We start from the raw sequence: 69832 nt of genomic DNA, 5'->3' as shown, positions 1-69832 counted from the left end.
GAGCAGGGAGCATCACAGGCAATGGAACGAGGGGCGGGAGAGGGAGGCAGAGGGGGAGGTCCTGGGAAAAATATTGCCCACCCAACGGAGCCTCACCGAAGGTGGACGCGAGGAAATTGTATCATGCGTACCGCAAACGAATATCCGTGCCCCCCCCCCCCCCCTCCCACTAGCGGGACTTCCGGTGCCCTTACTCTCTCATTTTCCCCTACCCTACCTTCACCCTCCTCCTCCATGCACCCTGGTATATATATATATGGCGCGGTTCTGCTCCCCGGAGGGCGGTTCGAGTTGATAAAAAACGAGCCAAATTAAATTACTGCTCATCTAAGCATTAAGATTTATGGCCCAGCAAGGGTTTGAAGCGTTGGACGATTTCACGGGGTGGTGATCCTTTTTTTTTCCGCACCCCCCCCTCGACCCAAAACGTCCCGCTCACGCTCCGTACCCGCTTTTCATTCTTTCCCCGCTTTTTTCTTTGGATGTTTTTATATTCGGCTTCTTTTTCTTCTTTTTGCGCCTTGCCACCGTTGCGCCATTGTTGCTTCTGTGCGTTTGCACAACACCGAAAATAAACGGCAGATAGAGCCAGGCCTGGGTGGGGAGCAAAACGACGAACAGATGGAAAATGCCAGCCCGCGGGGAGCGGAAAACGACAGCGAGAAGGTCAGCAAGGTGGGAAATGGTACCTTTCATTATGGCCGCCGAGTGAGCGAGTGAGAGAGTGAGAGAGAGAGAGCGAGAGATACAATGAGAGAGAGAGAGAGCGCAACAAAAAACAAAAGCAAAATATAATTCAACGAGAGTCCCTTTCCGTCGGCCAATAAAGCGGAACGCACTAAATAAATGAATTTTCGCCTCCCATTCGACGGTGACGGGGGTTGGTTGGGAGGGTAAAGCGGGGACTGGTAACACTGCAGTGATGGATGGGGCAGGTCGGCAGGAAGGTCGACAGGTCGCCCCTTTCCAAGCACCCACGGGCCCGCTGATTAATTTCCAATCAGCCTAATCCTGGCCCCGAACGCGTCCAGTTTGCGCCCCTTCGAGGAAGGGGAGGGAAAGGGAAAAGGGTGGGCGGAGGCGTTGGGTGAGGCGCAAATTAATCTTTCCTTCACTTCACAGCCCGACAGCCCGAAGAGCGGATGCTAACCGCGCGATAATAGCCCTACCAGAGACTGGCCACTCGACGCCACACTATCGACCGGGCTCGGAGTTCGATAATATGGGTGAATCTTGTGTGTATGTGTGTGTGCTTTTTTTTTCGTTCAGCTTCTTCTGCTGCTGAACGCAAGGTGATGTCAGGTCTACGGGCAGGTCGAGAAATTAGCGCCCAACCACGAGAGAAGGCACGAACAGTTCGGGTTTCGACCATTAATCAGGAGGTTACTTCATCGCCGGTAGCGCTATCAATCCCGGCTGGAGTCTGCACGCTAGGTTACGCTCTACGCAATCCCACTTCCGGCGGCCATTTTGAACCGCTCGAGCAAGCTTGGGAGGGTGTAGAATTAGGGTGCCAGCACCAGACAGCAGGGAAGTTGTGTCGGCAATTTGTATCCATTGATGCCAACGCTCTCAGCCCTAGAGAACGTTTACTGACGCCACAGCTGGACAGCTGGAGCTCTGGTGGAGGAGTAGATTATAAATAAACAACGCGCTTTTTGCGGGCAAGGGAATAAGGGGTGAGTGGGGGGAACAAATCACCGAACAGAAGTACCAGGAAGCGCACAAAAACCGCAATGAGTTATGCGTGCGCGCGATGCCGCTGCCGCTGGTTCGGCAGAATTTGTGACAACTTCACGGTTCCGCGTCAGGAGCACTTGTGACTGCCTGATGTCTGGGGCAAGTCTGCGTGTACCGTATCACCCGTTTATACCCTCGTCATCGGTGGCTTCAGCTCGTCGAGCAACGACTTTCCGTGGGAGTGCCGAAACACGCGTTTAATAGGTCCTTCCTGGGAACCGGCGCAGGACAACGTCCAGGACCTCCAACGGAGCAAAACCCCAAAATAGACGTCCAGAGGCCTCCAGCACCAGCACCGGAATGTAGCCGATTAGCACCCAATCGATCAGAAGCGCTCCCCGGGACCGGGTTTGCAGCCAAAAACCCCCAAACCCATCCAGGACTCGCACGGCCGCAATCCAGTGGAAATGGTGCGCATCGGGGCTCGCAAGGGTATCGATAAGCACCCGGGCGGGTTTTTCCCGGTACGAGCTGGGAAACCCAACGGTCCAGCGCAGGGCGTGATGAATATCCGCCGACCCTTTTTCGGCGTGGGGTTTTTTGGGGGCCTGGAAGCGGCCTGCCTTGAGTAGGGTCGTCGCAAAGTCATTGTTGGGCCCATCTCCGGTGTCCGGGCGTCGGGGTTTCTGGGGGTTTTGGTCTCTCTTTTACTCGCACACGCGGACTGCTCGACATCATATACCAGCGCTCTTCGGTATGCCCTTTTTTGGCCAGCTCACCCTCTCGAATGGAAGCTCTCAAAAACCTCCACGACCCACAGTAGATCTGCTGTGATGGAAACCAATTTCGAGGATTAGTATCAGCATGCTCTGAATTGGAAATTTATCTCTCCCGAAACCTCTGGCCCTGCACCACACACACACACACGCACACACACGTCCTTTTCTGCACCCATCGGCTTGGGGAAGGACTCGAACAAGACGCTCCCAGTGAGGGCCCGACCCGGCTTCGGCTAAAGTTACACCCGATGGACTTTGCATATATTCCCAATTTTCACTACTCTTCACGCCCGCGGCCGTGCCCTTCTCTCCCATCCCCCTGGTCCCCTCGAACCGCACGCCCCGCGGCAAAGGGCCACATCTTGAAACCAGAGCCAAAACCCTTGTTTCGGGTCGATCTGCTCGAAGGGTTTTTTTTTCGCTCTCTTTTATTTGGTGAGGCAAAAGCGTGGGCGAGTCCCGAATCCATCTACCCACCCACACACTCATGGTGCGATGGTGGAGGACCACGAGAGCAGTAACAAACATCAACTAGCTGGCGTTGATATTCTTTTAAAATGTCACCCGTAAATTTGATTTAGAAAGTTTGGCGCCCTCCCACCGTCCAGGGGGCGCTGATTCCCGGGCGCGTCGTCGATGGTGGTGGGGAGGGGTGGTGAAGAATGGCGACAAAGAGGACGGGTGACGGAGCCTTACCGGAATCTCAATGACAAAGGCACTTTTCGTGGAAAGTTAAAAAGCAGCGCAACAGGCCCGCTCCTGCGTTATCCTTGCCGGGGGGGGGGGCTGATCGGGTGAAGGGCGAAGGGCGGAAGGTTTCGACGACACTAGCCGAAGGCGTGACAGCGGAACCGGGTGCAATGGGGTGGCTCGCTAGTTTCCGCTTCGGCTGTTCGGTCGAACTTTCCAGAAGTCCTGGAATCTTTCGCCATTCCCAGCGACTTCTTTCTTTGGCGACGTTTATTTGCTCGGTGGTAGCGATTTTTTTTTTGCTTCCTCGTATTTGCTTCCATCCCTTCGAAGGGTCTGTTTGGGCCGGTTTTGTGTGGCGCAGTTGTTGGGAGCTTCCTTTCAAGAAACTCGACCCACTCACCCGCGAGCCTATAATCCCAGGCCTCGGTAGGGCTTTGGGCCCTAAAACCCCGCTTTCTGGGTGATGAAGGGGAGAGTTTGGGGGGGAAAGGACACGCTTACTTGGGTCGGGGACATTCCTTGCCCAATCCTGCGGTCAGACGCTTTGATGGATGGAAGGACTATGACATTTGCTTATGGAATAAATTTTCTCGCTACACCACACCGGAGCCAGAGCGTGTTGGTTGGGCGCCATTAATTCTTCCGTCGTCCTGCAGCTGGACGGGGAGGTTGGAAGGACCTGCGGGTGGGAGCGGTGAAATCACAACCCCCCCTGGCTTCCCTTCATCCCCCATCGAATGTGCCACAGACATAAATTTACTGCGCCACCCGAAGCTATATATCTTCCAATCGGTAAGGTCCTGGCTCATCCTTCATGCATCGCCGGCCGAAGGAAGGCCGCCCTGGTTCCAAGCCACGACACGGGGCAGACGCTGCAAAGGCACCGAAACCGAGGCAACACCAGCTCGAGGCGAGTTTTCAAGGGAAAGACATTCGATTCCCGGGCCCAGGAAGCTGTAGCAATAAGGGCACCGACACCGACCGGCGAAGGGCACCAGCTGGAGCCACGGATTTGGAGCACTACCTGCAAGGGGAGGGAGGGAGTCGGGAGGCGCGGGAGGGAGTGAATTTCATTGATTTCGATATTGCCGGATGTCCATTTGCTGTCATCGGAATCGCTTCCGCCGTCTCGTTTGCTCGTTGCTGGCTGCTTTTCTTTTTATGTTTTTTAGTCGCCACGTCCTCACCAAACGGCCACGCCGTTGGTATGTGTGGCCGGAGGATGCTTTTGGCATTAAAATGCAGTTTCAGGCCCCGGGAATGCCGGTCGGCCTGCAGCTGCCATTCCCAGGAATGCAGCAACGCAGAATTGCAATCTGAGCCCAACCTCGCCCGGCTCGCTTTCTTTCGTGCAACGTGTGGAAAAATCGAATCAATGCGCTGGTGGGGGATTGTTTTTTTTTTTTTTTTTGTAGAAAACATAATGGCCTTATCATGGCCCGGTTTTTATTTGTTAGTTTCTCTTCGGATAAGATTCGCACGCGTCGTCACCGATCGTGCCTTGGGTTTATATGGATCTGTTGTTTTTACATGTAAATTCTTAACCTTTCTTTGATGTTTTTTTTTTATATATATATAGTTTTCTCTCGCGTATGTGTCTCTTTCCTTCCCTTACCCGCTCTTTCTCACTCTCGCACTGCTGCTCGTTAGCTACCCTGGGAAATCCCGGGGAAATTTGGTTTGGCAAATGGGACCCGCCTGGTTCGCCAATGCCGCTCACTCTCGGTGCCCGGTCACTTGTATTTTATTTCATTTTGCTATGTGTATATGTATATATATAATTCCTTCTCTCTCTCTCTCTCTCTCTCTCTCTCTCTCTCTCTCCCTCCCACTTTCGTTGCCCAGTTCCTTTGCGTGCCACTTCCGGAATGTGGCGTCTCGAGCCAAGCGGAGTTCGCTTCCCGCTGAGATTTTGCTGCAGTTTTGCTGGCATTATTTAAATTACAACATGCCGGCGGGGCGTACGCTTCGCGCTTTGTCGTGGTCCCGCCGGTGCGGTGGTGTGGGTTGAAATGAATTTAATTTATGCCCTCCACTCGCTTGGCCAGCGGCTGCCGGAAAAAAAAGGCTCCCAGCGGGCACCCGGCGCCCAGGTGGTGGTGCCGTTTTATCGCTCGATTTACTACTTCAATCGCAAACCCACCATCGTGGCAGGGGAAGATGATGCCGAACGGAAACTTAATAATGTAGAAATAACAACAACAAGAAGAAGAAGAAAAAAACAGGTATCTCGAACCACACGGAACGAAACGTGAGTTACTGCCGGCAGCCGATAAAGAGGGTGCAGACCTGCGAAATGAGGCCTGAGGCGGAAAAGCGTCTTCCATAATGGGGTTTACGCGGAAAACCCACGGTGCGCTTCGCCATTGCGGATGATTGCCTACGACTCGTTTCGGGTTTTCTTTTAATTTTTCATCCACACTCATGGCTATAGAGCTATTTGGTCGTTGCCACCGAGCCTAGTACTAGGCAAGTAAATTCGTTTAACAATTCGTTGGCATACTTGGGGTTTCAGTTATTCGTTCGATTCCTTTATCGCTTGTGTGCGTGTGTGGTTTGATTTTTTTTTTTTTGCTTATTTTTTGTCACTCAGTTTAAATCTCCACGCCTCCAAAGCACGCCACAGCACGCGTGCATTCAGAGCAAAGCATAAGCGTCCGTCCACATGGTGGCTCAACCAAAATGGAGCATGGAATGAGCAGCCAAAGTATTCGAGACACCCCAACGACATCTAGGGGCAGTATCTAACAGCCGTGCGGTAGCTATGCAGTGCAGCGAAGAAGACGAAACAGCTCACGCCCGCAAGTACGGCATCTGACGTGAGTCCACGGGTGACCTGACCGGTGTCTGCTATCGCTAAGGAGTCACCGGCTGCTATCCCTCGAGAGATTCCACCAAGGTATGCCAGCAGCCATGCCACTACGCTGCCGACGAGGTGTGGTAGTAGCGACCGCTGGGTGAAGGACCGATCCGCCGAGGAAGATGCTGTAGGATGAGAAAGGTAGGTCGAAAAAGACATTAGGAACTTGCACGATTTCTGAGGCTTAGAAAGAGCTGAATAGGTGGAGATCGTTCGTCCAACATCATGGGTGAACCGGAACTACTGAATCCAGGCTGGTAAACGGGGTGCTCCAATATCTGCTGGACTCCTGAGCCTGTAATTGCTATACCAGATGCCGCGAAATGTACATCTTCGACCGTGTGCTTAGCTTTTTGGGTCTCCTTCCAGGTGTAGTGTGTCATTTCGAGAACTCTCGTGAGCTCAGGTGCGAGACACAACTCTAAGACCCGCGAAACCGGACACCTGAGCTCACGAGGTGCGTGAAACTCGACGCATCAAGCAATAGCAACAAACACCACTACGATGATGAATGACATATCTAGCTTACCTTCGTCCTTATCGCTCATAAAGGAGAAGTGGACACCGTTGTCACTGTTGGAGAGCACGCGCACCTGGGGATAGTTTTCGTCCACCGTTGCCGCCACCGAGCGTCGGTACAGGTCAAACACGTGGGCGATACACTCCACCTGGATCCGGTTGCGTCCGAATGGTGGTGGCGGTAGAAAGGAAGGCACAGAGAACAGAGTGGAGACGTTAGCACAAGAACCCGGCCACGGTAGAAGCGTAATTGCAGTCGGCTGCCATGTTGGCGGCATCAAGTGGGCGCCTCCAATTACGATGAGCCGCCAGAGCTGATTGCCCGCTCGAGTGCGCTTGTTCCGTGTGGTTAACCGTGAGGCGCGATTAGCAATCCATCAAATCAATAATGTACGCCACTACTTGAGAGGCGTCGCAATCGGGAAAGCTGCCGTTATTACATTGGTGTGAACCTGTGTGTGTGTGGGGGGGGGTAGGGATGAAAAACCACCAGCCGGCAGGTCTGCTCCCGGCAGGTTTACGAGGTTTTCGAGGGTTTCCTGCCACAACCAGATCATGTTGAGGAATACTATCTGCTGGAAGTTTGACGTCAGTGTTGGGCGAATTCTTAGTCGGGGCTTCGATTGAATTTGTAACATATGCAATACACGATAAAGCAGAGCTACGTTGACAAGGGTTTTCGCCACCGTTTGCCGGCGATCCAAACTGTCAAGCACGCCGCATCTAAATTATCTAATTTGCTTGCATTATCTTCTTCATGTTTCGTAGAATGATGTACTGTATCTAACATTTTAGAGCGCTGATCAATTTTAAATACAGTTCAAATTTTTTATGAGATAAAAGTTATTAAGGAACTTATATGCTTTTCGGAAAATTAGTATTACAATCTTCACCACTTGCGTTAAAGTCGAACTTTTTACTCAACATCCCACTCAAGTTTAACACTGACGAATCTGTCATATCTACTCTCTTTTGTCAACACTTTCAATCGCAACAACCAAACATGGTGGTGCCACTGAATGGAACTTATCGCATGCCCTCATGAGCAGCAGATCCAAATTTGATGATTTTCGCACCACATTATTTCAAACACCAAATCCCAACAACATCCATCTCTTCATCCATTCCCGCCACAGCTGCTCATCCCTGCATCAGCGCATTACACCGCATTGCATTCGGCAAAGGGACATCGCAAAACATCGCCCTTCAAGCCAACAAACTGTCTGCGATAGCGAGAACCTCAAAATCCCCGGGAGCACGATGCCCCGGCTTTCGATAATAAATTCAAACCCAAATCCCTACCCCCTTTTTTTGACAGAAAATCGAAACCCGGCCTTCGAACAGCGGCCTCGCGCACCCGCGGTTTCATTTATATCTTGCCGGAAATGGCTTTGCGAGCCAGCGGAACAGCGGAACAGCGAGTGAAAACAACACAAATAGTCACCCAAAAAAAAACAGAAGTCCCACAAAATAGTGCCAGTAGTGGTACAGCTGGAACGGGGCAAGAAGTGAAGCCTGAAGCTGGCAGCTTCGCGGCTCGTCATCGGTGATACAATTGACAGTAATTTCCGGGCGAACTTTTGGGTTCTCGCCTTCCCACGTCAGGAGCCAAAGAAAAAAAACGATGCAAAACCGGTGCGCCCGCTAGCTGCGATATTGACATTTGCGAAAGGAGCTTCACGTTCAGCAGGGCATTATTATCAAAACGTCACTTTTCGCTTCCCATTTGCACGTTTCGATTTTTAGCTTCCTGCGCTCTTCAACCTTTTCGGCTCGGTTCTCCTTTCCCGTGTATTGGTGTGTTGCGCCTTTGCCCCGATTGCTGTTCCGTTGCACTTTTGTGGCGGTGAATTTCCTGTTCCGCGTCGCTTTACGTGACACAAAAACCCACCCCAACCAGGCACGCGGGGGGCCTGCCTTTAGGGCAGGAGCAGGACAGTGCGGGAGCGCAAACAAAAAAAAAAGCATTAAAAAGAAGCAGCCTCGAAAAGCCACCGTGTACGTGCCGCGAAATATCGGAAGCACGGAGAAAAGCTTTTCCGTGTTCGCGACACCGCGTTCTCCGAGGTCCAATCACAAACCCACCGCGCATAGCGATGGTTTGTAAAAACGAATCGATCAAAATGTGTGTGTGACCTACACAACACATCGTTCCCCATCGTACGGTGTTCGTTCGCACCGATTCACCCGCGCTCGGTGAGCGCGCCTGAATTGCTGCAAACTGCTCGACATCGCTCAAAAACCCACGACTTGTTGATGGAGGAATCGTTCTGCTGAGCGCAACCAATCACCCAACCGGCGCCGGTAACGAGCCACCCCCCCCTGCGTTTCAACGCGTGTGTTTTCCCTCTCGCTCACACACTCTGTGGCTCGTTGCCGGTCGGGAAACGTGCACCTGCATAACCTGGCTTGCAGCCGGGGGGGTGGAATATAGGGCGCACTTCACCGATTGCGGTCCGTTTCGCCATCGGGTGCAACCTTTATTTATTGTTGTTTTTCCTTCGTTTTCCACCCACCGTTTTCCCCCGCTTCTCTGTTGCTGGCTATCGGTGAGTTTTTTTTTGTGTGCTTGTTTACAGTCATGTCTTTCACTTCTCTAAACAACGCTTGCCAGCGCGCGCAGCTTTATTTGGGGCATGCGGGGTGGGTGGTTGCGGGGGGGGGGGCATTTCCCCCTTCCTCCTGCTACCCCTCCCACACCTCTTCACTGGCCTTTGGTCGAGCGCTAGCTGGCCAGGCGTCCCCCCGAAAGGGCTGATGGAAAGCAAAAAGGGGAACTTTTATTTTGTATTATTCCAACCCCGGCCGCGATGTGCTATTGACGGCACACAAAGTACCCTCACCACCACCACCACCACCACCCAGCACGCGTGGCGAGGCTTCCGAGGGGTAATCCTTACCGCGCTTCGACGAGCGAATTCGAAAACTCGAAACAATTCTGATTGATCGATCCACAGCGGCGATAGTTCGCTCGACCGTTGGCTTCAATCGAATCAGGGAGCCAAAGAGAGCGGGGAGGGGCAGAGGGGGGATGCAAACATACAAAGGGTGCGGGAAAGGGATGCGAGGATTGCGCTGCGGAAGGGTCTGGTCGGCCTGATCGCTCCGGAAGGAAGGACGCATTTTGGTGAATGATTTTCAAATAAAATTCCAATAATTCATTTCCCGCCGATCGCTCGTTGCCATTTTTCTCGTCATTCCCCCGCCACTACCCCCCCCCCCCCCCCCGCTCATTCCACTGGGTGGTCTGTGGTCAGGCCGGTGGGAAGGCGAGAAACCAAACAGTGGCGCAGTTTGAAAATGTTTGCAGCTCGCTTCGGTGCACATTTATAGAAATAAATTTTCATTCCACCCCATTCGGAAAGTCGGAAACAACAAATCGAAGGATGGAAGGGTAAAGGCGAGAGAGACAGAGAGAGGGAGAGGAGCGAAAAAAAAACTCGACAAAGCGAAAACAAGGCCGGAAAATGAAAATCGAGGGCGCGGGAAAACTAGCCACCCGGTTAGCTTGCGCTCAGGTGGACTGGGAGCGAATGAACATAAAAAAGGGGAGCAAAAAAAAAACTCTCCCACCACGAGGACCTCCACAGGATCGGTTCACGCATCGGGACTCTAACTTCATCCGGAGTTGGTTTTTTTTTTATTTCAGGACGCGTTTTCCACCCCCACCCGATAGAAAGCTCACGGCTTCTTGGTGGGAAGCTTTCGGCTCATAAATCATTCATGCGTCCCGATGCTGCTTGAGTGCGCATATTCTTATGTGCACCCGGACCTAACGAAACTCTCCCCCTCCTTCTCTCCAGTTCCTTCTAAGGAACTCCCCTCCTCCCCCCCCCCACCCCTCGGCACCCAAACGATGAGTGGGTGTGTGAGTTTTTTTTTCTTCTTTGGCCCCTCACGTTCGCCTTCGTCATGATTTAATTTACTTTTAGAGCCACGTTTTTATTTCACGACACTACCGGAACCACGTACGCCCCCCCCCCCCCCCCGTCCGACCGGTACTTCCGGCTACGGATCCAAACCGGATGTCGCACCGAGATGGCACTGGCACCGCGAAATCACGAACGTGCTAAACATGATAATTTCCCACCGTGCGAGGCTTTGTGACCGCGCCCGATTCTCGCCAAAGTTGCGGATAAAATTAATGCAATTATTTCAGATAACAAGACATCAATCAAGTGCCGTTCGCGGCGCACTTAGCCCGCCGAGCGATCGTTCGCGCACGCGCCCAAGGGTTTGAGCAGCCCTGCACCAGGCCCCAGGGCCCAGTGGCCCTTCGGCGGGTCATGAATTCTCTTTAATCAAACGCCTTCGGTTTGCTGGCCAACCGCAACGGGACGCTGGTGAAATATTTAGTTCCGATGAAAAATATGCAATTAGCGCATGCGAAATATCCAATTAGTCCGGCTCGAAGACTAAGCCCTGTAGGGGCACTTACAATAGCATACATTTACGCGCGAGCTACCCAACATCCCAGCGAGTGCTGGGTTTTGGGGGATTTTCCTTTCCTTTTCCTTTTTTTTTTCTTTTTGCACCTGAAGGTGTTTTTTCCGAGCTCGCAGCCATGAGGCAAAGGAACGGTTTCGGTGTTTTCCTGCTACCTTTGCCGCATAATTTCCACCTCGTGCTCTAACGCGAACAGCGTAGTAAGCCCCGGCAAACGAATGTCACCTCGCGGGAGCTACGTGGGGTGAGAAGCGCTATTTTATGTGTTCGCCTTTTGCGATTCGCGTTACCACCGAACGCCAGGCACCGGAAAGATACTTGGATTTGCTTCTTTTTTTCGACTGCGCGAACGGCAACACACAAATAAGAAACCCCCGTTCCCAAAGCATCCTTTCCGGGAACTTATGCTGCTCAGCTGGTGCTCGGGCATCAATTATTCAGACGCTGCTTAAAAACTATTCCCATTTTTTAACCACCAGCACGAGCCATTCGCCATTCGTCCTCGTGCTGTCGCGCGTCACATTGCTAGCCCTTTTTTATTCGCTCACTCGCTCACACTTCTCGTTCTCGTTCGTTTTTCGCTACAGAAATCCCCCCCCCAGCAACCTACGGCGATCCAACCTTTCGTGGTGGAAGCTCCAAGATCCAAGCTCCCCCCCTTTTTGAAGCCTTCTGCTACTCTCCGCTAGGGGGCGAACGAAACGGCTCCCAAAAGAAGAGAAACTCCCAACACCGGAAGCGCCACAAGCCCGGTAAACAGCTCAAATTTGCGTACATCCGGCCGGGTTTTTTGGAAAATGGGAAGCCAACGACACCGACTTACCTTCAACTTGCCGTTGCGGAAGTGCCCGTGTTCGAGCAGCAGTTTCAGCCGGGACACGGCCAACTCGTACCGGCCACCACCAGCGCCCTTCCGGTGCTCCCCGGTGCCATTGGTGGTGGGTGACTCCCGAGCGGGTGGGCTGGCAGGTGTTCCAACAGGCGGCTCCGACTCGGTGAGGTCGTTTTCGCGCGACTCCGGCTCGGTCGGTGCCGTTGGTGGGCCTGGCTGTGGTTGGGGGGAAGACATGGTTGATTGTTTTTTTCTCACACCCTGGGCTTTGAGGCCACCGGGGGTGGGGTTGGCAGGTGGTTGGGTGAAGTACTCCAACCGGGACGGGGCTCCAACCGGCTGACGGAGTGGTTGATCGTTGAGCAGCCACTCGAGCCGAGCAGCTGGCAGAGATGGACCTGCTCGGCACTCAACCTCGAGGAACTCCTCTGCGCCGTAGTACGGCTTAAGGTCGAGAAGCTGTGGCTCTCCGACTGGCACCTCGACCACGTTCATCGTGCGTGTCGCGATCTTCGTGTGGAAGGATGGGGCAGCCTCCGTGATCTCACAACTATATTTGCCGCCACTCTGCGGCTCGAGGTTCACCAGCACCAGGTGGCTCGCGTTTGACAGATTCACCTAGAAGCCGTTGGGAGACAAGAGTATGCGTGTTAGTGCTCATGAACCTACCGATCGCGCTTTGGGTGCGTGAACTTACGTTCACGCTGATGCCCGCCTTCGGGAAGATCTTGATCGATGGGATCTCCTTGGAGGTGTAGCGAAAGAACTCGTGCTTGCCTTTGTACCACTTCACCGAGTAGAGGTCCTCATCCGGCAGGTCGCACTCACACACGAGCGTAGCGCTCGTGCCCACGAGCACCGCCACCGGCACCTGAATATGCACGCTCTCCAGCCCGAGCACGCTGTGGGGCACTGAAAGAAGCGAGTGTGTGTGTGTGTGTGTGTGTGTGCGTGTGTGTGCGTGAAGAAGAACGGAGAAAGATTAGTGGCGCACTCTCGACTACTCCCACTCGGCCCCTTCCGTATCTCTATCCCCCACTCCCGTGGGGTCGATTGCGGTTCGGAACCGTAACCGAACGCCGGGCTCGATTACGTATAACTGGGCTTTGCTGGCTTAAACAAGGACTTTATTTGATTAGCATAAACAATCGCACCCGGATGGGCCGAACGCTTCCCAGCTCCACGGTTGGGGAGGTGGATAATGTGAGGTCTTGGGTCGGGCAAACGGGATGTGGGGCAGAAACGCAAACAAAACAAACCGGAGAGCCGGACTCCCGGGAGGACACTGCGAAATATTTGATCTCTTCCGTTCGCTTAACAGATCCAATTTATCCCTCCACCGTACGGTGTTGCCCACCGCTCGGTACATCTTCATTGTTAAATATTAACCGAGCTGCCACCGTCCGGGGGGGGTTTTGGACCCGCAGGCAACAGCCCCCCCCCCACTTTAGGGGCTCTCGCGCTCTCGCCTGATAATCTAATTCACTCGATGGAGCTCCGGCAAAACGGGAAGGAGTGAGCGAGAGGAGGAGGCTGGTGGTTCGGGAGAGGGATTTTTAATCAATAACGAAACAGCTCCCGTATGTGTTATCGGTTCCCGTGAGTCGGCAATGTTGGTCCTTTCGACGCGAGTAGGCAAGGGAAACCAGCGTACAGGAAGGAGGTGTATGTGTGTGTGTGTGTCGGGCTAAAAGCCGTAATCCGCCATTCCGAGCGACGCCTCACGTTTATACTACGGTAGCTGCGAGCTAGAGCGAGGAATATGGGAAAGCGCGTCGTTGAGCGGTTTTTTGATTACCCTCCGGTTTTTTTGGCCGCAAAACTGGATGCCTGCCGTAGCTGAAAATGAGGCATAATCCTGGGAAAATCAATCATTCTCCGAACCACCCCCAGGCCCTATCTCGCGCCCACGGGAGCACGTCACGGGGTGCGTCCATTTTGTTCATTAAACAAGCTGCCTCGGGGCGGGTGCGAGCAAAAATGTTACATCATCACGCGCACGTTGATTGTTAATTACGTTACAATTAATTTTAATATAAACCCCTCGTCCTTCTCTCTCTCTCTCGTCTACCCCCCTCTCTCTCTCTCTCTCCTACTCCTCGTCACTCCACCTCCTTCCGCTTTCCTCACCCTATTCATTCATGAAGATGGAGGCGAGTGAATATCCGTCATTAGGCGCGTGCCTCATACGGCGGCAAGATCTGCTTCCCTTAACAAGCCTCATTAGCGCCCCCATCTCTAACCACCACCCACCTTCCTTCGCTTCCTCCCCCCCCCCCTCAGAGCCCTTCGAAGGTGAACCGAAATTGTCCATCCATCTCGCCGGCATTTATGTCGGCGAACGATTTTCCCGGAATGCCGTATGAGTGCATGATCAGGGGGTTTCTAGACTTGTTTTTTTTTTCTTCTTTTTCTCTCGTCTACTTTCGTTCGCACTCTGCGTTTACTTTACCCCGACCTCACGGAATCTTGAGGGTCCGGGAATGGAAAGAAAAAATGGAATAAAAAAGTGAACGAACAACTCAGACTCGGAATCCTTATCACGGAAGGATCTCCGCCTGTCTATCTCGTCGCTTTGATATACTTTTCCCGCGGTAAGCCAACATGGTAGCGGGAAATGGAAGAGAAGGTCCAACCACACCACCCTCCCCTACCCTCCCCTTCTCATCTACGACGTGCCACAGGATTTGCATGCCCACGGAATCGAGCCCAACGCTAACGATGTCGAAGCATGATAGGCATGTAACATCAACACCTCGCGTTGGGCTTGCGGAAAATGCGAGCTGCAGGATTGGCGCCCCCCTCCCCCTCGATGGGGGGGGGTGAAAATGTTTTCTCTCTCGCTCTCTCTCTCTCTCACACCCTCTCTTTCTCGCTGTCTCTCCAGCCCGGTTCACTCCTTTCTCAATCGTGTGCGCACACGTAGCGGCGGCTGGGGGCATTTACTGAAAGCATCCATCCATCTAGTGTTGGTGGGAAAATAATACGCTCAATGGCAGGCTTTTCGCCGGAAGCCACCACCGCGCGAGCACACGGGGGATAACGAGCTCCCGGCAACACTCGTCGGGTGGCCGCGAAATGTTGTCTTTATGGTCCCGGTTTTTGGAGGCGGTGTGGGTGACCGCAAGGGGGGGGGGGGGTGAGGAGGTGGTCGACGAAACCCCTTTTCGCGCCACCGCCCGGAGGAGGGCATGGGCACGCAGAATGTTAATTTGGTATATTATTACAATATTTCCCGCACGCCACACGCTTTTCCCGACGGTTTTCCTTGTGGAAAAGTTGCTCGTCATTGCGCTTGATTTTGTCTTTACAGATTGTCGGCCCGGTTTTCGGCTCAGCAGATTTTCATCTACACCCTCCCCCCTCTCCCACCTTTCCCCTACCCTGCCACAAAACCCCTCGAAACATGGATAAGCAAACAGCATCGAACCGGGGAGCCAGGGAAAAAGCCCATCCCACGCACGGAGACAGTCGCGCGCGGTTCGCGCGAAAATTCTATCAAGCGCTTGTTTGGGAAGCAAATACGGCGGAAAATATTCCGCGTGCACGGTGGGGATGACGAGCCGCTCGTTCGGGATGGCAATGGCGGGGCAGTGGACGGGTGACGGGCAACTGAACTGTGGTGAAGCGGCCAGTAGAAAACCCCAAGCGTCAAACTTTCCCGTCAAGTTAATATTATTATTATTGCAAGGCTCGGAGTGGCCGGTTCTGCCGTTCGGTTACAATCTAATTATTTCGTTTCGCGTCCTTCTCGGGCCTGACCGGGTGCGCTCGATTAAGCAAATAGCTCTCCGATGGTGTACTGAGGCGGGTGAAGCGTCGAGTAAGTGCACGAGCGAGAGATGTTGGCACAAAAATGAGCCAAACTTTTGCTGCAAATAATTCCAATTTCTACCATCAGATGTATTACAAATGAACGAGAGAATGGAGTTGAACTGATACTTCATCATTTGCAATCAAAACTTATTTACACTTTTGTTTGCATTTCTATTTAAAGGTCTCATTGAAATTCACATATTTTAGATTAGCAAGCCATTGTCTTACACTAAAAGCTCTAACCCTAATAGATCTACAGTAAAAGTTTGACGTACCTAAGATCAAGAGTGAACACAAAAACAACATCCAACATTGAACGATGCATCATAAACAGAAATGCGAATTACTAACAGAATTAATAATCGTCTAATGGAGTGACCTCATCGTAAGACGCTTCAAACTCATCATAGATTCTTTCTTACGCCCACAACCCACAACGACTGTCACAGCTCGGACGCAAGTACTTGACAGCTCAACGGTAAATAATTAATACGACGTTCCAGCTGCTGTCGCAGTATGCATTGCAAAATAATCATAATTAATTTGTTCAGCTAGTAGGAAATCGGCTATTACATAATGCTTTCCCATCGCTCAACACGTCCGGCTGTTATTAGAATTGTCGTTCTCCGTTCCGTTGCTGTTCACTCGTTCAACTTGCCCTGCGAAGGCATCCTGACCATCTGGACGAAATGAAAGAAAGCCCCCAGGCGGTATTGCAATGAACCGCACGAACTCCATACGTCAAACGGATTTAGATCCGACGTCCAGAGCGTAAGACGACTCGTGGTAGAAGCTGCATCGACTGTTGTCCCGTGTGCAGACAGATAAGAGCGAACATCCCTTCATACCTCGGTCGTCGCTGTTGGGTCGGTGTAATAAAAAGCGACTCCTGGAGCTCGCCCCAACTGCTACTGGAAACTATATTTCAAAGTAATGCGCCCCAACAATCGACCGTGTCCTGCAACGTCCACCTACACCATTCGACGCTGATAAATCGAAGACGCTGCATGAGGTTCTATTTGCACACTTCGATACATTCCACCCCACGGGGGACGATACTGATTGTAGCCCTCCTGCTTACAGGGGGTTGAGCTACCTACCTTTGAGTGCCAGCAGCTGTATAAGGCAAAGGATGATTTTAAACCGAGCACATAACATTTTCACTTCTGCTCACGTCGTCGTGTCCAGTGTAATGGTGCCGGAGTATAGTTGGGGGAAAAAATACGTTCACTTCACGGGGTTCACTTCTTTCGTAGTTCACACCCACACTTTGCCCTCGTGAAACCTTAGTTCCAAACACTCGCACCGAGGTCCAGCGCTACGGTGCTCGTCGTTCACTTCACAGGGAGCCACTTTTAATGCATATTTGCCTTAGATGAGGGGATGTTTTGCTTAGTGATCGCCACGCAGGACTACGGTAAGGTCGGGGAACCAATAACCGGATGGAACACAGTCAACACACACCCACACGCACTATAGTCCCCACGCAGGATCCTCGGATCAACTGCTGAACTGCCGCGTGTGATTTCAACCCCGTGGAAAAGTTGCTACGTGCCGACACTCGAACCACCGTTTTCGATGGAGGTCCACTAACACGTGAGCGCGCCGAATGTCGACCAAAGTGGGCCAACTCCTGGGTACCGGAGGTCTCCAATTTTCGCTCCAACCTGGTGGCTAACCTGGCAACACTTCACGCCACACCACCCGGGATCCCGGGTTCACTCGGCGTCACTGTCAAGCATCACTTCAGCCATTTTTGCGCGTGCACAACGCTCCACAGCAGGTACGGAACCGGTAGGAACCCGGGACGTGCGCTGCCTCTCGACGGCACCAACACACCCACAACATGGCGCTCGTGGCGCCGAGCTCAACAGTTTGATAGCGGACTATCGCGACAGTCCCACACCAACGCACATGCTAACACCAGGTTCGGGCCCACGAGGGCCTGCTAGAGGTCGCCACTGTTACACCATGCGCTCCGTTCGATCCTGAAAGCTGCGAAACATACGGGACACACTGTCAACGTGCGGTGAGCGTCGTTCCTAGCGCCGGCTGGTTATGAATAAAATCAAAGGCTTTATAAATAATGGTTGCACATATGTTACGGCTACAGGGCGCGGTCTCTGCTGCTCCCGGCGCTCGCTGGTGATGGCTATCGGACCGGCTAGTAACACTGGATGATGGTGACGATGAATGATTGCGATTTGCTCACGGTTTGCTCACGTCCGGCGCTCGCACAGCGTACACCGAGACGCATCTTCAAGATGCCATCTCGGGTGAAGGAAATTAAAAGTTTGCTTTTAAAATTACTTATGTACGACCGTCGGTCTAACATCGGCCATTCCCTCGAGATCTTCACCAGCAGACCCTTCACCCTGGCGTCGAAACTTAAAACCGCCCCTTCGCAGGCAGCGGGTCCCTCCGGGCCGGCGTGTTTTGCCAGCAGTTGGCATGAATAATGAATTGGGGGAGAGAAGATAAAAAAAAACGTGTAGAATCAAATGAAACTCTTGATAATTAATTTGATCTTAATTGAACTTCGCTCGGGCCGCGTGGGAGCCCCGGGAAAACCCCCCTGAAGCAAGCGCTGGCCCGCGGGGTTGGTGGTCGATTGTGTTTTTATTGGATTGAAGCCAACCTTACCGCGCTGGACGACGGAAGGTAGGCGCGAACTGTGGGAAGGCGCATGCAAAGGAAACGGTTAATTGGCTAGCTGTTGAACCAAACCGATTTATTGCCAGCCACCGCCGTCAGTCCGTGCTCGCGTTTGGGGTCGTGTAGGGTCGGTTCTTTTACGTTTCGTGTAGAATCGCGAGCACACAGGAAGGGCCTTCCCACCCAGTTGGAGCAGTTTTTGCGTTTCAAGTGCAACAGCAACAAAAAAAACATCAACACACACACAAAAAGGGTGTTTTACAATCCTGCCAAGCTGAACGCAACCTCCCGCAAAATGGCCGCTAGACCACCCCCGGAGGGGCGTTGGAGAATTACTCAGAATCCCTGTTAGTCGCCATCGCCTCGGGGGAGCATGGTGAAAAGCCATCGGCCAACAACACCGGGGCGCACACATTTGCCGGATTTTCCGGGAATTCGTTTGGTCCACTTCGTGGCCTGTTTTTAGTTCCCCCGCGCGTCCGTACGAGAAGATCCAATTAAGAGCCCCGGTCCCGCCAGCTTTCCATTAGCTCTAATTTAACAATTTGAGCAGTTTATGCTCGTTCGCTTAAGCGCAGTTTAAGTGGGCGAGCTGGCGGTGTCTGGATGGGAGGACAGCGTAGGGCTCTGGGCGCGAATTTGGGACCACGCTTACGGTTAATATGCTCGCTGATGGCTTAATTTGGTGCTGGCGAGGCGAACAAATTGGCTGCATGAATCAGATTCCTAGTGGAGGCCGCCGGCCATGGCGGGATAGGTGGGACTTTTGTGACATGCCGGAACGTCGGGGCCCATAATCTGGAGCTCTCGGAAAAGATGGTAAAAGCATCAAAACGATTAGCAGGCGGATTTAGCCGTACTGATGTTCTAATTGGCGTGGTTCAAAGAAGGTTCACGATTCACGAAATCAAACAGCGAATCTAAACAGCGCTGCTATGTCTCTCGTGCTACAATCTGGTAAACATTTGGCACGGGAGTCGTTTCTCAAAATTATGAAAGCATTACCCTTATGGTCCGTTCCACTAAGCCACTTATTAGACCTTCTTGTTAGGCTTCCTATTCGAGCACTCCAAAGCGGCACGTGGGATGTTGTTTAGTACATGAAACATCATCCCTTCACAACGAGGGTTTTAATCCCTCGAGGTATACCCTAGTTTCAATCGAACTCCCACGGATCCGCATGTCAGGCTCGTTGAAATGGTAAGAATAAGTTTGGTTTTATTATTTTCGACATTCATCCCCAGCTTCAACGGAGCTCACACGTTCGCGATTGTTAGTACCTCAGAGCGCTCTTCACATTCCATTGGAATCAATTTTCACGCATGTCAACAGCCATAGCAAACCGCAACCTCAACTGAGGATGAATATATAATGAAGGATTCCGAAGAACTCGAGCGTCAGGTGCGCATAGTAACTATGCGCAACTTCCTTCGTCATGAAGCTCTAGCTGGGAACGTCCGGAACGTTTGACAGTTGCCATCAGGTATATCATTCTCCGCTGGCGTCATTTTTCAGGCAGGTGGTCGTCAGCATCAAGTCACAATCCGGTTTGGTGAACTCACCAAAAAACAAAGAAAAACCAAACCACCTCTATGCCCTTGATTTCATCCTCCCGTACAGTAAAGACATAAGCGGCATAAGAAGGTGATCAGCAAGAACAAGCACCGGTTCCGCTGGATGGATTTATTCAAGCCAAAAGTTATACAGAATCAACACTTCAATCATGTTGCTTCGCAAACGCATCCTGCACGCGATAAACGCCAAGTGAGAAGAGCAAGTGCCTTCGTTCACCTTCAACATGTGTCCCGCAGTCCCGGCGCGTATTTACATACAACCCGTACGTCGTATCCGTTTCATCGCGTCCAAAAAGGCACGATAGACCGTACGGGTTCACCTACGCTACGCGCTGGCAAAACCTTAGCCACCCGGTGGAAAAGGTCGAAGCGAGGATGCAGACGCGCGGGATAAATTTCCATCGGAACGGCGCCTGAATGCATGCTAACCAGCGGAGCGTATTTAGCATCGCTCACCCCCTTTTGTAGGGGGGGGCTAGGAATGAGAACCCCACCATCCTCGATGGTGGAGTGGCGTTCCGTTTATTTCTGCAAAGCGCAGCGAAAACCCGAGGCGAGGAAAGCGTACATCGAAACGGATGAATAAATAAAACTCGAACCAGGAGACAAAAGCGAGCGGCTGACAGGCGGCGATACAATTTGCCCTAAGTGAATTATTGATGCCGTACCATCTGAAGTTCGTAAACATGTCGGAGGCGAGGTCACCGCCGCATCTGCATCCCATGCACGACCGGCGAACGGCGTCAACGGGACACCGGTGACGTGGCCGGACCCAAAAACCTCAACCCCGAAGCTCCACGAAACCGGTCATCCATCAAATGGACCCGTTTGACAGTTATTGAAATCATTTTGCACAAATCAACATCTCTCCCGCTCTCCCGGTTTCTGGCTTTGTCAGGCCCGTCGATTTTCCGAAGGACGGTTTGGGAACCATCGTTCGCTTCATTTGACAAATCATGTGCCATCATGCTGCCATCGTCTCCCAAACTGACCGGCACGAGGAGCGCTGTGGTTGGCTTTCGCTTGGGCAAAGAGTAAAAAGCTGGAGCCCCCACAAATCAATCATCCGCAGGCTCACAGGTACATCTGGTGTTCCTGGAAGTGCTCTGCCAGCTCGTCACCGCGCGTCACTGCCTCGTAAGCCACACGCCACCTGGCGAAGTTCTCACAATCTTTCGCTTTCTCGCACGCCGCTCCGTACAGTGCTCAAGTACTCAACCCGACCGTAAACTCGACCGTCGTGCATGTTGCGCGTCGGATCGATGGTTGAACCGAGGCCGGAATCAAAACAGGCCATTTTTTGGTGGCACGTGTGCGAAGGTTTTTCGGCAAACCCTTTACCAGACCTGCCACTACTTTCCGGTGCTCGAAAAACCCTCCCTTACCACGGAGAGCACGCTGTCAGTAAGTTTTAGCATGGGAAGCACTGTTTTGTGTATGGTGAATATGTAGTTTTCTTTTTGTTAAAGCTCCACACCCAACCGCAAACAACCCGAGCATCTCGTGGCATGGAAAGAGGGCTCATAATTGGTGGCGGTGGGCTTTGCTGGTCGGTGCAGGGCTTTTTTTACGACCGTGTGTAATCGATAAATCGATCCGACTGAGTAGCTTAGTAACATCTCCGAGATTGTCAGGATAGCCTCTGCCAGCCCGCAGGGCATCGGAGCCATTTCCAACATGTCTCTCTCTCTCTCTCTCTCTCTCTCACTCACTCTCCGTTCCGTTCGACCACTTGTTTGCGATTATCGCCGTTGGAAAGTCAGGTTCCATCCCCACACACAACCCCTATTTCCTCTTGCCCAATAAAAGCACATCCGGGGCAATTAGGGACAGAATGTCGTGGAATGCCTCTGGAACCCCGGGGATGGCGAGTCGTGCCTACGGAACCTGCTGGGTCGAATGTCCGCCGGTGGGTTGTTTTTGCTTGCTTGTTTTTTTGTTTTACTTTCTGTCCCATCGGTTCACCTGACTGAGCGAGAGAGAGAGAGAGAGAATGAGTGTGTGTGCCGTGCCCTTAACCGATTAGATCGAGCCCTTGCTTGCTCTTGAGATTTTATCGGTCCATCGAGCTTGGGTAAGGTTTATTCTTCCCTCGTAATATATTTTTTTTTTGCTCTGCTTTGCACTTCAATGTCGGGATTCTTTTCTGCTTCCTTGACCAGAGGGAGGTGGAAATGTGGCGTGGGGTGGGGGAATTTCACAACGCCACTTTCATTGCCACCCGTCCCAGCCGGCACGTCCGGTTTCCGGTGTGTACACCACGCGGCCAATAAAAGAAATGGTGCAATAAATGCCCCAGCCCGGACCAAAACCCCACGAGCGTCGGATTTCAGAACGCGCGAAATTTCGGTTGTCCCCTCCCGTTTCCTTCTTCTTTTTTTTTTTGCTCTCCATTCCAAGCCCGCCTTCCTCCCCCTCTTCGCTCCCGTAAACCCAGCCCCATGTCGACATTCCGCTCACGTGCTGCAACGTCCGTTTACCTTCCTCCAGAAGAGAAGCGTAATGCGAGGTTCGGGTGGCTGAGCCGAGGGTTCGAAAGCATTCGACACGCGGCCACAAAATGCTCGCTAATGTCGGTATTATTAATCCTATTTCCTTTACCGCGGAGGGCATTAATCATTATCAAATCCGATGGAGAAACCACGGACGGTGGAAGGATAATGCTCGATGGGGTGGTTTTTTTTTTTTAATTTTTCCTTTCGCTCGTTCGAATGGAAAGTCTCATTTTAATCCAGCCTCCCTAGAGCAGGCAATCCGCACGGATTTTCGGCGGGAAACCATCGCTATCCCTAACCCAATAAGTAGCGCCCTCTATGTGTATAGCCGTCAAAGCTGGCTGTTAGTGGTGTGGGTTAATTCGCATCTATTTCGCTCTCCAACGGAAGTGTTACGCTGTTTTTCGCTAATAGCCACACCGTTTACAGTACCAGCTTGAGGGCTCGCGTCAATCGATCAGCCCCATTTTGTAGCACTTTTATTGCGCCCGTTTCCAGCGGTCAAGTGGCCGCCAGTCGGAAACTAAAAAAGGTTGTCGGAAATGTAGCAAAAATTACCGTGGCATATTTATTCGCCGTCAAGTACGGCATCCAAATCGACCGTCGCACGAGCGGAAAAGCGACCAATTCGAGCGGCCATAACAATCAGCGTACATTTACAGCTGGTAGCTCACGGTAAATCGACATCGATCAGCAATCGCATTCGCAGGTTAGTCCCCACGCCGGTTGCGACCTCGTAATGCTGCCAGCAAGGACCGTAAGCGCTCCAAAGCACCCCAAAACGTCCGGCAACTCGCCAGCTTCCGGTGGCCAAACTCGCGCCGGCTTTGCCCTTTTGTACCTCGTAAAACTCCACCCGTTGATGATGATTAGTTTCCATTTGAATAAAAATTTACTAGACTATAAAAGCATCAAAACGGAAGATTGATGACTTCGCTCGTGGTGGGGATTGTTCTTGGGCAAAGGAAAAAGAAAAGATTGGGTGTCTATCCTCCCAAGCGACCGCTTCGGTCAATCGAACATTTATGACGCCGGAAAAGCGCACCATCGGCATCAAGCTCCGGTTGGTTGGACTGTTTCCGTGGGTTGGCGTCCGATTTTGGGACGCCAAATCAAATCACCCACGGCACGGCATTCGCTTCCTTTCGGCGTGCGGTCGGTCCGGTGGGCGAGTTTACTGATATGTCTCAACGATTTTTCTTTTACGACATTGCTGGCAGTAAAGGGCGCGTTTTGTTTCATTTTTTTTGTTTGTATGTTGCGTACATTTTCTTGTGCGCTTAGCTTTCGTCCGGCAAGGCGCACCACCAAAAAAAAGGGGTTTTGCGGTAAAATATGCTCGAGCGGTTGGCTGTAATCCATCACATGGCAAAGGTCGGCTGTTAACATGCATGAATTAGCCTTCTAGAGCTTGGCTTGGTTGCTGCGCGAGTGAGCGGTTTTGATGGTCCCGGTTGGTGGTTGGCAGTAAAAACCCCAATATCTCCATTCAACACGGGTGGCTACATTTTGTGGCAAAAGCTATTCCAATCAGCGCGCTGCCAATGCGTTTCACCCCGGGCCCGGGTTGGTTGTGCGGTGGTTTAAAAACAATTATCGGGAAAACCGTTTGTTGGAGCGAATTCCGCGGCTAATAAAGCAAGCTTGAGTTGGTGGTTTTTGCTTTTTATTTTGCTCGCCAAACCGCTCACTCTGGACGCTGGAATAAACAAAAAGGGCTGGCAAACCGAGTTCATTTCGGTGATTAGATGGGGAAATTTTTTGAGGTTTTTTTTTTTTGGATTTTTTTTTTCATTTTCGCGAAAAACTTTTCTCCGCTCAAGTGTGCGCTCAACCGAGCCAAAAATTTTGTGGAGCGTTGCGAACACGATCGGCAGGTTGTGAGTGATGATTTACATACCTGCGGCTGTGCCACATCCTGTAGAGATGAGCTTTAATAAAGGAAATTTTATACAACCACGCCGGGCCATATTTTATCGAACATGAATTATGAAGACATTCTATCGCTACGGCCTCGAGGCGTCGATGAATATAAGAAGCTAACGAACCATTCGAGTATGCTCCTCACCAAAAAAAGGGAAGCGAATCAATCCATTAACCATTTTCACCACGGTGCGTGTTTTAACAAACTTCAACCCCAAGACAACCTCAAACAGCTACGCACAAAGTCTTCTCACGTTAGCGCAACTCCACCTCTAGAGTTGTTTGTGCGACAAATAAAATACATAACTCACATCGATTTTTTTTCCAATATCGACCACCGGCGTGCAATAAATATAAATAGATTTATCTGTGGTCTAACTTTTTCCGAACCGCCTCGGTACGATAGCGAACACAAACCGAACCGCACCTCGGGCATTCCTAGACGTCCTGTACCGTAGGTTCCAAACTTTCGTGGCGTTATCCGCAAGGATGGTTTCGGGACTGGCAGTCCCGGGGAAAGATAATGTTTCATTGGGAGGCATCAAATTAATAAGCCTCACTTAGGCGGGCAATCAAACCCGGGCATCCCCGGGACGTTACTGAGCGCAAACTCGCACAACTCCAATTAGACCGAACCGGGCGATCTCAGCAGGGCGATGCGAGCAAACTTTTCAACACCGTTTATAACCGCACGGTTGTGGTGTGTCTGCTCCATAATTGAATCTCACAATCATCGCATAGCCAGATTAATCTGGTTGCGTATCGAGCCACTCCGTATCGGGGAGCCGCCTATCTAGTTTATCGAGGGCTGTTGAAGCCGACCGCAAGCAGCAGGTTCCGTCGGGTAAGGAGATTAACCTGGGATAAGAGGCTCTAGACACGAGGCACCAAAGGCGCAATCGAGTCATCAATTAGGCACCGATAAGGTGGAATGTGTAATCTGCGGGGCTAAAGGGCTCTTCAATTATTTTTTTGCCGCTTGTAAATTGCCTTGCCATCAAACGGTACCTGTACGGGAATGCCGGGGAAGTGGCAATTCTGGAGCAATATCGAGTTTCAAGTAGTGTCGTCACGATTACGAGTCAAACATTCATGATCAAGATGATTTCAAACAATAGAGTACATGTCCTAGATGCGCATGCATTAAGAACTAAGGATTGAAAAACACAATTTCTCATAATGTAGCGCAAATTCTTCATGCTCAGGTCGAGTATAAATCTTGGATGTTCAAACTGAACTGCTTAAATGATGCTCTTGCATAGTTAAGTTCCTTCCATGAGGAGTAGGTTTAAATTAAAAATTCCACTCGTTACCTGGAAGGGAATTTGTAACTCTCGAGAATTTTAGGGATACATTGACAATTGGCTCAGAACGATTGATTCAATATCCTTTGGAGTACGTCCTGCAGGAAAGCTTGGACCTGGAAACTGGTACTCTACTCAAGGATACTTGAAACGATGCCGTTGGATCCGATTGAAAAAAAACACTACAACTGAAGCAGTCAATAGTGCCCCAAACTTTTCCGAAGCCTGGAGACCCGGGTCGATGGAGTCGAGTACTCCAAATTTGTCCAATTCCAATAATAGGCAGTACATCATTCCCAGGTCAGATGCCCAGTAGTACTGCATTTCTCGGTTGATTGCTGCCTTGATTTGATTGATGGCACTGCCTGTAAATCGTACCTTGACGAATGGAGAACGTTCACACATCACCTTCTCCTCGTCCCTCCAGGTTGTTTCCACTGATGCCTTCGCCACCCAACAATACTCAGCTTTTACCCTCATCGGATCGTGCGCCTCCACTCGGCAAGGTGAATCTAGCTGTACTCCGCGAGCTGAAGCGCGCCAATAGATCCCCCAGGGCTGTGATATTCCCAATTCTGATGCCGTATGCCGGCCGGATGCACTCACTGCACATGAGCTGCGAGACCGAGGGTGAAGACTATCAGACACGCACGTCATTCGCACGTGCCGAAAGTTCCGCTGGGAATTGAAATGATTGGCCGACAGCGAGGGTCGATTGGCATCGACATCCTCGAATTCTGCGTAATTTGGACTCTTTGTAAGGCACCCGGGCAGGTACACTTATACGTTCACACATTCACACATACACACACACACACGCACTACTGGGAGGGTTCGCGGATTGATTGATGCACCATCGTACGGTGTGTAAAAGTACACAAGTCCACTTGGGACTGATCACTGATCTTGCGGATTCTACAAGGTCCTAAACTTCCAAGGTTCGTACACGTATGCCTCTTGTTCAGACATTTAAACACTCGCTCTCTAATGGAATATTACGAGCTTCTTCTAGATTGCATAGCATCCCACGAAGACACCGTCTACAGTGAGAAATTAAAAATTCGCCTCAGAGGAGCGAACAGATGCCTTGGAGCAGCCTCCACGAAATAGAGGATGTAGAAGAGCGATGTCGATGTTCCTACCAACGACAACAAAAACAAGCGCTTCGTGTTGAACTCACACGTACACAAACACACACACACACGCGCGTTCTCTGGCTACAGATCGCACGCTAATGACTGAAGTCGAACTGTCTTTCGCGAGCGTCGGAAGTCGACTGACTGGCGCAAAACTTCGTGCCGCTCGAGCGCTCCTGGAACAGCACACCGTAGCTCGCGTGCCGGAACCCAACCGTACCGTGCGAACCACCAGAGCACTGTGTTGGTTGTGCCGACACACTGGCAAACTGCTCCGGCATGCCGGGTCCCGGTTCTGGTGGCGCATGCGCTGGCTTGGAAACCCGAAACCCCAAGCCACGCTGCCGAAACTTTGTTTGGCGCGAGAATGCCAACCAGCGCCGGGCTGTTGCAGGGAGCTACAGGATGGCAGGATCCCGCAACGGTGTCTCAGACTCCTCTGGACCGCCCGGGGGGATAAAAGGCAAGACGACCACGCGCACGCTGCACAACAGCGCGAAAAGGCTCGTCGGCCATAGACATCAAGGTCTCTCGTGTTACCTCCACAGATGTGGACCAAACAAACGAACCAAAAAAATAAAGGATGTTCCAAAAAACAACCAGCCATTCCAGGATCTGCAAGATATCTTGCAGTATACGGCACGTGCAGGCGTTCAATCGTGCATTCCGATATTAGCAGGAGAAGCCGCAAAATTGCGACCACCAGAAGTATGTTGCAATTCTATTTCGCCGTTTGCTCCTGGTACAGATTCGCCCTCTTCGGTCCAACATCGACGACCGTGCAGTGGGTTGCAATCGGGTTGGCCATTTGCTGATGGTAACCATTTGTTGCTCTCCTTTACTCTGCCTTTATGGGGGTTTCTAAGCCAACCAGACACATAATCCCGATAGGGTTGGGCAGGTTGAGTGTTTTTTTTTCATTATTTTTTACATCCAGCGAGCAGACCATAGAGTTCCCCAGCGACTTGGTATCTTGCTCCACTGCTGAGTCAGCCTCATTGCCAATAGCCGACATATGGGCTGCTGGATCGGTGTTCGGGATAAGAATTCCCTGACCACTACACCACACTGTTGCTTGCCGGGAATGGAACGTCCCATCTCTTGCGCTGGAAACGACCCGGGAGGTTCTCAGAGTCCCAATGTCTAATAGACCCCATTCAGGCACTGACCCAGGAGCACTCCCTAATCTCTATCCCTGTTGCGAGCGGTGCAACAAAGCCGCCTACTCTTCGCTTCCATTCCACCGTTGCAAGGGAAACCCAACACAGCGGGGACAATTATACAAAAGCATACTAATTCCTGGGCTGGTCAATCAAACCAACAAAGCGAACTGCTAACTGGCCCCGGCGTTGCTCCGTTCGATGACGCTCGTTCGCCATGCAGTTGTCCATGGTAACCCGTGTGCAGCACCTTTTATGTTCCGAATCAATTCGGGGGTTTTTCTTTTCTTTTCTTTTGCTCCACATCGCACGGCACCGACGTACGGCACGGCGCGGTTTTTCCTATCACACTCGGGGATTCGTACGAGATCAGGCAAAATAGCTCAGGGTGGGCGTGAAAGGCGGCATCACACACACACACACACACATGTTCCTATAACAAAAAAAAGAAAAAAAAAAAAAAGAGAAGGAAGAAGCCAAACCAATTGCTTTCTGGCCGCCAACCCAAGCGGATGCGGCACCGAAATGGTCGTCCTGATGGCGCTCGAATTCCAAACGGAGAAGGCGCTGGTTGTGGAGCTGGAAGGTGAGGGGGAAGGAAAATTGATTCTCCCTCCCAAAGCCCTTTTTCCGCTCGGGGGTTTTCCCCAACGATTCGAGTGCTGTAAAACCACTCGCTCGAACTCCGAGGGACGTTGGACGTCAGGAAAGAGTTGTTCTTTCATTTGCCATTTGTGTATAGGTGCATATGTGTGCGTGCGCGTGTGTGTGTGTGTCGAATTCCTCGTTTTGTCTTTCTATTGCTGTTTCTTTGCTTCTTGGTCGTTTTTTTTTCTGGTGTTATTTCCACCCCTTTTCCCGATGGGAGACCAGTTAGTTTTCTCCCACCGCTCGAGGTTGAGCGCAGAGCAGAGGGTGGGTTTTTCTCGCTATCGAACCCATTCACCGTACCGGTTCGTTGTCAATTTGCCAAATGCTGAACGATTCCTTCGTGTTCTCGGCATCCCCACCCACCCCGGGGTGCTCACTCGTACCCGCGTGTGCCAGGATTATGTTCCCATCCCACCGCAGCACCGAACAGCGCGCTGATATCGAGCCGTGCCAGATTTGCCTTCTCTCACCCGTCGAGCAACCAACCCGGCACCGGAAACCGGACGACCCAACCCGGATGTGTATGGTAAATGGTTCGCCACCGTTGCATCGGGGCTCGTTCCCTCGGCACGATAAAGCACCACCAATAAAGGACGTGCCGCTTTCGGGAGCTACTGTGGACTGGGATGCGACGGGGACACAAATCGCATCCCAGTGCATTAAATGGGTGGCACACACACACACACACACAGGTGCATCCGTCGACGAGCGATCCTGGTTCGCGGTTTGGCAATCGAGGATTAAAACCTGGACAGTCGTGGGTGAACACCTTCTCTACAGGCTGGGGAGGTTTTGCTGGGCAGCACAAAGAAACCGCACGCGAGCAGCGCTTATCTTACACCGGCACCGGATGCCACCTGCTCCTGCCACGCGGGCAGGCGAACAATTACTACCGACAGAGGGCAGCACCGGTGCGTGCTTCCGGTTTTGTTGGGCCACAAAACGAGCCGCACGAAGGCACGCGCAACAATTGGGGACCGTGTGCGAAATGAAGCGTCGTGTGTCGTGCGTGAAACGAAAAGTTTGCGCGCACGTGTGCGCTCCGTTGACAGCTGTCAAATGTGGTTAGGGATAGGGGAGAAAAATGGAGCACAAAAAGGGGCGTTCTAGAAGCGCTTATCTCTAGTGGTGGTTTGAGTCACCTAACCATCGGTGTCAATAATCGGGATCGTTTGGTAGCACGAACGGTTTTTGGTGAAGGTGTGATGACCTCAACCGACCTGCAGGCTCCCAAACACCTGTCCATACCCGTATGCTAGAGTGACCCTTTCAGCGAGCAGAACTCCAACGTCACCGAACGCTCCCTATTTTCCTCACGCGAAAGGGCGAGTTTGAGAAAAGAACCTCACCTTTTAGAGCCTGGCAATCGGTCGGGGCGCCTCGAAATCCACGGAGTGTTGACCCAATTCCAGCATTGGGGATCGAAAGGTCCCCTCTTCCTGCCTCCACCCCTCCCGCATGCCTAAAAACCCTAGACCGCGGTCAGGTACGGAATCGGAGCCGGTGCAAAACGTCAAGATACCGATCGGGCTGTACATTAGGTGTCGATAATGGCGGTATCGGTGCTACAATGGCTGACCAGTTGACACGGAAGTGAGACCACACAGGCGCGCGGGGGGGGGGAGAGAGGGGGTGGTATTGATTGGGGAATGGGGTGGAGTAGGGCGAGTACGTCACATCGAGCACAGTGGTAGAAGCGAACGCGGTAAAAAAAACACTCGATTCAACAAACGTCATCCCCGGCTTTAGGCGCCATTACCATCTATTTTTTTTTGTTCGTTCGCTTATGCATCCATGTGTGTCCGTGTGTGTGTGTGTGTGTTTAAGCGGCATTTTCCACCGAACAAGCCTCGGGAAACCCTCCTTCCTACCCCTCCCTCCTCCCCCGGTTAGTCCCATGAGCCCATGTGGAAGGGCCAGTAGGAAAGGGTGTGAAGAAGGGTGGTGAGGGAGGTGCGAAGAGAGGGGAGCGAGATGGGAGAAGGGGGGGGGGGAGGGAAAGGGCGCGCAAATGGAACGTGAAAGTTTTTCAATTTCCCTTGATAGGAAAATAATATCCACATAACCAACCGAAAAACCCTTCCCCATTGTTCCCCCCCCCCCCACCCTCTTTCTTCTATTCTTCTCTCTCTCTCTCTCTCTCTCACTTCTTATCCCACCCCCCCCCCCCTTTCTACCCCCCTCGCCGCCAACTCCGGCTGTGGTGCGTCTGACGATACGTTTTTGCAACGCTTTCGATTGATGACCACACCCTGGCAGGCCTGCCGAGCCCTTGCCCCCTGCTCTTCCTCCTCCTCCTCCTCCTCCTCTCCTGTCCCTTTTACCGTCACCCTGTCTCACCCCGAACGTCTGCTATTTCACACGGTTCGAAATAACCGTTCCGGCCTCGGGGAACCGGACTTTTCCACGGTTTTCCACAATTCAATTCAGTCTCATCGAGAGGGTTGGCTATTGGTGGTGGACGGATGAGGGGGTGAGGGGGGGGGGGGTTGAAAAAGAGGGAATATAGGGGGGGGTAGGGAAGAAGCTGAGGTCGTATTTCAAACAAATCGCAAACCGCCTCTATCGCAGCCAATAAAAGTCTTTTTAAAATCTTTCATCGGCGTGCCTCGCACTCTGGGGAATGGGCGGTAGAAGCGGGCAGGGGAAGGGGGTTGGGGGGGTGGTGTCCCAGGGCAGAAGGGGTTGTCAAAGTTGGCGTGAAAAATGTCAAAAATAGCCACGAAGGAAATAAAAGAAGGATGGGCACACGCCGTTTAAAAAAAAAACTCGCAGCTCCCAGCTAGACTATTGCCACACAAACACACGCACGCACAAACGAATACACGCTCAATAGTCGTTCCCTTTGCCTTTCCCTATTCCGTCCCCCACGTGCAGGCTGATTGGCCAAACCTTAGGGTGAAGGAATGTGCGGCGAATCGACCAACCAGAAGTACAACCGGCAGAGAGGCTCTGTTTGCGCTTTCGCTCGAGTAATATGATGCGGAGGTCAAACGAGCTGCCGGCAGAAGACGTCACGGAAAAATCAAACATGCGGTTTTGCAAAAAGGCTCCCCCGGAAGGGCCTTCAGCTCCCCCCCCCCCTTCGCCCCTTCCCCCCTTCCCCCTTCCTCCACCAACCGCAGTCCTGTGCATGAGTGTAATTTCGAAAGTTAGTCCTCCGACCACTCGATGATCGAAACAGGGCCGGCCATTTTGCTGGCAAAAAGGGGCTGATTAAACTTTTGCTGGTAAGCCAATTGTGCCTGCCTTGCCTTGCCCACCGGGGGCCAACCCTAGACCTGACGGTGCCTGTATTGATTGCACTCCGCCGAGGGAAAACGCCGGAAGGTAGGCAACCCGCTAGTCGGAATCGGCCGGATCGGCTGCAATAGTCGGTTGTGTAAACTAATAAGCTGGCAAATTTACTGCCCTTCTCGTTAAGGAGGTGAGCCCTGGTCTGGGGTCGCGAAATGCTGCACAACTACCTAGCTTTCGCTCACCTTGCGCGGTGTTTCGCTGTTGGATGAGGACTTTTTGCGCGAGTGTACCGTTCTTTGTTGCGAAGATGGATTGAGCAGTGGGCTTGATTTAAATGGCACTAGCATTGAGGCTGTTTGCTTAATTTATGTAGTAAAAAGTGTGCGGGTATTTATGGCGTACCATCGGAAATGTAATTCGCCTAGGTAGAGATGCAGGACTGGATGTTAGACGACTGAGGTTTTCGTATGTCCTGGCCAACATTTACTTTTGTTTGGATTTGCAGTTTGTTTTGCTCCATTATACTCTCCAGCTCTTTGAAACTCTGTTTTTTTTAAATAAGTAAATTTACATTCGATATATTTTCTGAGAACTTTTTTCAGAGTTGAACAGAATAGGGAGTCAACTTTTGATGTGGAAAATATCTCCGAATTTTGGTCTTTATATATTTTCAATGCTATGCATTTATGGATTGTGCTCGTATATATTTACTATATCAACATCTAAAATTAAATCATTTGAGGAGGCTCGATAGCCGAAGCACTAGCGTGCGGCACAAACACACGATAGTATCGGATTCGAATCTCGATTGAGTCACTCCCGTACGCAGGACTTACGCGGAATTCCAAGTCAGAGAAGAAAGCATTTATTTGCATAGCAAGGTAGGCCTTGACTGACCTAACCGTACAGGTTGTCGTGTCATTTAAAAGAAGGAGAAGAATATCTAAACCATTTATTGGCATTAAAAAAATTCATCTGTGCCAGAAAAATATATTAACATACTTCAGCATTGCACATTTATAGTTGTGACTTTTTACAGCTGTTATAAGTTTTTTTAACCTAAGCTACTTCTTTATATAGCTGAAGTATATTTTTTTATTGTATCCTATCTCAAATACGGATATAATATAATTTCCAAAATAAAAACCCGTTTGACGTTAAATAATGGCATTTATTGGTGTTGTATTCTATTTAAAAAGTCCTTTTTGAAACTGGCTATACTCTTTAACTGACGTCTATAATCGACTAAAGGCTTTAATATTGGCTTTTTCCCAGGAATACTTGTTACATTATCATTCGTGGTGGTTTTATCGCAGGCCATTGTTGTACCCTAGATGGCTGCTGCTACTCATTCTTTGCTACTTTCGAGCCCTTACCACTCCTATTGTAATTGTGTGGTTGCTTTTATTAAAACAGCATAATAATAATCGTGTTGCTCTTGTTGCTGACGACGATAGATTGGCGATCGGGTAGACCTTGGGTGGTTTCTTTACTTCGAGCATTATAATCCCGAACCGAACAATCCCCGATCAGGCGTTTCACCCAACGTGCGGCGGACAGGTCCCACTCAAGGAAAATCCCCCTATCCTTCTTAGTACGAGCCCTCCCGGGATTCCGGGTTTTACCTTTTGATACTCCCTCACGTTCTCCGATATATTTTGCGATACTTTGAAGGCCGTGATTCTTCGCCTTCTCAACCCAGATGCCCCTGGATTGTACGGCTGTACACCGGTGTTGTTGCTTTCCCGGCCTTGTTTTCCATTCATACGCTAACATGCAACATTAACAAACGACAAGAACCCGTACACGCTGATAGATCGGTCTCGGTATGGTGGCGAGGGACGATTTAAAGGATTAAGGCTGCTTTTGTTTGCTTGCGATTGTACTGATGCTTTCTTTGTGGCCACAAGATAACGGGGAAGATAAGTTCGGTCAAAAAAATGCCACCGGCAGTACCTTGGGGCCACTATAATGATGTCGCAGGGAAAGACATTGGGCCGGTTTCGCTCGCCGAGGCAGCACTTCCTCAAAAAACCATTCATCTCAATAGCTCAAGAGTGTACGAGGTGTTTCTGTTTTCGCATCGAGCGACCGTTTTCGTGGAATTGATTGGGAAACTTTTCGTAATTTTAGCTGTGGTTTATATTTTTTCCGCGAAGATACTTTCATAAACAAGAATTTTAATATGCTACCGTTATTAATCTATTTGCTTCCTACTATTGACAAAATTTATTCATGTTTCCCGACTTTTAGGGGGGTTATTTAACAAGGTGAAGCAAATCAATTTCCTTGACAATCAAACATTAGTTTAGTTTGAAATCGAAAATAAAATCATTATTTCAATAAGTAGAACGAAAATAAGGGGTATTTTAAATGAATAAAAATATCAAATTACCAAAATATAGTCAATTAATATAGTCAATAACGCAAGAATATAAACACATAAGTTCTACACTCTTAGACATTCTTCTACATTCGTAAGCGCGTTAAATTTCTAACAAGAGATAGATTTAATTCTCTGTTATCGAATATTTCATTTCTATTCATTCATCACTACTTCGCTAAGTTTGAATCCAATGATAATCGGATAGTATCTGGCAATTAACTAAAATACGCAAGAAACACACCTTCAACGCCACAGAAACCTTCCAAATCCGCAACCCACCAACGTCACTTAGCGTCGTCACCTCCATTCCGTTGGAATTAGAAATGTGCTACGCTTTCGTCGTCAAACCCAAAGAAGGGACAGCTTCAGTGCCAGCAGAAGACCCGCGCCTTTGAGCGAAATGCTAACCATAATTGATTTTCGGCAGCGATTCAACCGAGAACCTCAGAATTTCGCTACCGACCCACCACCACCGAGGCACGTTACTTCAGTCTCATTTAGTCCCGCCACAGGTTCGTCGTCCTTGCCAATCGAACGGCATTGAAAAGTTTCACCGATCCTTGTTAAGCTGATTAAAATTCTTCCAATCCCACGAGCGCAGGCCACCGGACTCACTCCACCTGCCAACAAGCGGTCGACGCTTTCCAGCAGGCTGGGCGCGCATTAAACCGGTCGTGTGCGGAAAATTGACAAATTACCTCCTCACGGGCGACATTCGTCAAGCTCTGGTGTGGCAGGCGGATCCTGATGCACGCTTTTTTTTCCCACCCAGTAGTAGTTAATTTATTTGATTCCTCGCGCAAACGTGTGGCGAAAAGCGCGTGCCAATGATTTTGCTGATTTTCCCGCCAGAGATGACGCACAACGGCAGCGTGGTGAGGTAAAAACACAAAAAGAAAAACGTGGCAGTGGAGGCGCAAAAAAATGAAAGTCATTAACTGGCCCATGCCGGTTCTGGATCGTCCGATTGAAGGATATGATTCTGCGAACGCGCCCTTCAAGCCTAAATATCTGCGAATCGCTTCCTGCCATTGCGTACAAGGACCGCTGGACCCATAGCCGAGACAAAAAAGGCCAAAACGCAATTTTAACTCGAGTGGAAGTGGTGTTTTATTTTATTTTTTCATTTCATTGTAGATTTTTGTTTTTATTCCACCCAACAAACGAAACATTGTGGATGATTCAGTACAAACCAAACGCACGCCGGAGCTGCCGTTGCGTAGGGTGAGAACAGAAAAAGAGAGAGTCACGGCAGGTTTTCATCGCTAGAATGAATGTTTGAGCTCGGAATGATATTTGCGTTGAATGTATGCTTCAGGTATCGGGTTAAAAAGGACGAAACGTCGCTAGGACTACGGTACGCTCATTATGCGTGTGAGAAGAAACTAGCTGGTCCACTTCTACCGACCTTTTTCTTGCGAAAAACCTTTTCCGACGATTAAATATTTCATGCAGTTTCCATTGCGTACCGGGAAAAGTGCCCACCCCACAGCACACGGCGGGCAATTGATTGGAAATTAATGCTCGCTCCATGACTGGATTGTTTTCGGGCGGAACAGGGAATAAGTTTTGGGATCGGGTGGGGTGGTTCTTTCGTACGTTTCGTCTTTTTTTTTGTGGGGTTTCTTGTGGCTTTCTTCCGAGACTGATAAAATTAGATACCGCCCGAAGGTGGCATGAGTTGCTCACGATGAAATATTGGAGGCTCACACCCAAATGGTCCTCCGGGAATAAGCAGATACAGTAAGCAAAAAGGGGAAGAGAAACAACATTTTGCAGCGAGTTTGGGCGAACCCATCGGTGGAAGTTCATTTTGTGGGCTAAGTTTTATGACGTACAATAAATCATTGCATCCCTCGGAGAAATCACTATCGGTGGTGCTGAAAGCACTTAAAACTGCTGACCAAAAGGTGATCCGCTTTTGCTCGAGAGCCAGCGAAGTAGAGCGAAAGCTATTTTTTCCTCATTTTGGATACAAAGTTGTGCCGGTGCTCGAACAAAATTGATATTATTGTTCGAGTTTCGTTTGACTCTGGTTTTTGAACATTTAGATTTGTCTTAACTCGTGCAGGCAACCGTCAATTCAAATTTTCCAACGGCCGTTTTGTGACATCTGTTATTGAGAGTTTGCGCAGCAAGCGATGCTACAAATGTTGCCGTATGTGGTGTAAAAAATGGGTTGTTGCTGTATGTGAACTCGTTAAAGCGTGCGGTAAAGCCACTGTCTATTATCTATAATAGTTTTAAGAGCCACCTTCAAATAAAAGATTATGCACGCTTTATCAAAGTTCGATGTATCAACAACAGTGAAACCTAGCTTTTATTTTTCATACGCAAATTCTCCATGAATTTGAATATTCAATTTTTTAAGTTCATGTAAAACACGTTTGTGGTATTTAAATTAAGACATATAGCCCTCTACTGTCACGCTTCGCAGTGAAGTATGCCGTATTTCATTTGTTACAGATGTTTGCCTTTATTGTTCATACGAATGTCACTGCAGTTCTTTTATTAATTTTACGCCCTAGAACGCGACCGACCTTGCCAATCCATAGTTTACAACATTGTTTTGCTCAGCTACTGCTCCATTTTCTTCATAGTCTTAATCTTCCACGTGTTCACCGCAGTTTCGCAAACTGCAATCACTCCTTTATGCTATGATTTCTTTCAATGTTCAGTAATAAGCAAGTACTCAAAAACACCATCCTCTGAATTTTAGTTGCTTTTATTTCCTTTTTTTGTGAAAACTAGAGGCCGCACAATAGACAATTTATGGCCTCTTTTATGTTTTATGCTAGACATATCCGCTGCATACATTATTCGATTCAAAAGAATTGTTACTTTAACTTTATTCACGGTTATTCATTTCATTAAGAGTGCCTTACTACCAGAAAACTTGAGTTGTTTTAAGGCTTTATTTTTAGTGTTTCAAAAGCGAAACATTGTAACATTGAACTCGTCATGAATCTTAATTTGCGCACAATTGCAATAAAATTTTAGTTATCTGCGTAAGGGTTATTTAGAAGGGCTATTGTGGAAAATAAGGATACCATTAAATTTACTCTTTAATGGTAGATATTTGCAAGTTAATCTACTGAAAACATTATATAAAACATAGTCAGATTTTCCATAGTTCAACTACTCTCCTAGCAAGGGATCAATATATTATCTTATCTTACTTTATCATGTTCTACTTATGTATACTTTTTAAAAATTTAGTAAAGCTTTCAAATATGACCATTATTCCAGACTTGCATTGCATAACAGCTAGTGTTAAAGTAGAAATATCATATTGGTTACTTCAAATTTTAATAGACAAAATATTCAGTAACGTAGCATATCACACAAAAAATTTTACATCTTTTAATTGTATACGAAAAGGTAATTATTTTTCGACAGCGTATCGGCAAATCACAACGGAGCAACCTAACCGTTTTTGTTACTATGAGCTTTAAAATAGTTTCTAGCGTCAATCTATTATTTTTCCAATAAATGATACTATAATGTTTTGAAAACTATATAAAAGTATTTAAGTTTGTGTTGTTATGCTGGTTTGCCGCAGCGCGACAGCTAACGCATAAAATGCATGGAGCTACGATGATTACGTTTAGTTCCTTTTTCAAACAGCAATAAAAAATAGATCAATAACTACGAAAAGTACCAGAAATTTAAGCAATACACTCATCTAAAATCACATATTCGCAAACGTTATGTAAGTCACAGAGCAATAATTTCATATATCATTAAAAACACTAGGAAAGCACAGCTTTGCTGAAAACAGATGTAAATCGCGGCGAAATCGAAATCCCCACAATTCGGATTATTATCTTACCTGCATGATGTATCGGTAAACTTTGAATGTTTACTGACTAGGTAAAAATTATTAAGCTTGTTTATTGGAAGCTGGCAAACAAAAACATTTAATACATAGATTAATTTAGAATTTCTTATAACCGAAAATAACAAAATTATTACACCAATGACGTAACGGGCGATCAAACGTCAAAAGGTACTTTCCGGTGTAACCCATTTATACTGTCCCCTGCAAGATTTTTCTATACAGCAAGCTGCATCGAGACATGCAAAAAACGATTAAAAATTTGGTAATTTTATGTACGTATGCACAAGATTGTATTAAAACATAAAAAAAAACTAATTTTCCACTCACCGTCACGAGATCTTAGGTCATTTCGCCGGGTATGAACCTAATAGAGCTGCTACACACTATTGATTTCGATTTCAAATATATACTTACGAAACAAATAACGGATATTTTTAACACAAAAAATAGTTACTTAAAAACATCAATTGTGGTAGCTCATTAAGGTTTTTTGATTTTTATTGTTTTTTATGCAGTTTTTAAATTACACACAACAGTTTTCAATTAAATGCACATGGATAAGGTTACACTAAATCCAAATAACTGTTTATTGCATAAATAAATTGCGTTGTGTATCAGATCTGAAAGCAAAAAAAGCTGAAAATATGAACATATTCATCAATTTAACTTCTTTGAAACCTAGTCAGTAGGTGTGCAATGTTCATCTTCGATTATTTGAGCTGTCACTGGTGATTGACGTTCAGCGCCCTCTACCGGAACCGCACTATACGTAACGCTACTTCCGCCTAGCAGCGTGATTATGTGCGTTTCATCTCTCGTACACGACAATCTCACTCACACTACCTAGCTCTTTTCACCGCAGTGAAGGTTCGAGGCAACGTAAGTGCTAAGCACTGTTCCACTGTTCTTCGAAAAGTTGTCGACCGCGGTTTTGAAGTGAGTAGAGCTCTGGACTTAGAAAATTTTCTCCCTGCAGGAAATTTTTGGGGCCAGCCAGAATTCCATCTAACATCTCAAGTGTTGTATAAGTGCGTGGGAACATTGTTTTGCGCGATTTATCCCTCAACTCAACCAGCAATCAAACCACATCAACGCCGGCTAAGTTTTAGTTCGAATTCGCTTTACCGGGCGCTGTCGGCCATATTTTTCTCTCAGTTGCAAAATTGGTTTTCATTAGTTCTAGTTTTTTTTATGTAACCGGTTGCGGAACGGGAAGCCTTAGTTGATTGTGTAACGATAAGCGGAAGAAATTTTTCAACCAATTGGTTCTTTCGTATTGATTTTGTCGCGCGAATCCCGGTGTGAAATGATCTCAGCTATAGCAGAGAAAATTCTCATTACGTAACACAATCGAACCGCCGCCGCGTACGGGTTAGGTTGACCCGGTGAAGCGAAGGTGGCGCCCTTGCAAGCGATTTAAACTTACAATTCTTTTCATTAGCATCTATTCTGCTGGCCCCGAATAGTTGTATTGTTAACAATTACGTGCATTCTTGTGTGGTTTTTGCTGTACCAAAGTACTTCTAACCTCAAACTAATCGTATACCGTTTTCCCACTCTAGGTCCTTCAGGTACCAGTAAAACCTAAACTCAAAAACATCATCATGTTCGTCTCGTCGGCTGCCCGCATTGCCCCAGTTGCCCGAAGCCTGGTAAGTAGAAATACGAGATAAGGCCATAGTTACTACAGCTGCAATTCCTAAAATATCGTCGGCCCTCCCCGTTACATAACCATCACATAGAGTCGGTGTTTGGTTGGTTACGTAATTAAATCATCTTTTGGCTAAAACGGTCGCGATAATGCATGTGATCGGATCGAAATTGTTGCTAGCTGGGTGCCCTACAGTGCAATATTGTTTATATGCATGTTTTGTTATTCGTTATTTTAAATTTTCTTTCCTCGCTTTTGGTGCACTACTTTTACACAGGTCCTCAATGGAGCCAAGGCGTACATCCGACCGGTGAGCAGCGCTATCATCTCGCAGAGCCAGACTCTCGCTGCCCAGAACACAGCTCCAGTTGCTTTGCTGCCACAGGTCCGGTCATTCCAGACTTCCCCGGTCACCCGTGACATCGATTCTGCTGCCAAGTTCATCGGAGCCGGTGCAGCCACGGTCGGTGTTGCCGGATCTGGTAAGTGCGAGAACCGCGGAAAAACTTAAACCAATCCCGGTGAGTAATTCGCTCGTCGCGCTCTCGTCCCGCAGGTGCCGGAATCGGAACAGTATTCGGATCGCTGATCATCGGTTACGCAAGAAACCCATCGCTGAAACAGCAGCTGTTCTCCTACGCTATCCTGGGTTTCGCCCTGTCTGAAGCCATGGGTCTGTTCTGTCTTATGATGGCTTTCCTGCTGCTGTTCGCTTTCTAAATACTTATCTCCATAATCGGACAAACCCGGTAATCTTACATGTAATAGAGAAGCGAAGGAGAAACAACCCCAACAAAACAACACACGAACGACCATTAGCCCTATATACCTTTTAATCGTATCGATTCAATCGCAAGGAGCACAGAGACAGATAGGATAGATCATTCGGCTTTAAACCGCCCTCGCCCGCCAAACCATCTGATTAGGAAGAACGGGAGAGAACCGAGCAGACATTCTGGTATTATGCATTATAAGACACGCGGAAGAGCGCGAGCGCTGAAAAGAGGTTCTGGCGAGCAGCAACCCGTATCTGCTAGAGTATTGTTATTGGTGCTTGGGGCAAGCAGTTGCTACCAACATAATTCTAAGGGCAAAGAAACGCGGCTCCGCTGCGTGTTGACATCGATATGCGAAGAACTGTTTAGAGGTACTATAGGCGAACATTCAATCACGATAGGTACGAACATCAACCTTACCGTTTAACGACAAGCGAGACTAGAGCAAGATATACATCTTTTACGTCGGCCGTAATTTGAAATTGCGACCGAGAGAAGCTATCTGAAGGATCTCTGAACAACGATTATGACTAAAGGCAGTCACCAGGGAAAGATGAGGAAGGGTTCGTGTAGGGCACCACTTATGCAAACGAGATCCACTGCCGTACGGGAAAGCCCTCCGGTTTGGAATTTATTTTTCAAATTTCAAAGATGCGTGCATTTTTGGGAGGATTTGCACGCAACGCTTGTGCGGAGGGTTTTCTACCACATCGGGATAGAGGCGCGCAACTACAACCCCCTTATCTTTCTCTGTGTTTGAACATCATACCATCAATTGTTTTTTGCTTTGCAAAAAAGAACGCACGTTAGAAGCAGCGAGTGGTGATCCAAACGTAATAAAGATTGAGACTAGTTACTGGTACAAAACTAAAGAAAAGTGTTTGGTTTTTCTTTTTATGGTAGTTCATATTAATGCACCAAAAATACTGATTATAAAGCTAGTCCCAGCCATGCAGTTCGAGTTATGTATTACACACAATTGTAAAATGAATAACACATTTATTTCCACCGTCCTTAGTTCCGGAATTTCTGTAAAACATACTATCGAAATCCAGTCGTATTTTAAAATGTGAAAGAAAACATCGAACTTTTCTGCAAAGCAAAAAAAGGAGTCATTTTCTTGTTGGAAAAGTATCGTAAGTATTTACTTCTGTTTCATTCGATTATTTTTAATATAAGTAATAATTCTAAACATGCCGTGATGTCCTCACATTGTGTTGTCCAATTTGATTGGCATTTTTAGTAGTATTCTTTGTATGAATATTTTCAACACTAGCTAAATTCCATTGCTATCGTGAGATGGTACTTTTCATGCATGCACGTGATGCACGACCTTTTCTCAAAATGGTGGGGGAGGAATGTTCGGACAGAGTTAAAAGGATTTGTGACCCAGTAAAAATGAGGTCACCATCATTATAATTTTTTTTGTTGAGCATTCAGAAAAGTATGCGTTTAATAGAGTAAGGTTAGGGAAAATTATGATCCCAATAAAGGTCCATAGTACGTCATATTGTACCTTACATTCACATAACAGATATTCGACTGCTTGTATAATCAAGCAGGATTTTGACAAGAGGCCGCTGGAAATGCGCCCTAGCACAGCGAGCAAAACATGAGGCGGCAAAGAGGGACATTCCGTTACGTAAAGCGCAAGATATTCGTCACGGTTCGAACATTTCGTTTGAGAATGAGAAAAAATTTCAAAAAATAAAATTTTACAAAGCACACCTCTCCTTCAGCAGCACATTGTCGCGGTTTTCCAGCCAATATAACCGACACAAATGGCAATGTTTATCTACGCTCCGCGCACGCACCGAGCAAATGTCACGTAGGCAAAATCAGCGCCGTCAGCAATTGACAGCTTTCAAACGGCTTTGTTCGTGCGAGCAACTCGAGATTCGCCCTTTCATTATCGCTTCTCAGACGAAGTTCAACATAATGGCTACGCAAGCAGGTAAAAGTGCTATTTTCTTATCGTATTTTATGTTGCAGTAAACTGATCTGCCCTCCCGGATGCTGCCGGTGCACGTAGCCAACGATTCGCGAACAAAAAATGGCTCCCGTACGAGACGGCAAAAAAAACTCCCAGCGCGAGGGCGCGGAGTGCGAGGCGTACGTGAATTCCCGTGTGGCTGGGAAGCAAAATTAGGCATACATTACCGCGTGGCTAAATTGACAAATTCGTTCGAACGCAACGAGACGATTTTCATCGCGACCTAAATCGGCTGGATAAATTTCCAATTGTTCCGCGATGCGCCACCTGTTAGTGGGTCTCTTGTTGTGAATACGGAAAGTTGGAATGTGGTTATATCGGCTAACGAGCCATCTTAGTCAGTGCTATTGCTGCCCCCCCCTCCCCGTCCTTCTCCCGCTAACGAATGTGGCCTTCATGCGCCCCGTTTCCCCCTGCTAGCGAAACTGGATTCGATATGTAGACAAGCGTGTGCTGTGAAAGTGGTAGAATGATATCAACAAATTAATCGACCGCAGCGCCACCATGGCATTTCCAAGGGTGCAATAGGCAATGTGCTGTATAGATGTAGATTTATATAATAAGTGAATAGTGGAAATGTTGGCCGCAGAACCGGGTACAGCCAGCGTAAGCACATACGGCTTTGCCATAGTATTTCGTGTGGAGATGTGGTTTTTTTTTTCAAAAACAATTTCCTCTCAACATTCGTTCAACAATCAATGCAATGACGCAGCTAGTAATCAACCAGGGAATGCAGCCTGCTTGGTGGGCAGAAACACGCGAGTGTGTCATGAACGTTGACCTAATCTAGCAATTATCCCACGATTTTTCTACTTTCGCTAGTACGTGCAGCTGACGTAGCATATTGCGGAGAAGAAGAAGAGAAAAAAAGCTACACTATCGAATCGAACGCTCTAGTTTGCTTCAGCGCGAGGGTGGAATTGGATTTCAATGATTTTGCAGGCAACGGCAATTTTTTAGGCAACACGACTGAAAACGTTTCATTTGTTTCTTTCCCCTCTCTCTGTCGTTTTTATTCTCTCATGCAGGCAAGAAAGGGAAAAAAGTAAAAAAGAACAACAAGCTCTCGCTAGGCGAATTCCTCACCGATGGAAATACGGCCGCGCTGAATCAGGGCCAGATTGCCGTCCCCGTAAAATACGACCGTGATGATGGTGACGATGACGACGATGATCGTCTGGGGCGCACCCAGTTGATTGCTTTGCCCACGGCGCCCCGCGCCAGCCGCATAATGAACGACGAAAGCATTCCGCAAAACCCACCCTACTCGATTTACGTATCCAACTTGCCGTACGACATCAACGAGGAGGATCTGTACGACATCTTTGACAACGTCGAGATCGTAGCGATGTCGCTGCCACGCGACGATGGTGACCTGCGCCGGCTGCGGGGTTTCGGCAACATCGAGTTCGCAACGCGCAACGATCTGCTGGATGTCCTGGCCATGCCGGAACCGATGGTGCGTAACCGGCGCATCCGTATCGGGCTGTTTAACGAGAACGACATGAAGCGGCGCACGAATCGGTACGGCAACTTTTCCTCCGACAACGACCGACCGTCTTCTGGTGACAATTGGCGCGATCGGCCGGATTCCGGTCCGCGTCCGATGGACCGTGACCGTGACCGCGATCGTGATGGTGGTGGCATGCGCCGGTCGTATAACAGCTACAACAGGGACCGGGATGATCGCGAACGGCCATCCGGTGATTCGGGCGGCGGTGGTAACTGGCGAACGGGTGATCGGCCGGCAATGCCGCCACCGTTATCGCCAAGTGCCGATCGCCGGCGGTTCGATCGTGACCGGGACAGTGGTGCTGGGTTCCGGCGGGCACCGGAAGCGCGGATGACACCGCGCAGGGAACCGGACGTACCGATGGAGCGCCCAAAGCTCGTCCTTCAGCCACGCACGCTTCCGTTGCCCGAGCAGCCGAAACCGCGCGCTTCAGACTCGGACGATGACTCCGAGCCGAGTGGCCGGGATGGGGCACACGAGCGGGAAAACGGTGTGGTAGAGGAAGCCCCGAGACCACGCCCTACGCCCGTCCCCGCGGCTAAAGTGTTCGGTGACGCCAAACCGGTCGATACGGCTGCGCGCGAACGGGAAATCGAGGAGCGACTCCAACGGAAAAAGGAAGAAGCACAGGCTGCAGCTGCTGCGGCGGCGGCAGCGGCAGCTGCAGCGGCCGCTGAGGAGCAGGACAAACAGGACACCAAGAGCGAGAGTACGGAGGGCGATGACAAGCAACACTCCCGGCCGGGAAGTGGACGCAGCGCACCATCGGAACCGGTCGTCAACTGGCGAGTCCGTACCACCAACGAGGACGAGAAAGGTAAAACGAGCGAGGAGCGCGTTCCGGTGCACTCGCGGAGGTATAGCCCTAGCGGAAGGTTGAATAGTAACAGACGTACGGGTATGTATCGGACACACCGACGCTTCTCGCTAGGATGCTGATTTTCGTTTCCGTGTTTCCCCTTGCCGGTTTGTTGCTCCCGCACGCGACAGCTAACCTACGCCCTTGTGTCCTTGCGCTCACTAGCCCTTTGTTTGCCAAGCCGTGTTGATAGCATTTACTGGCGTTTAGCTTTGCGATCGAATGGTTGGTGCGCATTGGAGAACTGCTGCTAAACTAATTTTTTTTCTTTTCTTTTGCATAATCGCAGACGAGCGTAAAACGGACAATCGTGACCAGAAAGAAAATCGCGGCTTGAACCGCTCGACGTATAGCAACGGAGCAACTCGTGAATTAACCCGGTAAGTTATAATTGGTGATTTATGCGACGATGGGTTGGGTAGGACTGAGAGAGACCGTTCGTAATATTCTGCCTCCGGGGGACGTAAAATGAGGTACACTATTCTGGACATTTATTTCACCCGGATTCTTAATCCACATGTTAATATCCAGAATATGTGTACATTTATTTATTGACGTTTTAATATTACCTGTTAACTTATGCGACAGCATTTTCTCTACAATCCTGGAACTTTTCGAATTGACGGTTTTTTTAACAGACTTCAGGATTTTGTTGATTTGAAAATAAAAATATTTCATTTTTTGGAGGATATGGGATTGTAAACCACATTTAAAAAAAGTTCCGATGGAATGAATTCAACTTCCCTCCCTCCTCGCTGCATATGAAATGTTTTTGTTTAAATTTTCAAAGCAAAATTCTGGACTCCTTTTTTAAGGACCTCTTCGAGCTTGTTCGCAATAAAGCAAGCATTTAATGGCAAAATAGTTTGATGTACTACGTTTTTCTGTGACCACCGATATGGACGACAGACTACCAAAATGACTATTATTGGTACATCAATTGGAAATTCTTTTCAGCGTAAAATGCTTGATTGTCAAAGCATAGAAAAAAATGCTGGAAAACAAATTTGAAACAATCAAATATTTACTTTTATCAAATTTTTAGATCTTTTAGATCAGTTTCCTGTTTACCAAGAAACGAAGATCAAATTAAATTGCTACATGAGGAAAGAAAACTATCGAACGTAGCTTTGTCTCAAATCAAACTATCGTATTAACCGGTATTAACTTATCCGGTTTCCTAACGGTGAGACGTTTCATGAAATTATAAATAACCTTGATAGCGCCCCGATCCGCAATGGCGACATAAAAGATCGTCGCGAGACCCCAAAACCCATCGAAGAGAAAGACCCAAAAACGCTGGAAGAACGTATGCCTAAATTCCAGGAGCCTTCCGGACCGGTAAGTACAGCCAAACTAGCGCTCCTCGATTGCCTCGATTTTATGCTAATTGCTATTCTCTGTATCCTTGCAGAACTTGGCGGTGAATAATATTTTCGATGGATTGTCAGCGGACGAAATTGATGACTGAAAAAATACCAAAACCACCACCATCACCAGTTGACCTTCCGTTAAACAAATAATAGCGAAAAAAGAAAACAAACCAGGAAACAACAATTAATAATACACACATTCACCTGGGCGGAGCTGGATCTGAGCGACTTTTCAGCTGGGGTTTGCAACGCGCGCGAAACGTAGACCATTTTTTCCTGTATCATCTAACAAATCAGTAACTAAATCGTACGAAAAAAAAACACGGAAGTAATTCTCAACTTTGAGACTCATGCGTACATATGCGATTAAAATGATCATTCTGCTTTATAAGAAAAAAAAAAGATTAATAAATGTCAGGACTTCTCCCATCCCGGGAAGGGCTAAGACTGATGGAAGTATTGTTGGACGATAACATTGAAGGAAACGCGCGATCTGCAGCAGTATAGTATGAGAGGAAGTATGGGGCGCCTTAAAACGCTTTAGAGTAGGACAATTGAAGCAGCGAGGGAGACCCAATCTCGCCCATTGCCGAGCTAAACGTAAACTTTTCGAGAAACAATAGCTAACGAGAGCGAATGCAACGTCTGCAATTAGTCTGGTTTGTTCTCAGTGTGTTGAAGGTACGATTTGTTAGTCTCCCATGCGAACGGAAGCTGCCACCAGCAGCATATGACGATTAACAGGAGCAAAGGAAACGTATCGGCTCATTTATGTGGCTATGTTACCACGTTCAAGTTATTTATTTACTGTATGTGTGTACCGTTTCACGAAAGGGCTCAGGTTTTTTTGTTATCGCCTCCACAGTCTAATTAACGTACTAGCAGTAGGATAAATGAACCGAAAAATTATTTGAAATGTATTTTGCTTCATGTAATCTTTTTCCATGTAACCTTTTTCGAAATAAACTAAAATGCTGCGTACGCATGCGAATCGGAAAATGCTACTTGCTACTTCTATAACGTGTTTGGGCGGACATAATAGAAAAGAAAGTAAGTCAACTAACCAATCGCAAGGTGTTAAGTTGTCTGAAGGAGAGGCTTAATGCTTTTATCCGTAGCTAAAAGCTAGTTGTTTTTTTTTACATAATCAAAACAGTCAGCTGACCAATGTCGGGCGCAAACTTGCTGTTTAAAATGTCCGTTTATTTTCTCGACACGGTATAATTTTCAAAAAAACAATAATTGATAATTTAATAAGGACATGAAAATAAGTTGTTGTAGTGCATTGATGCAGTGCACAACGTCGAACTTCTAACATGGTTTTTGCGTAAAACAGTACACGCTCATGTTTTGTTTGGGTGACATATGAAGTATTTAAGTGACACAAGTAAACAAGGCAATTTGGCATATCATCATGCTGTAAATAATCTTTGAATATAGCAACACGCAATCGTAAGACTGCTACAAGAAAGATGAGCGAAAATTTGTATCCACACCAAAAATGCTAATATATTGCCAATTTGTCGAGCATAATTGCGAATAAAGCACGGATAATTTTAATTCCCAAATGTAATACTAGCGCAGGGCAGCGTCAGCACAGATCCCCCATTGAACCGATCCACCAATCCGGGGTTTGCATGACGGGACGTACGTCAGCCGTCGGCCAATCAGATTGCTCGAATGTTGCACAACTAAAATACTTCTTTCCAAACGCTCGCCCTAGCAGCCCTGGGACTTGGTTGCGCGGAAAACCCAACTCATTTCTTCTGGTGATTTCTCAGTGAGCGGTTCGTGCGAGTCGTTACTCGCGCAAAGGGTGTGTTCGTGTGTGTGTGTGTGTTTCTGTGTAACTCCATTGGGCCCGTGTGATCTAAACAGGCTACCGGAAAGCGCTTTTCCGGTTCATCTCTTCTATCAACCAGCAACGAAATCAACGGTGAATCGGAAACCGAAGGTTACGATTTTCATTGGAATAGGTCGAGCCATTATTTCTGAGTAAGTATTAGTTCTATAGCTTTGATGGTTGCAGAAGATCATAACGTTTGCAAAGGCACATTATATCTAATTGCGCAGTAGCGGTTTGCTAAACAGCGCCAATTTCCAATTTCCAACGGTACCGTTCATGCTTTGCTGCTTGAAATTTCTCTAATTCAAATTGCGCATTTTTTTGCCGCCCGCCCACGTGTCTTCGCGTGTTCGGTTCGGCTTTCGAGAACGTTCCAAAAGCCTTTCTGCCAGTAGATAGAAGATGATGAAGAAAAAAAAAGAGCGCACAAAAACCAGTTCAGAGTAGGCCACATCGTGTTTGCTTCGAACTTCGAGAAATTTCGGCGAATGCCCTGCCCCCCTCCCTTCGTCCCCTCTCCCTTCCTTCATTTCATCACCTCCTTCTGTCTCTTTCAAACATCCCGGGATCCGTTTTCTTCGCTATCCTTCCCACGTAGTTAGCTCAGCTGGCTAAAAAGCAGGCAAAAACATGTTTTCTTTCTTCCACTTCGTTGTCGCATTTTCCCTCGAATTGACTTAAAAAAAGTCACCACAAAATCCGAGTCCCGCAAACATTCCTTCACAATCGCCTCACGTTCGAACGGGGTTTTTTTTTACCCGCGCGAATAAATGCCTTCTCCCTTGGGTTGGAAAAGCGAAAAGAAACAGGCGAAATGGACGGGCAACGGTGGCAAGCGCACACAACACATGGTCACGCACATGGCCACGCAAAAAGGGGGTTTATTCAAATCAAGCGTGCGCACGTTGCGAGATCTTTCTGGAAGCTCATCTGGTGGCGAAAAGAAGTCAACCACGATATCAAGAACCAAAAAAAAACGAAGAAAAAACACCAGCCCAGTTGTGGCCCCTTCGTTGGTGCTTTTTCCCCGCACTCTTCTTGTTAGCTGCGTTGTGGGGTTTTATTTGTTTTTGTACTTCAAACCCACCTTCATTAGTGAAGGGGGAGCCAAGGGACGAGAAAAGGGAGGCGCAGCAAATCTGTGACGCACGAGATCGTTCTAGAACGTCCGAAACTCGCGACAATAGTATGTGTGTGTGTGACGTTTATTTTATTTTTCTCTCCTCCCCCCCTGCCCCACACCATCCCTCTTGCTCTCTTTCGTTGCTTTTCGAGTTTTGGTATTTTAATGATGCTTTTCGGGCAAAAGCCTTTAGCAGCAAACCGCTGTTTCTCGCGATTTCGACGGAAACTGGTTTTATGACTCTTTTTAACCGCTGTTCGCCGTTTATCTTATCTTACTTTACGCGGGCCCTGCATGTATATCAAACCCGCACTTTGATAACTATGCCGGAAATTTTTCCCCCTCTTGATGGTAATGTGTGTGTTTTTTTTTGCGATAAGGTTGGCCTAAGTGGTGAGAAAATTTCTGTAACTTTCCATCGACGTCATCGTCGTGTAACGCACACAAGTGCACAAGCGAATGCGCATTTCGTGTTGAGCAGTTACAAATGTTTACATAATTAACTAACAATGCACATAAAATCGCGAGAAAAATGAGCTAATTTTAGAGAGCATCTCCCCGAGTACAGTTTAGTAATGTGAGCCTTCTTTTCTTTTGCAGGTTGAGGGCAACCCACTCTCAACTCGCTTCGTGGCGTTAAGTAAAGCGTTAAAATTTCATTAGAATTAAACGGTGAATTTATCGTAAGTATCGCCCACGTGGCACCCGTTACATGACCGTTACTCGCACCCGTAACGCTAACGTCCTCTCCCCCCGTTTTTTTTTTGTTGTTTCAATTAAAACGCTACAGTCACTATCCCGATGGCACAAACAACTGAATTCGTCAACGAATGCCGCTCATGGCGAGAGATCCTGTCGGCGAAGTCGTCCATCGGACGCGGCGCCGTTGGACGGCCGGCACGAGGAAGGGATGCTCTTTTACGGAGGCCTAGTTCACGGCAGCCATCGGAATGTGATGTTGCCGTCGCCGGAGCAACAGCTGCACGGGGAGGTGTCCGGGCTCGAGCCCACCGGCAAGGAGCTGCTGCTCGAGGATGTCCTGCTGGCGTCCGAGCCGCTGCCAAAACCCGGCCCGGAACCGGACGACGACCCTGGGGAGGGTTGGCTCAACACGACGACGCTGCTGGAGGGTTGCTCGACGTCACCGCCCTGGTGGCATTCCGAGAGCCCACTGCGGCCAGACGACAACGCAGCGCCCCCCAGCGCTACAACAGGTGAACGGTCACCGGGAGACGCCCGACGACCAGCAGCAATGAACGTCTGCCGGAATGAATTGGATAAAACAGAACGTTTCAGGGGAGCTGAAACGGCGAGCGTAACTGTACACGACGTATGTAATAAGACCATCAGTAACGGCGGCTACGGCGGCCAGTTTTCGAGCGGAGCACGTGGCCACGTGGTGGGCACGGGTAGCTGCAGCGGCAGTGGGACCGCTGCAGCCGCTGTTCATCCGGCCCCGGCTGTTGCCTCCCACCCAAGGCAGCAGCCGGCGAATTTCCCCCGAAAACCGTTCGACTTCAGTAGCATTAGTGATAGCAGTAGCAGCTTTAGTGTAAGGGACAGGCAGCAGCAGACGAGCGGGGAGATCCTTGCGTCCGGGGGCCGACCATTTGCGGTCCCCGTGCCATTAGACGCCGACGGTGGTGTATCACCGGCCGCGCTACTGGCACCCCTGCAGCAGGACATCGACTGGACGAATGAGACCGACTTCACTGGCCATCTGTGGCTTGGCTCGCCGACCAACAGCAGCAGCAGCAACATTACGGAGCCGGAGACGACGACGGGGACACCGTTTGCCACCGTCGATCTGCTGAGCGAGCCGCTGGCTCGGCTTGATTCGCCCGTTTCGCTGCAGGAGGAGATCGAACAGCTCTCGCGGGCGTTTGATTCCGATGCCTCCAACCATCGGCTTGTCTCCACCGAAACCGTCGGTGGTTTAGCCGCCGACGACACCGAGCCGGTCTCGATAAACATCCTGAAGTGGTTGCAGGACGATATGTCCTCACTAGCCACCACCGATCTGCCCGTGGGTGTATCGCGCCACCAAAACCACCAGCCATCGTTCGAGCATGCGCTCGATCGAATTCACAACATCGACGGTTTGGAAGCTGGAACCGAGCGTACGGCTGTACACCACCGGCACCAGCAGAACCCGCTGGTTGGCTCTGCTGCACTTGCTACTGCATCCGCTAGTGCTACCAACATGACCACCGTGACAGCGACGAAACCAATCCCCAGCTTGGAGGGCCCGCTCCAGCGAGATCACAACTATTTTACCCTGAAGCGACGACTCCAGCAGAACCAGAAGGAGGACACCGGCAAGCATAAGGCACCGAAGTTGCTGTTAAACGAACACCATCATCTGCCGCAATCGGCGACTGACGGAGGTCGTCTTTCGCCAGCTTTGGCTGCTAAAAGTGCGATGCATTCGGTCGAGAAGAAGGGTAGCTCTCTTGCCAGTAGAAAGGCATCGAAGCTGCTGATTAACGTCGGTAGGGCGATGACTAAACCGGCAGATGTAGCCCCTGAAAATGGAGCCGTTTTGGCGCCAGTACTCCTGCACACCTCTAGGACAATGACGACGACGACGACCATGGCGACTGCTACTAGCTCCTACGAGCCATCGCTTCGTGTGCCACCGCAAGCGACACTCAACACACCAGATTTAACTAACGACATATTGGATTTGGAGGATGAAAAATTTGATCTTCTCTCATTCATCGACGCCAATGACGTAAGTGTTTTTTTTTTGTTGCTTGTATAAGAAATTGTCTCTCTAAAAATTGTCTCTTAATTATGCTTACAGGATTTGTTAGATTTTAATGCATACAAAGCACCCATAGAAGAGGAAAAACCCACGTTAGACACATTAGAGCTACCGACCGTATCCTCCACCAGGAGCCCGGAAGTCGCCGCCTCCTCCGACACAAATCCGCCCGACAGCAGGGACGCAACCCCAAAACCGACCTTCCAGCTAACCCTTGAAAGTCTCCGCCAACTAACCGGTTTACCCGGTGGTGCAAAGTCCGGCGGGCAGCGATCCACCAGCCGAATCGGTTCACTCTCGTCCGCTTCATCCGCCTGCGGTGACTCTAGCTCGGACGTTTCGTCCGGGACGAAGGCACCCAAACGCCGCGGCCGGCCACCGAAGACGGCCGGTACCGTGCGCGATCGCTCGCAGTATCAACACCTAAGCGAGGCGGACTGGCGGTACCGAGAGCAACGTGACAAGAACAACGAGGCGTCGCGGAAGTCACGCATCAACCGGAAGGATCGCGAGCTGAAGCTTGAGCTGGAGGCGGACCGGTTGAATGCGCAACACCAGAAGCTGTCGTATGAGGAGCGCCGCTTGCAGGTCGACTGCCAGCGGTGGCGGAAAGCGGTCATGAAGCTGGCCCTGCTATAATGGAGTCCCTTTTAGCCTCTCCCCCCCTTAACCACCCCCTCCCTTAGCATTTAAGCAGTTACTGTTGATTGTCGACTAACACTAGAGCTAGAGTTTTAACCATCCCAGCTAACGTTGCACGGAAAAGAGGAAAAAGACAAGCGGATTTCAGGGGAAGGAGGATACTCTACCACAAACGGCATGCTACTGTTTTCTGTCCAACGAAGCTTAGTTGCTTAAGATGCTTAAAGCGTAGAAAAATGTTTACTCGTTTTCAGCATTTTTGAATGTACTCTCTTGTTCGATGGACACATTTTCCCTACACCGGGTGGCTTCTTTATTAGGTTCTTGCAAAAGGAAGCCCGAACATCTTTCTATCTTCGTAAAGATAATTAAGCCTTACCCCTGATCCAGTTATATATGTTAGAAAAGTTAACGGAATGTTTCGTGTTTTGAAGTGAAACCCCATTCATGTGTGGGTCCTTTTTTTTGTTAGCAATAACGTTTATAAAATTAATATACATGTGAGAGTAATGAGCCACTAAAGATAGATTATCATTATGCTCAAAAATCACGTAGGTGCAACTTCCCCGGATTAATGATAAAGATGAAAACTGTATCCGCCGTGTAGGATGTAAGGCATAGACAATTCAACATTGGTGCAGATTATATCTGCTTTCTGCGTTTCCTTTGTTATTTGTTTTTGCTTCGATCTTCTGCGGTGGTAGTTTGAAATCTGTATCGAATTAACGTTACGAACTCTAACTAGTAATTAGCTTATAAGCACAAATGTTGTCTCTGGCGACCCGTAGATGAATCTACAGCGCTATTTTTAAAATCATATATCAATAAAGGCAGTAATGCCACCAAAAAAAAACAAACACCCGGATGTTTAAATGTTATTTTGCTTCTTTCCGCTACAAAAAGGGTCGAGATACTATGATTAAAATTAGACGGTGCGTCGGTATGTGACGTAAAAACACGGCACAAGATGTGTTGTGTGTTTTTTAGCGACTATCGCTTGCATAACGTGAACGCTAAATTGAACAGAGAATTACAATTTCGTCAACGTTTTCTGATTTACCCTACAGGGCACATCGTTGCGGCTGTTTCCCGGGCATGATAGATCGTTACAAGCTGTTACAAACACGATTTTGATTGTTTTTTTTTGCGTGCCACACTTGTGAAGGCCAAATGAAGGGCACCGGCGACAAACAAACAACCACCAATCGCAGTAGACTGGTTTCTGAAGCGCGTGAGGAGATGTTTTCGTAAAGCAGCTAATACACGCTAATGCTCGCAAGCATATCAGCAACAGACGCTGACAAAGTACCAAGCGGATTCTTCGTTCGAAACATTTATATACATCTCAACATCGAGAATGTTCGCGATTGCCTATTGAAGGAAGAGACTATCAGCTAACTTTGATACTGCAAATTAATTAAACAATTTTTGGCTTTCTCATGGACACATCAACGTTTTCGTTCATTTTTCCCCCCTTATGTTTCTTTAAAACCACAACGCAGAGGCCAGATCGTTGTTTCAATCTTTTTGCATCCCGCTTACCAATCATCCATTCTTAATCGTGTGAAAATGTTTATCATCATTTATCGCGCGATTCATTCATTATCGCACGTTTCTTTTTCGCATTGAAACGCAGATGATAAGAGTTGACAAATTAGCAACAATAAATTAACACCATCGTGAGCTTTAATTGGAAACGATTGTACATTTTTCTACGTATATTCATCCAGATCAACCGGTGTGAAGCAGCGTTGCTTTACCTTTTGAGTAACAGTTTCCTTTTAATACGAGTATAGGAGTGATGTTACTCTTTTATAAGTATGCTTTTTTTGCGGAAAAGCATCTGCGGTTTGTTATATGCTATATGGTACTCAAATCTTAATCCTTAGTATAATGGAAAGATTAATTCGGTAAAAGCAATAGTCTAGACCAGGGGTCTCCAAACTACGGCCCGCAAAGCTTTCGGTTTAATTTTGATTTTTTACCATAATTTTGTTAACAACTATAACACTTTTCAGCAAAACACACATTGTGTCTGGGAACTATTTCTGATCTCTTGTCTAGCACCATTGTGCAATGCATAAAGAGTAATTTCTGTTCAGAGTCCAATATTATTTTTGCAGAGATGAACTATGGTTGGCCCTCAGCTGCGGCTATTCCAATCAATGCGGCCCGCCATCAAAAAAGTTTGGAGACCCCTGATCTAGACGATAAAAAAAACATTACCGCGCTCATTGCTCTCTCTCTGTTTCTTCCTTTCTCATTAATTGCGTTTCATTCAATGTAGTTTTGGTTTGGCCTGAACAAGATAACCCTTTTCTTATCTTCTGACGATTGCCTGCACTATTCATATAAATATCCTTGCGGTAGGACTCATTTTTTGCTCGACAACTGCCCTATCATGTTTTCTACGCTCGCCATGAGTGCAGGATCGTTGGTGCAATGGTCGTGTATTTTCAGCAAGCTGTCGATGTCCTTTTGCATAAACGCGATGGTAGCCGCATCGGCATAGCAGCTAAAAATAAAAGGTTATGTTTTAACAATCACATCGGATCAAACGCCAGCAAAAGAACGTCGCAGAACATTTACCCAGCACGCAGATACCACTTGAGCTTATGCTCTTCGCTGCAACGTGGCAAATATTTCTTCGCCTCGGCGACGTTCATTTTCGCCAAACAAACCTCCACGAACGGTTCGTATCCGATGACGCTCTTCTTCGATTTGGCGAGCTTCTCCAGATCTTCCCACTGGTAGTTGTCACCGTACGTCTGCACCCGCAACCACCAGTACCGGCGGTCGGACATTTTAAACTCGCTCTTCAGCTTCTCCGCGTACCGCTGGTCACCGAGTTGCAGCAGCTTGCGGATCAACGCGTGCAACGACAGCCCGAAGAAGTCCTTCTGCCACTTGTCGTTCAGCAGCTTCTGGTGCCGGATCAGCTTCTTCGTCTCGTCACACAAGTCGGCCTCGATCGCTTTTCCCGCTTTTCGATAGTTGCCGCTGATATCCGGGATCGAGGCGTCTAAGTTACCGAGCAGAAGCGCTTCGCGTAGCGCAAGCTCCGCCTGGGACAGGAAGTCATCCTCCTGCGAGTGGATGTCTTTCAGCGTGGAGAGGCTGTTTAGCTGGCAGTACTTCTTGTACAAATTTTGCGCTAACGGATAGCGCCGAATCGTCATGTGGAATTTCGCCAGCGCCGTCGTGTTCTTCATCTCCAGGATGGCCATGTAGATTAGATCGATATCCCCCGACTGGGTGGCAGCGATGAGCGCCTTCTCGCTTGCACCGAGCTTAAGAAGTAAGGGTACTTGTAGCTTTTTCTTAGTCTCGAGTTCGAGCAGCTGGAACGGTTAAATGGTTGGTTAAACGGCGTAAAAATGCGGAACGGCTTGAAAAAGAAATCTGACGGTCGCTTACCGTAATGGCTAGCTTGGTTTTGCCAATTTGTTGCGCTTTATCTGCCACATTGGCGAAAGACATCGGCTCGCGGAGATCCGCACTTGAAAACTTGGCCGCTATTTTGCGCGCTACTTCTTCTTCATCTACGGAGAATACAATGAATAAAATAAAACGTAAGGCAAAGACTATTTTCTATTTCTCTTAATCAAGCGGTCTTACTTTTGTTCTGCGTAATTTTCTGGAAAGCCCAATGTTCAAGAATTCTCGTCTCTTGCAGCTTTAAATACTTTGCGATGTGTATGGACAGCCCGTAAAACTTTCGGAACACCAATCGATCCAATATTACGTCTGGTTGCAAATGATTAAACCTATAAGGACACAAAAAAGATAAATTACTCAAAAATCGATCAACTGAACCACACCCACACACGCACTGTTGGATAGTGATAGGGATGCCGACGTTTTTGTCCCGCAGCACGTTCAGCACTTTGAGTGTCTTGCACATAGTGATGTAGTCGTCGCAGCTGTAGTTGGAGATGAAGCTCTTGCCAAAATATGCTGCACGAATGAGGCTTTTCTGTGTGTTCGGATCAAACTCGTGTCCTGCGGCTTCCACACAGTCAGCAACTGCCGCGGACAGCTTGTTCTGGATCAGGCACAGGTATTCATCCGACTGGTGGCTCCGGTCTTGGAATTTGCGATGCGCCTCGAATAGGAAGCTTGCTGGCTCGGAAATGTTGATGCCAAATATTTTGCTCGTACTAACCGGTACTTTTTGGATCAATTCGTGATAGTAATTGGTAAGCACCCGCACACAATCCAGCTCCGGGATGAGTGTCATAGGTGAGTCGTACGTGTAGACACTTGATTCGCCGGTTGCGCCAACGATCAGTATTAGGTTCATGTAGCTAATGATTACAGCTTGTGATTCGAAATTCGAGCGTCCATCGATGCACCAAGCCAACTGCTTTGCTTTCTCCTGTCTACCCGTCACGAATTCACAATATTTATGCTTAAAGTCCGAAGAGCCCATCCACAGGCAGCCAGTATTTGTGAGAAATGCCACGTGCTCGTGGTTGAATGAAACCGACAGCAGGCTAACCGATTGAAACTCATTTTTCATAGCCAAAGCCATATTGGTAAATGTGTTGTCTCCATATCGCACAGTAGAGATCTCGTTGCCAATAGCTAGCAGGCAGCTCGTAGTTCGGTCCTTGCAAATCATTTCCCAGCATGTAAGGTTGGTCGACAGATCTAGAAGAGAAAGATATATAACACGTTCATAACAGTTAGTATTTGGCTGATTAGAAATTGACTCAGAAACACAGTACTTAGTAGATCGGAGAGTGGGCGAGACTTGGGATCCTTGATGTTGTTTAGGATATAAATTTTGTAGTTCGATGTCAGCACTGCCACTCCGGTACCAGAAGCGGATGTAAATATTTTTGCATCAATAACATCCGTTACATCTTTACCAACGCTAAATTTATGCACAAAATTGCCGAACATATCATGTATGAAGATAGCCCCATCGTCCTGCACACCGACTAATTCTTCTGCATCAGACCAACCTAGTGTGACTAAATTTCCGCAATCCCACTGGAAATGCAATGGAGCAACGTTTTTAAACCATTTTCTTTAAGTAATGTATCTATTTTTTTTGGGATTCTTACGCTGATAGAAGATATTAGCTTTCCAACGCAGTTGAACACTCGAATAATGGGTCTCGTGCTGGTTCCTCCATCTAGTTTGATGAATAACCTAGGATCTTTCATAACCGCAATCGGGCCACCGTATGGAGCCGCATAAACCATCATATTCTCGAGATTAATGCTTGTCGGCCATTCCATATTGTATAATTCGATTTTTCTAAAATGTAACAAATTGAAACAATGAGTTGTTTATTATATATTATCTTTAGAAAATACTTAATGGAAATAGGTTGCAATGGATAATCAACAGAGGAACGAAACAATTTTACCTAAATGCATTTCCTTGGCCTAGGGTAAACCAATCTCCAGTATTGCAAAGGAGAGTCATTTTGAAATGTATGTGAGAATAACCAATAACTACTTTTGAAAATTTCTTCTGTGGTTTCTGGTGTAACAATTTGTAAACGCTGATTCAGTCCATCACAATAATAAACACCCCTTATGTTTAACTGTCATGAGTTGTCAGTTATCAACTAAAAAAAAGATAGCAAATATTTAAATCCGCATCGCAGATCGTTATTTTGAATTAGGAAGAATGTTGATTGAGTTTCTGAGATAAACTTACATTATTATTAAACTTTTTGAAGATTGACTTGGATTTCAAACTCTCATTCCACTCGTACAGGTTATTTAAGAGGTCTTAACTACATTTCATACAACTATGTCTTAAATTGTAGATCTTTTATTGAAAAAAAAATTTTTACTGAATATTTATGTGTTGGACATTTATGTATTTATGTAAATGAAAAATTAAAATGTTTGTCGCAGATATAACACGCTACGAACAATTGTCCGTTTCAGATAATTTTGACGTTTTAGTATGCTCTGAGCGAACCTTTTCAATAAGCTTTTTTTAATTAAGACACTTTGACATCTGTTTATCGCGGTATTTTGATTTGTTTCATTTATGTAGACATGCTTTAGAAAGCATTTAGTATTATTACCGGTGTTTTTTTATTATTTGTTTCAACTGACAATTTAGTTTATTTTAATTGTTAATATATTAGCAGCTCAACATTACTGGTATCATTACTAACACGAATTAAAATTCTGAGTGTTAAGAGTGTGGGAATTTAACCAGAAAAAGTATCTAAAAATGTCGAAGAGAGTGCTACCGCTTTGGATGCGCGAGCATCACAAATCAATTGTGTCGAAAGTACCGTTCTTAGAAAGTAAATGCAATGTAAAATCAAATCTGTCTAATGCTACAGAAATTCTAATCAAATCCGGTGAAATCAGTGAAGTGAAAAATGATTCATCAGAAAGTAAGAGCAATACAAAACTAATCACTTCTGATGCAGCAGAAATTATTAACAAAGCCAGTGAACCTGGCAATGCAACTCAATCTGATGAAGAGCCAACAAAAAGACGCTTGCGAAGCAACTTTACATTCCCAACGGTAGCTGAGAAAACGGTTATTTATTTGCCATTCGTTGAATATACCGGAGCGATAGAATACTACACACTAATGCATGACATGGCGTTCAGTTGTGATCAGCTCTTACAGTGGGTGTCACAGCAACCGGTTGATGTCGTTCCGATTGCGTTCGATTTGGAATGGCCTATGAGCTTCAAAACTGGCCCGGGAAAAACGGCTTTATTACAGCTGTGCGCTTCAATCGATCGATGCTTGTTGCTGCAAATATCCTGTCTGCAACGGTTGCCTGTTGCATTGACGCAGCTGCTCTGCCACCCGAAAGTCGTGCTGCACGGGGTGAACATCAAGAACGATATTCGTAAATTGACCCGTGATTTTACGATTACAAATTCTGACCGAATGCTTGCACAATGTGTCGATTTAGGGCAGCGGTATAATCTGCTGTGTGGTACAAAAGGTATTTGGAGCATGCAACGTTTGGTAGAAAGTGTGCTCCAACAACGTATTAATAAGGATAAAGAAGTACGCATGAGTAAATGGAATGTGCTGCCGTTGAGCGAGGATCAAAAGCTGTATGCGGCCATCGATGTTTATGTAGGTTTTTGTTTGCTTTTCCCTCCTGTTTGTGATAACGCATTCTAAGACGTTAGGATTGACGCAGATGTCAACTGTCTGGTACACCTTATCTTGTTTTTGTTTTCGTTCTTTCCGTCACAGATAAGCCAAATGCTTTACATCAAACTCTCCGAAATTGAACGTAACCAGAACAAAGTGAAAAATTGTCAATTTTCAGAGAGAGAGTTAGAGTTCAAAGAGAATAAACGCGACTCTGATGCAGCTTCCTTTTAACAACATTAACATTTTTCTTTCGGTGTGAGCAAATAGCTTACGTATTATTGAATACTCCCCACTAGACAATGTCTCGTTTGGTGCACGTGCTGCAAGCTGGCAGGCTTAATTACACTCGAGCTCTCCAACTCCAAAAATCTGTAGCGAACTTGGTGCAACAACAGTCCAGTAACTCCCCGGACGAACAGCGATATCAAAACGTGCTAATACTTACCGAGCACGAACCCGTTTATACGATTGGTATACGAACTCAAGGATACGATGATGTTGAGGCAAACCGGCTCCGGAAACTTGGCGCCGAATTTGTGCGGACGAATCGAGGCGGTTTAATAACGTTCCACGGACCGGGTCAGTTGGTTGCTTATCCAATCCTCAACTTAAAGTTATTCCAGCCGAGCGTGCGCTGGTACGTATGTCACCTGGAGCGAACAATCATCCAACTGTGTCGGCGGTATGGATTGCGAGCACAAACGACTTCTGATACTGGAGTATGGGTTGGTGACAAAAAAATATGTGCCATCGGCATTCACGCTAGCCGATATGTGACCACGCATGGACTGGCTCTCAACTGCTGCAATGATCTTAGCTGGTTCCGTCATATTGTACCATGTGGACTGGTGGGCAAATCCGTCACGTCTCTTGCTCAAGAGCTTAATCGACCAGAACTGGACTTGAGTGAGGTTACATCTGAATTTCTAGCCTGCTTTAAGGATACGCTCGAATGTGATTTATGTCCATTGGATGGTGCGAGGCAACAGATGCTTTTAGAAAATTAGGACTGAATCAAGAGAAAAATTGTCCTTTGAGTCATGCCTTGCATTTCACGATTAGGCTTTTAATGGTTTTAATTGATATTTTATCGTTAAGATCTGGCTGGATACCTCATTAGAGAATAAAGTTTGAAAAATTAACAAATAAAATCAATCCAATATGTAAAACATTTTATAATAAAATAATTTTTGATGAATTTAGTAAATGGTATTTTCAGATTATTATCTCCTTGCACATGCTTCACATCATATATGAAGCGGCTCAGCGCCAACTTTTCAACGATACATGTAAATTCTCATATTTTTGGCGATTTCTAAATTTTCCTTTCAATCTTTTGAAAAGCTTGCTGCGCTTTGGGGTTTCATGAAATCGTATTTAATGCTTCTTATCATTGCGTATAATTTTTTAAACTATTCATCAAACCTATATTTCACTTATGTGTCTTAATCTTTAAAGTATGTAAACGAAAATTGGTATAAGATTTTTAAATTTGACAAAGGTTAAATAGCTTTGACAAGGAGACATTGATAAAATAACCTTTATAGAAATAATTTGTTTAATACCAACTAGCTAGCTTGTGATGAAGAATATCATTTCGAATAGGATCATACATCGATGAAGTATATTTCTGAAATATTTTTAATATATCGGAAGTATTTTTACAATAACTTTTCAAAGTCCAGCAATCGACAATAAGACAATCATAAGACCGTAAAACTATCTAGGTAGATGCATTTTCTAAAAAAGGCTGGTTTGAAGTATTAGTAGACGACCGCGTGCGGATCCGGTTTTAGTTGGACCAGGCCATGCAGAATAGACTAAGCGGTTGTAGCACCTTATAAGACCTTGTATACCTTATCTAATAATGTCCGTTAATCGGATAAAAAAAATAAAAAATGATAAAAAAATAGAAGTCCGTACCAAACCATGCTTGGTATATTTATTAATTAAGGATACTCATAACAGCATTTAACATTCCTTCAAAGTTATTAATAATATTTCTAGGCTCATCAACGCTGAAAGATCAGTTCATACACCATATTGCAAAAATATAGCAACATCACTTTGGAATATCGAATGTACATGAATACAAAACGGTTGTTTTTCCAGAAAAACATCACCAGGAACGAAAGAAGACCAAAACGCCATGCGAAGTCCCAATCTAGTAGTACTTCAAGTTGGTAGGTACCGTTCGTCTTAATATTTATACAGGCCTTATGACACAACGGAAATTCGAGTTTAAGGGAATCTTCCTCATATAAGTTAAAAGTAGTGAAGTTTAACAACAAATCATCAACAGCTTTGATATTGTCAGTGATATTGAAAGAGACAATTGATTTGCTCTCGATTGCTTTCACCTTGAAGTAAAGCTTGTCGTACACGATGTAGATGCTCCATTGCATTCCTTCACTACAGTGTATTAGGTTATCGGTTGCAGAATTCACAGAATAATCGCTAACGTGGCCGGGCTTATGATATAACTCTGCACAAGAAAAGAAAATCCAAACGATAATGACCGTTGTTAGTTACACTTGGCAACACGGCTTGTGGAAAATTTGTAACTTAAAATACCTGTAGCGGCCATAATGCGCTGGGTGCTGCAGCTAATTATAATCCACAAAATCAATCTAACAATCAGCGATAATGCCATGATGTTTCACAAAAGTTGATGTTTGTTCTGAAAACAGTGTGGTAGTTGTCGCGCTTTTATTCGAAATGATTCCGACGGCTAAAAAGGTCTTTTGCAAGAAATTCCAACGGTTGCTGGATGCGTTGCCATGGCAACCATGGTCTTCTCTTTCGCCATGCTGCGAGCTTACTTTCACAGTCGGGATCAGAACAGAATGCAACGTACAAAAAAAATCAACGTTAACACAATGCCACCTAGTATATGATGCGAACTTTTAGAAAACATTTTTTTATCTAGCTAAATAACGCCATGTAGAAAAAAGCTTTCAGAGCGAATGGGTAAACTACTAGTACATTAACGGTTCGTTTCATCTGCGAACAGGATACTTCAAAATGGACAACATAAGTAGGCTCTGAAAATAATCTTAGCGATTACATTAACGGATGCCAAAAATTATTGTGGCGTAGTGTTATGCAAAACAATGTTTGATTGATTGAAAAGATTGAACGACGGAACATTTAGATAATGAAATTTCTTTCACGTTGATGCTATACAAAGCGAAAACTGTTGCACATTTGGAGGGATGAAAATGCTCAGAAGCTCGCAATATTCCCTGATTCACCGACCAACTGGGAAAAATAATTTAAAAAATGGATTATGGATTGCAGAGGTAATAGATACGATTTAAGTAGCGTAAAAAATGAGCAAAAACCAGGAAGCAATTATAGCTACGTTGATGCATGTTATTGCACTGGAAAATGTAGGCTAGGTTAGAGGTTGATGTGAGTTTTTACAATCGCTTTGTTCTTTTCTCATGCTGATAGAGAGAAAACTTCTGCATTTTATGTCGCTTAGAAAAGTGAAGTTTTTTTTTCCATTCTCAGTGTATATAAATTGTTCAAGCCGTTGTTCTTCAAGCAATAGAAATTATATTAATATTATTTGTACTCGAAATCCATAGCTTGGTAAACTTTTATACTTAAAGCAGATGAGACAAACAGTTTTAAAATAAACACATATATTTCTGAAAGTATATATTTTGAGATAGATTATACATTAGCCGACTGTTTTTTTGTTTCGTTTTCTATACGAATTGAAACATGCAATGATATAACATCTTGCTGATGAATAAAACTGTGAACTAGCATTTATCGTGCTGTATGTTAACGCCTGGCATTTCTCCTACACAAATGTTCATGGACTCTGCTTTTCCGCTTCTGAAAGCATAGTTTTTCTTTTTCTTTGTAAAAATGACTGAACACTTCTAATGCACATCAATATAATTATTATAGATGTGTTTAATTCATCAATATTGGTATACAGACTGGGTACATCTCGTCAATCCATCTAATAAGAAGTAAAAATATCTTTTCACCATCGCTAATGATTATTCCACCAAAAAACGAATGATTATTGTATAGCACTATGCTCGGTGTATGCATTGAATTTTAAAAACAATTTAGATCCTGTTGTATCAGGTTCACCTGTTGATTCTGTAATTCCTGTAAAATCACGGTAAATTTACCTTGGGATGGGTATTTTTACGAATTTATTTACTGAAGAAACTATGTTTTACGTGTATAACACGGCCGTTTTCTTAAAATTTCTGATAGTCAAAACTAGATCCATGAACGTGTTGTTTCGATAACTGTTTTGCAAATCGCTCAAATTATCATTGCAAAAATTGATATTAATGCTACGCTTTACTCATAAGTAAACATTTAATCTTAAACATATTTGAATAAAAAGCTGCCTGTATTTGACTATGAATGTTAAAATACAAGTTTTTAATGGTTAACTGTAAGAATTCTAGAATAAATTGTAAAAATTCTAGAATAAAAACAGGTGGGGTAAAGTACGTGAAAATACGGTAATATCAACGATTCGAACGAACGTTCATCACACTATGTTTTCCATAACTATTCACTACTTAAACTATTAACACAGCCCAATGCTTAACAAAGCTATGAGTTTATTAAACACGTGTAAATATTCATACAATTTCCAAAATCCAAAAGGCATTCATATATTCTTGTATAAAAAAAATTCGAACTGTTCGAGGCCAACAAATTCTCGCTAAACACCAAGTAATCACATTTATCCTGACTAATTTTCCAAAAACATTGGACACCATTCTTTCTTAACGTTAATAGTATTCCACCAGTTGGGAAAAAATAAAATGATCTAGCAATTGACACAAATTTAAAATGACGACCTTGCAAAGGAGAATGTAAAACACTGCATTTTCTTCAAATGCAATGTAAGACAATATAATCATCACTATCAATGCGATGCGCCACAGGAGGCACTTGGTTAGCTGCATTTCTAACTCGTACGTGCCAGCAGACGTTATGTTGATGCACACTTTTTTATACTTTGGTAAATACACAATTTTGGATTCATCCTCCTTCAACTTAATACCTTTAACTTCAGATGGCTCATTATCCAGGACATACGAGTTACCGGCACTAAACGTTATAGATAGGTCATTGCTGATTGCATGTACGTTGAAGTGAAGCTCGTCGTACGCGATAATGAAGGTCCACCTGATGCCTCTGCTACAATGAAGCTGGCTGCGACGTCCAGAACTCATTGGGCTGTAAATCCCGGTATGTCCTGGCTTGTGATCTAACGCTGTGTATATAGTACAGACCATTAGTTCACTGCTCAGATTAGTTCAGTTAATTAGAAAAAAAACAGTGTTTGGAAAATGTTCTAATGCACCAAAAAACAAATGCTGTAACGAAAAAGGCTCAGTTAATCAGGATAAACTACCTGTTGGATCGCTGGAGTAGATTATGCCGCAGCAAATCATGAACCACAAACACAAAGCCAACCCAAAATTTCGTCCTATCGACATGATGCTACACAGCAGTTGATTCTCGTCCCAGAAGCCGTGTGATAGATTTCGCGTTTGCATTCGATATGATTTCCGCGGTAATGGATCGCTCATCCAAACCGTTGCAACAGGTCCGGGAACCGTTGTTACGGCAATCAAAGGCAATTCTCTCGTGTCCTGTCGCGAGAGTTTCCAGTTTCCAGTCGAGATTCGAACGAAATGCAATGTGCGATGTGAAAATGTGCTGTTTCACCTGAACACAATGCTGCCCAGTGAATGATGCGAGGTAGCACGAGCTCAGATTTTTTAAAACCATAGATAAATTATGTTACGCCATGAGGCGACTGGAACGATAACGGCACGCAGAGTGCATTAACTGTGCGTTTTGATTATGAGGCGCTACTTAAATGACATTTTTGGGGTGGTTCTAAAAATAATCTCTGCGAACTCATGAGCGCATGCAAAACATTTAAGTGACGATCTGTAATTCATTTAAATTTATTGAAAAATCTATTAAGTGAAGGAATGGTGGGAAATAAACAGTTAATCAAATTTCTCCTGTGATGAGGTGTATTAAAAACTGTTGGGCATTTGGTTGCATGAAAATGGTCGCGAACGGCTTTAATTTTTCGGGTCTACCAATCAGCTTGAAATTTTCTTTCTTAGCAATCAGTTCGAAATTTCGAAACATTGGGTAAAACAACAACAAAAAAGAAAATACTGAGAATGACTGCACCTATCCACGCAGCAGCATGCTTCAAAGGATTGCAACAGAATGGAATGGTAATTGATACGACTAGTGTTGGGCAGAAATGGGAGCAAATGTGGGAAGAAAACATTAATAGGAAAACATTATTTGTGGGAAATTCCTCTTGGCCACTCTTGGTTCTGCTGCTCTTTATTCTTTTTATTTATTGGTAGTGGAGATTTCTTTTGCTTCATTAATTGAAAGATAATCCTGATATGAGGTAAACCATGAATTGTATCAGATATTATCAGAATCATAATTACCTTTTCGGATGTTTTTGCTAATGTGTACATGTTCAATGAGGTTTTGCTGCATAGTCGATGATAATGGCTGTAACGTATAATTGTAATTGCTGTAAAATAATAAAAAAAATGTTTCGAAAAGTACTTACCTACTTTGCTAGAGCTACAATCCCTTAGAAATTTATGCCTATCGCAAGAACTATCTGGCTCATTCGTTGATTGAATGTTTTTCTATCTGTAGTCACGACCGTTCTATTGGGGATTTTCCTAGAAACTATGGATTGCACTATAGGCCTTTCTCCCCCCTTCAAAGGATGTAACCTAAAGGTGTTTTACGAGATGGGTTTTATTTGAACGACCAGACCGACGAATCTATCAACGCAGTTTGTTAATACCTTCACGATATTTCTGTTATACTATCTCTTGAACGCTAATTCTGAAGATTTCTACTGTGGCTATTATAAATACTTTTTGCTCAAATGCTCCAATGCTACATATATATTTCTATGATATTGCTACACGATTTTATTCGATTAAACGTATAAAAATTAATCCATGAATATTTCTGTGTAATACCTTGTTTCTGAGATAAAAAATAGACAATATTATGATATTCATACAAAACACGAGTAGCAAATGCATGTTGGTTTTGAACATCATTGCTGTAAGATTTAATGAATCACATTAGCATTCGCTATTTTTTGGCGTCATTTGAATTACAGTAATTGACATTATTAAATTGATAATATTTAAAAAAATAAAATCTTTCAATTAAATATTATACTATAAAAAATAAAGCAAGTAGTTTTTATTCATGAGCAAGCTTTTTAAAATCATTTCCAATGTTTTATACAGTCTTTGAAAAGTGTTGTAATAGCTTCTAAAATGACTTCTGAAAATACAAAAAGCAGATGCCTTCTACATATTTCTGCGAGGTTGATAACAACGTATACTAGTATACTTCTTAAAGCATGCTTTGACCTATTATATTAAGGTTAGCTTAAATATAGTTCAATATAATTCGATAGAATATATATATAATTTAAAGGACGGTGTGTTAGATCGATTAACTGCTGTTTGTTTGAAATCAAACCGATTGTAATCTGACAACGCGAAGTGTTTTTAAGCGTTTCCGTGATTGTAACAACATTTCGTCGCTACATAATATTGCACATGAGTTTTTTTTATTATAAACCATTGACACAAAATGCAAGAATAATATTCATCTTCTTTCTTTCTCACATGTACGTTGAATGTATTCCTAATCATTCCATGAATGGAATATATTCGATAAGATATAGTTTCAGAAAGGCAGTTAAAATGAACATATGATAAATAGGAACACGTTGCATGATAATGCTTTGGGCTTATACTCGATGTTAATTAGGCTCTTTTAAGGTGAGATGTATAGAATTTGGAAACAAATATTGATCGATACAACATAGTGAATCGACTCAACACAATCACGGGACGCCAAACGACAACTAGTGTCAAAATTTGAACATAACTTGACAGCACGAAGCGTTTACGTCAGCTGTCACAGTGAAATAAATCGCGCGCTGTGTGGCCAGGGCCTTACGGACAGGCGCGTTGAAGCAGCGAAAAAGCTGAAGGCGTAAAATAAATACTCCCGACGTGGGTGCGTGAGTGCAGTTGCGTCGGGCTGAAGAGCTAGCGGAGCCGTGAGTTTAGTGCGTACCGTGGCCTGCAACACGCGCACCTTAAAATCGAAAATCAACAAAAACAAAATAACAGTGAGTGTGGAAGTGTGTACATTCTTGTGACGGTACGAGCACCTATGCCGGGTATTTTACAATGTTTTTGTTTTTGGCGAAACAAACCCCCAATTTGGCAGGATTTGCCTGAAAGGGACACCGAATTGGGTCCGGCAAAACGTTCTGCGATATCCATTCAGCTCGGGGCTGAACGTGCGAGAGAGAAGAGCTTCCCAGCCCAGCAAATTTGCGTGCTGTGGGTTTTTTTCTTATCCCCCAGATCCTTTTTTCTTTGTTGTTTGAAAGTGAAAATATGCATAACGCGTGCTTCTCGCAGAACCCGCCAAGCACGCGCACCGGCGCGGCGTGCAAGTTGACTTTGCTGTGCAGTTTATTCACAGGACTAGACGTTTTCAAAGGGTGGACGAATTGCGAAGGAAGCATTGCAGCGTTTATGTGACGAGCGCGCCATCGCACCAGCATCGCGCCAGCTCGTAAAAATACGTTTTATAACCGTTTCGCGCAAATTGCGACTTGCGAGCTGGCACGGGATGGGTATTCAATTTCTCACGTTTGAGCGTGTGCTGTAAGACGCAGGCGGGTGTCGTCGGATGCAGCAATAAAATAATTGTTTGTCTTGATTTATCTAGCCGTCCCTGTGCAAGGAGTAAACGGCCCGCAAGGATGGCAACGGGATTAGTAGGGTGTCTGGTTTTGTTAGTTTTTCCACGTTCATTACGCGAGAAAGGTTTTGCTTTATTGCACCGCTCCTAGTTTCGATTTATCACAGCAAATATTGTTTCAGTACGTCCCTGTATGTAGTTACCGTTTCGATGGCTACACTGCAGGGTATTGACCGAGGTATTTTTGCGAATCCTTTTTTTTTTTAAACACGAGGAAGCCCCTGCTTTAGAACCTGAAGTGTCTGCACCCGAAATGCAAGCTGTCAAACTGAAATAGGGAGCGTTGTGAGGCACTATTCTTGGGGTGTGATTTTGTTTTGGAAGGATACAGCTGTCATGAAATGGGGCCACGTATGCGTGCTCATTTTCAGGCGCAGTTTAGCTTCACCGACATGAACGGCAGAATGGACGACGTTCCTGAATTTGCAAATAAGGACGTGCTCCCTTTGGTATCGAGCTATACGGTACACTACATCCGGCTCCAGTCGGTTGTCAGTTGTCAGCGAAGCTCGTCAGTGAGTTAGGGATGAGACACGGTCTCAAGAATAAGACTACATCACTTGTCCGAGAGTATGCAAAGTGACGTTACTCCGGTGAGACATCTCAGCAAGTGGGCCAACGGCAAGTGGACCATTATCTAGTTATCCAGCAGTTGTTCCGCCCATTTAGTAGCCTGCACTGGGAAATAAGAGCAATCGGTCGATGCCCACCGTACCCGAATGCGAATACCCGCCCGATTAACCCTAATTATAACGCTCGTAGGCACACTTTCCTCACCGTTTACCCTCTCACATCTCTATCACATCTTTCTGCATCTCTCTCCTTTACCTTTTCGCCCCCCTCTGCTCGCCGGTTCTGCGATGTTAGGTTGTTCGACTTACGCATCGGAATATTCCGCGATTTCTCCAATCATCATCAACATTACCATCGGCGGCGGGCATCCCGAGCGGCTATCAACCATCGATCCAAAAATCAAAAGAAAAAACGTACTGCAACGGGGTTGAACGTCCAAACCACGTACTTCTTCAACGCTGACGGTTGTGCTGCGTTTTCTGGAACCAGCATACTCAACAGATCGGTAAGTCGACTTCCTTTTTCGCGAACTATAGCCGTATCCTTTTTGTCGTCTATCTACGACGCTAGCATCTAAGACGCCTCTCAGACGTCTCATCAGACGGTTGCGATCGTTCTTCTCGCCTGATTAAATCCTTACACCGGCGATAAAGCACGAACCAGTTTTATTTGTTCCAGAAACCGCAAGTTCTTAATTTAATAAGACACCATGAAACGCGCACTGCCTTTAGGGGCACGTAAACGCCCGTTGCCTTGACAA

General features: G+C 46.8%; 7 protein-coding genes across 8 annotated transcripts; 5 read left to right on the top strand and 2 right to left on the bottom strand.

Annotated features, from left to right (window-relative positions):
• Window positions 1–5883: 5883 nt before the first annotated feature.
• On the bottom strand, window positions 5884–16783 carry LOC128728907 (uncharacterized). The gene is made up of 5 exons (XM_053822557.1): window positions 16726–16783; window positions 12507–12721; window positions 11801–12427; window positions 6542–6680; window positions 5884–6137 (listed from the first exon to the last, which is right to left on the bottom strand). The coding sequence occupies exons 1-5, from the start codon at window positions 16781–16783 to the stop codon at window positions 5884–5886; spliced, it is 1293 nt and encodes a 430-aa protein (XP_053678532.1).
• Window positions 16784–38872: 22089 nt separating this feature from the next.
• Window positions 38873–41192, top strand: LOC128729205 (ATP synthase lipid-binding protein, mitochondrial). The gene is made up of 4 exons (XM_053822862.1): window positions 38873–38926; window positions 39553–39642; window positions 39919–40123; window positions 40198–41192. The coding sequence occupies exons 2-4, from the start codon at window positions 39595–39597 to the stop codon at window positions 40359–40361; spliced, it is 417 nt and encodes a 138-aa protein (XP_053678837.1). The 5' UTR covers window positions 38873–38926; window positions 39553–39594; the 3' UTR covers window positions 40362–41192.
• A 1102-nt stretch (window positions 41193–42294) lies between these two features.
• LOC128729222 (eukaryotic translation initiation factor 4B) lies at window positions 42295–47148 on the top strand. 2 transcript variants are annotated; one of them, XM_053822879.1, is made up of 5 exons: window positions 42295–42371; window positions 43439–44740; window positions 45072–45162; window positions 46006–46123; window positions 46197–47148. In XM_053822879.1, the coding sequence occupies exons 1-5, from the start codon at window positions 42356–42358 to the stop codon at window positions 46251–46253; spliced, it is 1584 nt and encodes a 527-aa protein (XP_053678854.1). In that variant the 5' UTR covers window positions 42295–42355; the 3' UTR covers window positions 46254–47148. The 2 variants fall into 2 exon arrangements, with proteins under 2 accessions (XP_053678854.1, XP_053678853.1); XM_053822878.1 differs by having other exon boundaries at window positions 43439–44821.
• A 2931-nt stretch (window positions 47149–50079) lies between these two features.
• On the top strand, window positions 50080–53376 carry LOC128728906 (uncharacterized). Its single transcript, XM_053822556.1, has 2 exons — window positions 50080–51858; window positions 51931–53376. Exons 1-2 carry the CDS (start codon window positions 50080–50082, stop codon window positions 52528–52530), a joined length of 2379 nt encoding a protein of 792 aa, XP_053678531.1. The 3' UTR covers window positions 52531–53376.
• A 1530-nt stretch (window positions 53377–54906) lies between these two features.
• On the bottom strand, window positions 54907–57972 carry LOC128729096 (vacuolar protein sorting-associated protein 16 homolog). The gene is made up of 8 exons (XM_053822748.1): window positions 57914–57972; window positions 57606–57801; window positions 57264–57531; window positions 56367–57186; window positions 56152–56300; window positions 55951–56075; window positions 55123–55874; window positions 54907–55048 (listed from the first exon to the last, which is right to left on the bottom strand). Exons 1-8 carry the CDS (start codon window positions 57970–57972, stop codon window positions 54907–54909), a joined length of 2511 nt encoding a protein of 836 aa, XP_053678723.1.
• A 768-nt stretch (window positions 57973–58740) lies between these two features.
• On the top strand, window positions 58741–59871 carry LOC128728905 (3'-5' exonuclease). The gene is made up of 2 exons (XM_053822555.1): window positions 58741–59616; window positions 59740–59871. Exons 1-2 carry the CDS (start codon window positions 58741–58743, stop codon window positions 59869–59871), a joined length of 1008 nt encoding a protein of 335 aa, XP_053678530.1.
• A 68-nt stretch (window positions 59872–59939) lies between these two features.
• Window positions 59940–60647, top strand: LOC128728904 (putative lipoyltransferase 2, mitochondrial). Its single transcript, XM_053822554.1, has one exon. It carries the CDS (start codon window positions 59940–59942, stop codon window positions 60645–60647), a length of 708 nt encoding a protein of 235 aa, XP_053678529.1.
• Window positions 60648–69832: the final 9185 nt, after the last annotated feature.

The sequence above is a fragment of the Anopheles nili genome, chromosome X (genome assembly GCF_943737925.1).
Source record: "Anopheles nili chromosome X, idAnoNiliSN_F5_01, whole genome shotgun sequence".
Lineage (NCBI taxonomy): Eukaryota > Metazoa > Arthropoda > Insecta > Diptera > Culicidae > Anopheles > Anopheles nili.
The sequence above is the reverse complement of the archived record's forward strand: the minus strand, read 5'-3'. Positions and strand labels throughout refer to the sequence as shown.

Excerpts from the sequence above, each read along its gene's own strand:
- LOC128728906 (XM_053822556.1), top strand. The coding sequence starts at position 50,080 with ATGTTGCCGTCGCCGGAGCAACAGCTGCACGGGGAGGTGTCCGGGCTC. Across the intron at positions 51,859-51,930 it reads CATTCATCGACGCCAATGAC|GATTTGTTAGATTTTAATGC; the intron begins GTAAGTGTTTTT and ends TTATGCTTACAG.
- LOC128728904 (XM_053822554.1), top strand. The coding sequence starts at position 59,940 with ATGTCTCGTTTGGTGCACGTGCTGCAAGCTGGCAGGCTTAATTACACT.
- LOC128728905 (XM_053822555.1), top strand. The coding sequence starts at position 58,741 with ATGTCGAAGAGAGTGCTACCGCTTTGGATGCGCGAGCATCACAAATCA. Across the intron at positions 59,617-59,739 it reads ATGCGGCCATCGATGTTTAT|ATAAGCCAAATGCTTTACAT; the intron begins GTAGGTTTTTGT and ends TTTCCGTCACAG.
- LOC128729222 (XM_053822878.1), top strand. Across the intron at positions 44,822-45,071 it reads GAATAGTAACAGACGTACGG|ACGAGCGTAAAACGGACAAT; the intron begins GTATGTATCGGA and ends GCATAATCGCAG. Across the intron at positions 45,163-46,005 it reads GCAACTCGTGAATTAACCCG|CGCCCCGATCCGCAATGGCG; the intron begins GTAAGTTATAAT and ends TAACCTTGATAG.
- LOC128728907 (XM_053822557.1), bottom strand. The coding sequence starts at position 16,783 with ATGTTATGTGCTCGGTTTAAAATCATCCTTTGCCTTATACAGCTGCTG. Across the intron at positions 12,722-16,725 it reads ACAGCTGCTGGCACTCAAAG|TGCCCCACAGCGTGCTCGGG; the intron begins GTAGGTAGCTCA and ends CGCTTCTTTCAG. Across the intron at positions 6,681-11,800 it reads TCCGCAACGGCAAGTTGAAG|GTGGAGTGTATCGCCCACGT; the intron begins GTAAGTCGGTGT and ends AACCGGATCCAG.
- LOC128729205 (XM_053822862.1), top strand. The coding sequence starts at position 39,595 with ATGTTCGTCTCGTCGGCTGCCCGCATTGCCCCAGTTGCCCGAAGCCTG. Across the intron at positions 39,643-39,918 it reads CCCCAGTTGCCCGAAGCCTG|GTCCTCAATGGAGCCAAGGC; the intron begins GTAAGTAGAAAT and ends ACTTTTACACAG. Across the intron at positions 40,124-40,197 it reads GGTCGGTGTTGCCGGATCTG|GTGCCGGAATCGGAACAGTA; the intron begins GTAAGTGCGAGA and ends CTCGTCCCGCAG.
- LOC128729096 (XM_053822748.1), bottom strand. The coding sequence starts at position 57,972 with ATGACTCTCCTTTGCAATACTGGAGATTGGTTTACCCTAGGCCAAGGA. Across the intron at positions 57,532-57,605 it reads AGCTAATATCTTCTATCAGC|TGGGATTGCGGAAATTTAGT; the intron begins GTAAGAATCCCA and ends TTGCATTTCCAG. Across the intron at positions 55,049-55,122 it reads AAGTGGTATCTGCGTGCTGG|CTGCTATGCCGATGCGGCTA; the intron begins GTAAATGTTCTG and ends TTTTATTTTTAG.